Below are 72,089 nucleotides of genomic sequence, written 5' to 3'. Positions count from 1 at the left end.
AGAACAATAGGTGGCAGTCGTGATTTCAGGGATAAATGGATGGCAAGAACAATAGGTCACATGACCTGGAGTGGTATAAATAGGTTTAATGGGTGGAATTGTACTTTGCTTGAAGTGGCCCGAGAAAAAAAAGTGAACAAGTACAAAAAGTAAAAGACTTTTGATTTTGGGGTTTCACCAAACATTTCGATACATTATATATACAAATCAATGATAAAACTGTGCACATTTTGTCCATACAAAGGTAAGATAATCGTTTGCATTCATAGATGCTTAATTATTGATATAAATGTACATTATTGTAATAGGGTGTCGCAAGAATATATTTGTACAAGTAATTCGATTTTGGAATTCCTGGAAAATTTTGATAGACTATACATGGTAGTCTATAAGAAACTATGGATATTTTCCGACTCACTTCTAGTAATTTACCGAATATGCATGCAAGTTATGTATGTTGTTCGGACTCCTTGTGGGCATCTTCAAGAACTGGCGCCTTAGATTTGATCAGCGATGGGTGGGTGTACCACTGATATACACTGACGCCTATCTTAATTGCTTAAGTAAGCAAACGATATTTCGACCTTAACTGTCGGCGGCGGCAGTAGCAGCTTCTGGTATTTTGGCCGAAACATACATCTTTTACAGTCTTGTTTAAATTAGTATTTGCTGTCAGTTTGTCACTAAAATAATGTGTCACTAGATTGCCCCAATAGAAACACACCGATAAGAATTACTGAGCGGCTAAAGCGATTTGAATATTGCTCTCCAGCGATTGTGTATGTATGCATGCATGCGTATCTCCTTCCTACGCGTGTAGGTTGTGAACTTTATTGACCATCGTTCCAAAAAATTGAAATGATACAAAAGCCAGAAACATGCTCAACAAGTTCCAACCGATTTAAGTCGCTTCTCCGTTGACTTCATCCTCCTTTCATAAAAGTCAAACTCAATTGTTGGCAGAACAAAATAAACTTATACATAAAAGAACGATATTAAAGTTTTTTGCTGTGATGAATCAGTAATAACCTGAATATTTGCATAAAAATATGTTCAGATCCCCCGGTGATAGACGTTTCAATTTCAAGTGGTGACAAGCAAGGCAAGGTCAGGGAAGGTGAAAAATTTACAGCACAATGTGAAGTTGTCGATGGTAACCCTCACCCATCTCTTATGTGGACTAAAGATGGATCTGCTTACGTCCATGGTACAACGTTGACTTTTGATGGTATTGGGAGAAGTGACAGCGGTGTTTTCATGTGTAGAGGTCTACGACTTACCACGACGGAAGTATAGCAATCGACGAAGAGGTGATAACAATAGATGTACAGTGTATGTATCTGGCAATGAAAACATTTATCCGAATCTATCAAGAATAAAGAAATGTTCAAGTTCCATTGTAATGTAACTTATACACAACAATCTATTTCACATTATTTCATATTTCAAAATAAAGATCAGGCAGTTGTTAGTGTCGTTTAATCCTTTATCTCAGCAGAAAACAAAGAAGAAAACATGAAGCAAAATAAATCAAAGTAATGATATTTTTAAAGCGCATATCTGTTTGTGCAATAATGTTACGTTTCCTTCCTTGTTCTTCCCTTTAAACTAACATTAACACATTTGCGGAAAAGACGGACGCCCCTCTACATTACTTTAAATAAGATAGTACATCCTACGACTTACTCTGGTTTACTGAAATATATTCCAGACCCACCAACTTCCCCGGATGTGTTTTACTTTAATGAAGGAAAGGTCGTCGAAGGACATACTTTCAATGCAACTTGCATGGGAAAAAATGGAAATCCTGGCGAGTACACGTACCGTTGGGAAACAAGTGGTGGAATTTTGTCATCGCAGCAATTGCTACAAATCCAAGGCATTCAGAGAGATCAATCGGGACTGTATACATGCATAACTACCAATGACATGTACGACACCATAGGAAGTTCGGCGACTCACATACAAATTGATGTACAATGTAAGAGTTAAATATGTTGCTAAGAGATTATGCGGAGCGGGTATCGCTTGAGTGTCGTTTTGATGATGATCTACACATAAAATGTACACCACCAGGACACAAAATAATAATGACTGTTATATGCACCCAACAAATATAACACGTCACTGGCATAACACATTGACTTCCTAAGCTTTGAACTGGCAAACGTATTAAAATTCACATCACTATCTATCTAAACGCTTCAAAGTGTGAATAAGCTGATGATATGATTACGTGAAAGTAAAATTTCTAATATTATTATTTCATTGCATATTGTTTCAACTGCAGTGCCTTGAGAATCTGCCAGACATGATGTTTGTAGGATATATGTACTTGACATGGTCACTAGCAACATCTCAATTTCCAAATGTTTAATTAAGAATCAATCATGTTCACATGTTGTTGTTATTGTTGTTTTTTAACTACAGATCTCCCAACTGCCATAGGTCAAACGATATTTGGCGCAGTGATCGGAGAGTCAGTCACTATGATTCTCACTGTGGATGCCAATCCATTGCCAGTCACATTTGGACAATGGATCATGGGCAATCTTACTTTGAATAAAAGTGACACTTCTTACTTCTCTGTAGTAACAATCGGAAAAGTAGCAGAAGAACATTTTGGTACTTATTTCATTTTCGCTGAAAATGTCGTAGGGATGACGACTCTTTCGGTTGCGTTAGACAAAAAAGGTAAGATAGCAATGGAGCTTCATAGCGTGTATTTAATTTTCGAATGAAATCATGCATCTAGGTGTTCAAATTACGGATGCAATTACGATCAAGAAACGTTTGTAGATAAGTAAATGATACAAATATTTTATATCATAATTAACATTTCAAACAGCACAGTCAAATTAAGTGCAGATGTGCTGGATAACTGTGCAATGACTCCAACGGGTGACGGCTATATAGTCGCTTTACATCGGGTTTCCTAATAATCTTATAACCAGGAATTCACTGAAAAAACAGTCTGCTGGCTTTGAAAACTCTAAAGATTTTTTTTTATAATGTCCATTGTCTTTAAAGTGTACTGTCTCACTTGTATGGGAGGATCATGGTGTACTATAAAGTGATTGACAAACATTAACGATTTATATCTCCCTTCTCAAACACACAGAGTGTACTCTAGCTGCAGTAGCTTTTACAACTGTTTACAGTATAGTGTGTGAACTTTACGTCATCAGGAGAATACAAAAAATAGGATGTAAATCTGAATATTTGTGTCTTCTAGAGAAGTTCAATTATAATGACCACTGAAGTATACATTCTCAACATTTAGCATCTGTAGTGACAGTCTGCGAATATAATGAAGCTAACAATTAGTCTGCAATCAATGTTACCAGTTTTCATTTTGCGATGTAATTGAAAACGGTATAATAAGCAGTTTGATATTACATCCTTTCTGTTACAAAGAAAATATTGTTGTGGTTTCCGACAACGACTGAGCGTTGTAATTCGGTTAACAGCACGATGTACAATTTTCTTTTTTCAAATATTACATGGATCACACTTTCTGTAATTCACAAAACCGAACTGTCGTACTCGAATCTAAATTCGGAGAAAGGGGTCAATGGGTCATCATTTAATTATGTTTACATACAAAATATATTTACAGGCGCTCCTGAATCTCCGGAACTTCATTTATTAAAACAAACCTACGAGAGCCTTACCATTGAGTTAGTATCACGTTTTCATGGTGGTGACAAAGAAGGGGTATTGTACTATCTTCAATATCGTCAATTGAGAAATGGCTCATTCCAACAGTGGCAAGATGGAACTAAAAATACCACTCTAGTTGTCGGAAATTTAAGCTCTGGCTCTGTCTATGAGTTTCAAGCGTACGCTGGAAACATGTTTGGAAACAGTGACATGTCAGATTTGAAATATTATAAAACCTACGGTGAGTGTTTTATAACTTTAAAAATGATAGACAAATTTATCATGTAAAGTGTTTACAATTTTATAATCGCAGCTGTGATCCCTTCAATTTTCTAATCGCAATTTAACAAAAAAAACAAACAAAAAACCAAAAAAACAGTACTCTCATGATGTCCACAAAAATGACTTATGTAAGTGCACCTACGTAATAGCCTTCGTTATCGGCCAACAACAGTGGCAGAAGATCTAGACCTTTAAAACATCCACTGATTCTTGCTGGATTGCACTTGTCGTTTAATCATATCAGAGCAAAAGAACAATTTTTTTCATCATGTTAAATCCACTTTGGGCATTTTTCTCAAACAACTCAGGGTCCGAAAATGCGACTGCGAACAGACTTGACACGAGCAGGCCTAAGATGATCCATGTTTCAATTTCACATCAGCATACATAATTGCACCAAAGATGTCATTACGACTATTAAGACTTGTCTCAAACTTGTGACTCTATGACTAATGTTGGTTTATGAAGAAAACACCGTAATTCATACATGTATATTCTATTATACCTTGCTAAGAATTACATTGCAGAGCTCATAAACCACGTTCCGACCTTATCATCGTTCGTTAAATTATTTTGATCTTTTGCGGGGCTCCCAATATCATTAGGGGCCATGAACTCGACTAGTCCTTTTAGACTATTTTCATGGTCCCCATCAGATTATACAATATTGCAATGTTCTTTCTTTTCTTTGACTTCGTAAAACTTCAGTAAGACACCGTTTCTTTTCGTTTTCATTATTGTAGATACTGTGAAGCATCCACTGAAATAAAGCATTCATTCATTATTAATTACAAATATGTTGGAATATGTCACACTGAATGAACCAAGTTAATTTAATAGCTGCTAAACTATTGCAATATAACATTGTGAGCAAATTTTCAAATTCAGGGACGAGATCCAAAGTATTTGCATATCCTAGACTATGCTTAAACGTAGATTGATACGCGATTATCGTCACGTATCATTCAGATCTACCAGAGATAACTTTCGATCTAGAAACTGGAAAACTGAGTTGGACTCCTCATGAAAATGAAATGTATGATTGTGTGAAGATTGAGATGAAGGGCAGTAATGATGATTGGATTTCAGTGGAGGACTGCGTTGAACGGCATATTACTGAATACACTACTATTGACAAAGCTGCAACCTACAGACTGTCCTACTGTGTGAAAGGTGGTACATGCGAAGAAGCAATATTCCATCCAATAATCAGAGGTAAAGTTGATTTGTCCAGAAAGAGATTTGAATTGTATTACGTTTTCATAATTGTATCTTCCCTGTTCTCTCTAAAAGCATTTATTGTCAAAGAAATGTAACCCAACAGCTCATATACCGAAGAGTTATTCAAATAGAGGTGGAGTTGTGGCTGGAACGGTGACGTCGAGTTTATTGTTGGTTGTCACTGTAATTGTAGTAATAGCTGTTGTGAAGAAAAGGAGAGTGACAAGAGAGCCGGAACTCGGAGAAGGTCAGTTTAAATAATACCTGATCATAATATATACAATCTGTAACTGACAAATTGGATCAACTCGGGCCAAGTGTTTGCTGATGATAATGAATTTACAGATTGAGGCTAGAAGGAAGCAAATCAACATGACAGCTTTTCCCGTCACAGATTTAGACGTGGTGGCTATGGCCTATTTGGTCGAAATTGGCCATAGCAATGTACATAGAACAGGGAAACTATGGAGACCTAGCAAAGCCGTTTGTAACGACATTCAAAACACAGCGAGCAGGTAATCACCAAGTGCACAAAGCTTGCCGTTCAGTACAAGCTCCGCTCCTGGCTCAATGATCGTACCGAGCGAACAAAACATGGAGGTAGAAGATAACTTTTCTACCTCCATGGACTAACGTATGCGTGACCGAAAAATAACACCACAGAGGTTACTTCTAGTATTTATTTTAAGTAATTTTCTGTCATGCATGATGTCAACCGATGTGCGATGGCCAGTTATTAGCCCTATGGCCGGTATATGAGTCAAGAGTGCTCGGCTATGACTAAGCCGTAGCCGTATCAGAGTGGTCGAGTGCGCGAGTAGGCGCCGGAGTACAGTAGTCAAGACCTTTCTTTTAATGTACATGCAGTCTTTGGTCCTGGCAAAATTTAAAGCCACCTAAGTCTGTGTAAAGTGATTTGTGTTCGTCCACTATGTTTCTCCTCATTGTACGCAGTGAAGGAATCATGTACAGTCACAAAGGTCCACACAGCATCGTATGTAGCTATGGCGCACCAGCTACGTTGACAATAATTCACGGTTACTAGAAGGCACCGAGAGTAGGCTAGCCTGATCTTTCCTACGAAAACGTCGTTATTTTCTGGAGTACACGGCAATGTTGGTTTCCGATACTCATCTGTTTAATAGGGGTGATCAAGAGGGCCAGAACAGCCAATTTTGAACCAATAAGTTTCAAGAATATTGCGAAAAGGTGCTAAAAGCGTACAATGGATATGTTGACGAGATAAACATTGAGAGCATTAGGATTAAGATATGTGTGACTTGTCCAACCTGTTCAGTTTCTTTGTGGGGAAAAGTTGGAATAAAGTTTCAGAGAACCTGAACGGTAGAAGGAACTAGATTTCGAAATTGACTGTTGTTAGAAGGCAACGTCCTTAGAGCAGAATAGAACATGTGGAGGAACATATAATTTTTATTAATTTTGTTTTCGATTCTCATAACATCCTTGATGTTTGCGGGCAAACATATTTCCGGCAACTCGTTAAATTTACTAATAAATTATATGCGTTAGTAATTTTATCAAAATTCGTACAAATGAAACATTTGTGCTGAAATTATTAGATTATATGCACTTTTCAGTTGAATGGAGTTTGTATCAATCAAAGTATTTGACTGATAAACGACAAAAAACAGGCAGCTTTAATGTCAATATCATACAAAGTGTCCTTCGAGATGGCCTAATTATCTGTGATGAAAATTAAAATCCCAACGGTTAGTGTAAATTCAAATGTACGCCATAAGAACACGTACTTTCTTAAATTTGAAAAGCATCATTGTGAACTGTTTATGGACAGGTCAAATCTTAAAATCTACATTCAAAACCAGTATGAGGTTTAAACTACTGAAGTTGTCACTTTTTGTGTTCCAGATTGATTTATGGAGTGCAATTTTTGTTTTAAATTCGCATTTTAGACGTCCCATTTCAAAATGGGTTTTGTTTTATTTATGCGACTCAAAGATCCAAGACTTACAATTCTTTCCCTTTATGAACGAAACTTATCATACTTTATACACTAAAATCTCAATAGTATATTGTTTCAACAAACTTGTTTTTCATTCCGCACATGTCTGCGCTTTTAGAACCAATTTTTTATGATTTTTATAACTTTTAACAGAGCAATTTTAATATGCACCTTGTAATTTGTATAATCTTTAATTGTAAGATCAACCTGTCTGTACTTGTATGGAATCTGGTTGCAAAAGTGTAATAAATAAATAAAAATATAATAAATAATTATGAAGACGAACAAGTTGGGAACAGTTAGGGAATATTATTCATTTCGTGGTGCAAAGTGGTGTACCAGTGGTATAGAATCGTTATTATGCGCTTTGTGATACATTTGTATCACCACCTCTTTCACACATGATATATTATCTATCGATTATTTATGTGTAGGAGGGAAATCACATACGGCTGAGATTGGAACCGACAACATTAATACAACTCATCAGAAGCAAGTAAGTTCTAATTACTTTTTTACAAAGAACATCAGCAAAATGATTTCAAAATTTGGCTCACCTTGTAAAATGACACCCAAAGAATTGCAATCAGTCTTTTTGGCACAAAAGCGGCTTAATATCGAATCAAAATTAAGTGTAGACAACGAGTTCCTTAAAATCAACATGTTTTACTTTCTGGCGTATTTGCTATTTATTACATAGGTTACGGTTGATGACACATATGCCAGCCTGGTAACGTCCACAAAAACCGAAAGTGTATATATGAAAATTAATAAACCCGGAAATGTAAGTGAATGTTATAATGATTTAGAATTTAGAGTTAAATTAAGTAAAACATTAAAATGTCATTTCCTTTAACTAAAAAAGTAAACTACCGCTAAACAGTTTTAATTTTGTGTCGTTCTGGCTGGAATTAATTATTTATCAATCGTATTACATTTATATTTTAGTAACTTTTTATACTAAACGTCCCCTGCTGAGTGTTCAAACACTGACGGTACGCACCTGTCAGCATTGGCATGTACGCTGTTCAAACTATATATCAGCCACGGAACACTTTAGATTAACTGAGAGCTGCGATTGCGAATTAACCACACTGGTAAAAAACTAAATATAACCATATAGTGGTTTTCTTTATACTTTTATCTGCTACATAGCACAAAGAAGACGAAGGTAATGCCTACGCAGAGTTAACTATCGAAAAAGAGCCGCAAAGCCTTTATATGAAAAGTGGACAGACTGCATTTGAATACCCAAGGAACAAGCTGCAAATTCGTAATGTTTTGTATGAAGGGAGGCATCACAAAATAATTGTTGCGAAAGCTTGGCATATTGGTGGTATTTATAGTCTGTCTACAGTTGTGGTGAAGATGAGCAGGGGTGAGTAGCAGTTATATATCATTCATTATTATTTTGGTCAAAATTGAACAGCTAAGCCAAACTATAATATTTTTTCTAACTAGCGTACAAAATGTATAGTACGGGAAGAGGAACAAAACTTGATAATTTGTAGCTTGTAAATTGACTTAAGTTATTTCGTCTTCCTTTGATAGAATTTAAGCTGATGGATCGAGTTTATGCTTCAATCGATTGTTTAAGATAATGTGTCAAATATTTATTTATTTATTTTGTATGTATGTATGTATGTATGTATGTATGTATGTATGTATGTATGTATGTATGTATGTATGTATGTATGTATGTATGTATGTATGTATGTATGTATGTATGTATGTATGTATGTATGTATGTATGTATGTATGTAGTATGTATGTATGTATGTATGTACTTATTTATTCGTTCTGTGTATGCAACGGATTGACCTTTAGAAGGAGTATAAGCTTATTTGTTCCGCGTATACAATTGGAACTTCAAATCCTAAGACAATAACGGAACATCGTTATTAAAAACAATTAATGATCATAACTAAGCAGTTAATGTCCTCATTTTGATATGGAAGAATTTAAACTTTACGTATGAGTGCATTTTTAATCTTGCAGAAAGAGAAAAGTTTTACACAATAGTTTAGAAGGATATTATATATAATACCATGAGATTGTTCTCTGTTTGACGTTATCTTTTACGACCGCTTTTCGCGGAGCCGTACAACTCCTAGCCGAAAGTGAGAAGTTTAGTCGATTCCCCTGATCCAGTACCGATGGCTGCACTACTAAATAAGCTGGGGTCAGGTATGGACTACTCCCGCTTGCGCGGCCAATTAAGTGATATTTTTGACCGCGTATTGTGTTCACGTTCACTTGATAAGATCATGTGATCAGCATATTGGCACAGTGACAAGATTTGAACTCAAACTTGGAAATAGATTCAACACAATCACTGCGCCCGCACCATTGACCATAACAACCATGCTAACAATATCCCATACCTGACCTATCTTCAATAAAATCGCAGCTAGCTGTAGAAATGGGTCAGGGAGGGGACCACACTAGCGATAAGTTGTACTGCTCCGCGAAAAACACGCGTACACGATGATGTCAAACAGAGCAAAATTGCTTGGGATTAGATATGTATCACATGAACAGTCTTCTTATTTTTCATTTGATGTGGATGGGTCAAAATTATTCTCAGACATTTGAAAAGTATTTTCGCGATCTAGGTTTTATTTCCCGAGATTACTTGCATAACGGTCCGTCCCCTGGAGAAAATGCAAATGTTTACTGGGTATTTTCATTCATAAATCCGACCAAGTTGAAATTTTGATACACTGATTGCTATCTTAACCGATCAGACATACGGATTTGGCCACGTTAAGCTTACAATCACTGTCTCCCGCTGTCCCGACGCCAACGGAATTCAGCCATCCGCTGGCAAGGGAGCTTCATCGCGCTAGCGCCTGACAGGCATTGTACTGTAACCAGAGTTTTTTAGAAGATTTTCAAACATATTTATGAAGGGAAGACAACGGAAAGATCGAAACAGAAGTTCTTATTCTTGGAGTTGTCTCGGTTTTTAAAATACCACTCACGAGCCTAAGTAATTTCGCTCTGTTCAGTTCGATGCCACCCACTGAGACCAAGACTACGTACCCGCTAAAACGGGCCGTCAACACTGGTGTCCGCCGGTGTCAACTCGTCAATTCCGATCCCGGTCGTCAATGCTTACGTCTCAGGAACTTTGTTTGCAGTGACACATATACCTCCAAATTATATCACTTGACGGAAACTATATATGTTATGTCGTCTGAGTCAACTTCCGATCATACATCCATAGCGCTGCACTGCAGAGTTCAGCCAACATTTAGCTATAGCAGGCAGCTAGATGTTTTCCATAGAAATCAGCCTCGCTTTCGATCGAGAGTTTACGGATTTTTATATGATGAAGGTGATTTACCGTTGTTCGTCGAAGGACTTATTTTTTTGCCTTCGATGTTGCTTTCCGAAGGTCATTAGTTACTTATTTTTCAGTTGAACGGACGTTAAGGTGTTGCTTTCGGGTTTCATTGCCAGGTATACAACATTTACATTGAGCCGTCAATACGACTAGATTTGAGCGCCGCTAGCCATGCACGACGTCACCCCAATCTGTTCTTTTGACAAACTACGTATACTGATGCTTTATTGACTCGGAATTTCGTTGGACAGCCTTCCATGTTTCCATGTCCGAAATTATCGCATTAACTTTTCGTTAAAATGTCATGAGAGCCTGAGCAAGGCATCGATCGCCACAGATGGGTCTGTGCAAGCAAGCCAAGCGTCACGGGTTAGTGAAGGAACAACTTTCCCGGTGATAACGTAGAACAGGGGTAGTTCTGGTTGTTTATCTGTTCCGTTCTACGTCGCACATTTTTTGATTTTGGCCAGTCTATCTGATAACGGTTTAAGCAAATGTCCCATGTAATGACGATTAAAATTGAGAATTCTCGTGAGAAGGATATTTGTTTTCTTATCGTCATGAGATCTCGTGTTATTTGAAATGAGTTTCATTGTCATAAACAACAAATCAGCTTTTGTATATACGGAATGTTTTTCGTTGGCTTATCTAAGAATTGACAAATGCATTTTATTACACGCTGTTAATTTACCACATCAAAGTATTTCATGAATAAGAGATGTTTGCTATTTATTAAAATAAAGCATCACTAAATCAATCAGTATTCAGAGCTGAGTTCATTTCTACGTATAACTGGATCATATTATTTTATGCACGACAGCAGTCTTTCAAGTTTTTAATCGCGTGAAATATGCGCACAAAGATAGTTTAATTAAGGCAATTTAGATGAAAAAATGGTATTGCTACAAAAATATCACATTCATTTATATACAACGGCGTTACATGAGATTACACGAAACAGTATCATCGACAAAAGTTTCTGAAGCGTAAATTTCGAGTAAAACAATAAAACTACAAATTCCAGTTGCTGGCATGGGATGCTATCGACTTCGTTTGAAGTTTAAGCAAGACTTGATTCAAGTAGCTGGTATGATCAGAATCTTTCGTGGGTAAAATGACTGATAACAGCACAGGCGACCCAAGTATTACTGAGTTTTTCACACTGTTTTCCCTATCATTTTCTCTTCTTTCTTCATGCTCTGAATGATCGGAATAAATAAATAAATGGTTTATATAACCTAACCTAACCTAACCTGTGACTCTTTATTTATTTTACACTCCATAACAAGGACGTATATCTCTCATACACACATGCTGTAATTAATTAGTCAACACAACTAATTATGCTAATCCGTGGACTTATCAGAGGTTGGTCAACATCGGAAAGATAGTGATGTTAATGAAAAGGGGAAGGTATGAAGATCTTGGGAAACATGTCCCGAGGACGTCCACCCACGGACGGTGGGTAGACAAAACCTTAGCAACACCACCCGATTGAGAGAACCACGCTGAACCACACGAACTTTGACCCTTGTCAAAATCAGACTTGTCCCTGGGAAATATGTTTACAAGTTTGCCAACATATAAACAACGTAAAGGTCAAAGGTTTCAACTTCCGACTTCCTGCTTTACGGACGTCCTCATGCCATGAACTGCAGGCAAGGCACTGGCAGGGTTTGCACTGTTCGCGACCATTTAAACGTTTGAAATAAGAGTAGCTGGCTCTCCTCGGCCATCGAAATACATTGGCTGCAGTAAATTTTGGATAAAAGGTCATGACTGGCCGCAATTTGGTAATTTCTGGACACATTTCAGGAGAGCTTCTTACCTTCCCGTTTTAGTAACCATTCCTATCTTTCGCGATGTTGACCAACCCGTAAAATCCCTGATAAGTCCACGGATTAGCATAATTAGTTGTGTTGACTAATTAATTACAGCATGTGTGTATGAGAGATATACGTCCTTGTAATGGAGTGTAAAATAAATAAAGAGTCACAGGTTAGGTTATGTAAACCATTTATTTTATTTATTCCGATCATTCAGAGCATGAAGAAAGAAGAGAAAATGATAGGGAAAACAGTGTGAAAAACTCAGTAATACTTGGGTTGCCTGTGATAACAGCAAATATAAGGTCGTCATCAAAAGGGTACTTTTTCTCGACAGTGTCGTAGCAAATTATGTGATGATATTGTACGTACTATTGTAGAACACATGTGTTTGCACGATGCCTGTCATGATCTCATTTTAAAGGAATGATATACGATTATTTGTTACAGGTAAAAACTCAAAGAAGAACGTGATATCTTACAAGAAAGTATTTTGATGAAAAATGTACCGAATCACCAAAATGTAATCAAGTTGCTTGGAGTTTGCACGGAAATGGGTAATAACGTAGGACTTATTTTACGACTAGATTATCTTTAGCTAACTCATATTTTTACAGTGTTTAATGCTAAGAGCAGAGCGTCACAAACAGACAGATTGACAGACAAAAAGACAGAGACACACATATATATATACACACACACACACACACACATATATTTTATATATATATATATATATATATATATATATATATATATATACTTCAGGGTTGACTGGAGTGACAAAGAACTGAGTTGTAACTCTGAGTTTCGCGCTCTATGCGGTCATCAGACAACTGAAGAATCCTAGCTCCCGGCATACAGAATGTTCGTTGGCACCCAGGTGGCGAAGGTGTTGGAATGTAGTTGGCAGTTCCATTTTTCTAGGTGGGGTCGCAGGGATAGTTCATTAAGTAAAATTTATTTTCGTGACGGCATTTGGAAACAAGTTCTGACCTTTTGTTGAGTAGACTGTTCTTGTCTGCGTTGATTATGCAGAAGTTTTTCTGCGAGGCACAAGTTACAGCGTTTTGTTTCGTTAGTGTATGCGGTTGCCCTGGTGACGATGGACCAGCTGATAGTGAATGGTCGTCCTCCTTGTTTTAATTTCCATACATGCTTTGAAAGTTCGGTGCTGTTAGCGTGTTTCTTGTGATTGAAAGAGTACCTGTGGTTGGTGTAACGGCTTTTGAATGTTGATTCTGTTAGTCCGTAGTAGCATTTATGTCTTCATTTTCTTCTTTCACTGTGGCATTGTATATGACAGATGTCATTTGACAGTTTCCATCTAGGGGGCAGTTATCGGTCTTTCGGCAGTTGCAGGTTTTCTGTGTGGTGTCGTTCTGTTGTGTAGCAATTCTCCTGTTGTGGTCGTTGATGATCGAGGACATATTTTTCATGCAGCTGTAGCTAATTTTGACGTTGTTCTTGTTGAATATTGGATGTAGTTTGGAGTCGCTTGGGAAGTGCTTTTCAATTAGGTTGAGGAAGATTTTCCCGACGTTGGATTTGACATTCTTGCTGTAAGGTGGGTTGTACCAAATGATGTCCCTTTGTCTGTTTTTCCTTTCTTTGTTGGTAGGTTTTGTGCCAGTTCTTGTGAAAACAAGGTTCTCCTTGTATCCGCTTGCTTTGAGTGCCTTTTCATATGTTGGAGCAGCGCTCTTGAAGACAGTTTCGTCGCATGAGATGCTGCACAATCGTTTATTGATGGCCGCTGGGAGGTGTTTGATGATAGTTGGCGGATGATTTGACTTCGTATTGATGTACAATGGGCGATCATTGGGTTTTCTGTAAGGCTGGTATTTGCCATTGGTGAGGTTGAGGGTAACGTCCAGGAAGTTTGCCACCTTGGTGAATTCTATGGTGATCTTCAGGTTGAAACTTGCGAAAGTTTTGATGATATCTTTCTTGGTTCTTTCTGCCTGGCTATCTGTGATATTTTTCAGTGCGGCTAGACCGTCGTCCCTGTAGAGGCCGATGCTGTCTTTCTTGTATTTCTGTGACAGGGTGTTTAAGATGTACGTGCCCACAAGCTCGCATATTTCAGCCCCATCGAAACTTCCCATTGTGACATCAAACATCTTCCTGTTACTTCTTTTGACCCAGGGTGTACGGTTGTCAAATAGGAGAGATTTCCTTGAAAGCATGATTATTTCAATGTCCTGGTCGCTGACTTCCACATGCTGTTTGGCAAACAATAGTGCTTTCATTAGTAGCTCCTCTGTGATGGAGGGGTAAAAATCTACAATATCGAACATAATGAATGTGTGTAGGTCTTTTTGCGTGATTTTTTTGAACCAGTTTATTACGGAGGAGGAGTTTTTCCATTGGTTGACTGTTGTTTTCTTTACAAGGGCAGTGTTTATTCTGTCAAGTATAGATTTGCTAACAAGTCCAGTCTCATTTTTCGCTGGGTTGATGAGCCTGCACGATGGGTTGTTGTGGAAATTTTCTTTGTGATCCTTTAACGTAATAAATGCCTGTTTTTTGCCATGATTTCCATTCCGTCTTCAATGCGTAACTGGCTAGCTATTCTGCACGTCTCTGTATTGATGGTGTCGAAGGCTATTTCCTCTGCTTTTTTGTAGTTCTTCTTTCACAAGAACTGGCACAAAACCTACCAACAAAGAAGGAAAAACAGACAAAGGGACATCATTTGGTACAACCCACCTTACAGCAAGAATGTCAAATCCAACGTCGGAAAATCTTCCTCAACCTAATTGAAAAGCACTTCCCAAGCGACTCCAAACTACATCCAATATTCAACAAGAACAACGTCAAATTAGCAACAGCTGCATGAAAAATATGTCCTCGATCATCAACGACCACAACAGGAGAATTGCTACACAACAGAACGACACCACACAGAAAACCTGCAACTGCCGAAAGACTGATAACTGCCCCCTAGATGGAAACTGTCAAATGACATCTGTCATATACAAAGCCACAGTGAAAGAAGAAAATGAAGACACTAAATGCTACTACGGACTAACAGAATCAACATTCAAAAGCCGTTACACCAACCACAGGTACTCTTTCAATCACAAGAAACACGCTAACAGCACCGAACTTTCAAAGCATGTATGGAAATTAAAACAAGGAGGACGACCATTCACTATCAGCTGGTCCATCGTCACCAGGGCAACCGCATACACCAACGAAACAAAACGCTGCAACTTGTGCCTCGCAGAAAAATTCTGCATAATCAACGCAGACAAGAACAGTCTACTCAACAAAAGGTCAGAACTTGTTTCCAAATGCCGTCACGAAAATAAATTTTACTTAATGAACTATCCCTGCGACCCCACCTAGAAAAATGGAACTGCCAACTACATTCCAACACCTTCGCCACCTGGGTGCCAACGAACATTCTGTATGCCGGGAGCTAGGATTCTTCAGTTGTCTGATGACCGCATAGAGCGCGAAACTCAGAGTTACAACTCAGTTCTTTGTCACTCCAGTCAACCCTGAAGTACAAATCGCTCTGTGGAATGACCGCATCGAGCACTTTCTCAACCAGCGAGTACAACCTAACCTACCTATATATATATATATATATATATATATATATATATATATATATATATATATATATATATATATATATATATATATATATATATATATATATATACTGAAGTATACAGATGTCCTCGAGGGAAATTACAGTGCTCAATGCAAAAAGCAGAGCGTTATAAATAAACAGATTACTTCAAGTACAAAGTAATGAAATCTATTACTTAAGTTTCATGCATCTTGCAATCCTCAGATAGAGTGAAAGGATTACTAGCTCGACACCGAGTTATCAAAATATGTATGGAACTTAAGAAATAAGGGACAAGACTTTGACATTTCATGGTCAATCATTGATAAAGCATTGAGCTACTCTAACATGAACAAGCGATGTAATCTTTGCATATCAGAAAAGCTGCATATTATCAATGCTGACAAATCTACACTGTTAAACAAACGCTCTGAGTTGGTTTCAAAATGTCGCCACCAAACAAATATTATTTATCGAATTTTAAAACTACCTACAAATAGAATGGTTCGTCCCGATCATATATGTAAGAGTGTCGAGCTAGTAATCCTTTCACTCTATCTGAGGATTGCAAGATGCATGAAACTTAAGTAATAGATTTCATTACTTTGTACTTGAAGTAATCTGTTTATATATATATATATATATATATATATATATATATATATATATATATATATATATATATATATATATATATATATATATATATATATATATATATATATATACACTAGTTGGAAGAATATTCACACTCTACTATATTCTGGTCGTCGTTGTTTTATTGACTTGTTTTTGTAGTGCTGGACATATTGTTGTGTACCAGCAGTTTTTACTACGGCGATGTGCTATGATAGGGAGTTGTGGGATGGCATTCTGACAGTGGATCGACAAGTGGAGTATGTGGAAATGGGACTCTGTTTTTTGTTTTATGTTGGGATTGTGAGTTTTGAATGTAGTAACTAATGATTTTACGTGACTGTGTCTTGACTGGTTTGTATTCAAGTAGTTGGTTCCTTGGAATATTTTTGGCTCGATCTATTTGTTGCTTGATAAGATTTTCTGGGTAGTTCCGTTTGACAAGTGATTTTTCAAGTTCGTTCAAGCGGGCATCCCGCCACTCTGTTTTTGAGCAGATAGAGCATATGCGTACGGCTAGCCATATGGAATGCCCGTTTTAGTATGTCTTGGGTGTGATGATGAAAAGGGTAAATATTGATTTAAATCCGTGGGTTTAGTGTACAAGTCTGTTTCGATGTTGCCGTCCTTGTCTATGTATTGCTTGACGTCTAGGAAGGGTATGGAGGTGTCAGATGTTGTCATGAAGAACTTGATGGTTGGATGGATGTTGTTGATGAAGTCGTGGAATGTCTGGATTACCGATTTGCTCTCAGTACATATAGAGTTAATGTCGTCAATAAAGCGAGCCCAGTCTAGTGGTTTATCTTGTGTAGTTTGTAGAATTTTGTTCTCCAGTTTGCCCATAAATATGTTAGCATAGCTTTTGGCATAGCTTGGGGCCTGCAAATATTTGGCACAGCTACGGTAAGCCATGGTAAGACAAATTATTAAAACCACCATTGACTACTCTGTAATTTTCTGTTTTCAAAAAGAATACCTTCAAAAGGCAAAAAAGGCCTAATACCTAAAGTCACAGGTCCAGAAACAAAGTCCGAAGACAAATAGACATTATGGGAGGAACAGGAATGTAGTCATTGCAATCTACCCCTTAATAAGAACTTTAGAACCTGAAAATGACTTTTCAGAAAACGGCAGGGTATCTGCCAACAAAAGAGACTGGGAAGCCCCGGTATCTCTTAAAATTTTGACAGGGGTAGCGGAAGAGAATCACTAGAAAGTGATATAAAACCACCATGAATAAATGGTTCGAAAATACCCATAATGCTATCTTGAGAATAATTGACCTTGACCTCACACTGCATAAAAACGCTATAATACTTACTGTATTAGCATGGATTATTGCCTGAATTTTAGCTGAATAGTGCATATACAGATGAATACAGTCAAGAATCCATTTTTTGTATTCAGCAAGCCTGTATTCATGTTGATTCATGTGAATTCACGTGTATTATACTATAATACAGGCAACTTATTATGTGAATTTATCTGAATTATTGGGTTTTCATGCAGTGCCATTAATTGGGGTAAGAGGGGTTTAACCTCGGAAAATGTGTTACACACATTATTAGACTCTAATTGAGTTGATGAAGAAATAAACCCGGTTGGCTTAGATCCACTTTGACCTTCACGTTTTCTTTTCAATTTGAAACAATCTGACATTAAATGGCCGTCTTTCTTACAATAATTACAAGAAAGTGTACAAACTGTTTGTCAGAAGGAGATTGAGACTTGGGATCTGATGATGTGGAAGTGTTACTTGAATTTTGTGAACTATTGTCATTTGATATTCTACTCTCCTTTGAGAAATTCTTGGAAGAAAAGGAGGAGTTAAATTTACCTGCATTGTTTCTGTATGAAAAGGACTGGGATGGTTTGCTGAGAAATGAAGATTTGTGGGTCAATGAATAATCATCGGCCAAACGTGCAGCAACCTCCAATGTATCTGCCTTTTGTTCATTGATAAATGTCTTGATGTCACTCCGGATGCACCTTTTAAATTCCTCAATCAAAACAAGTTGTCGTAATTTTTCATAATTCTGACTGACCTTTTCAAAAAGAACACCAACGATCACACAGTTGTTCTTTTGTTCGAGCAAATTCAATATACTTAGGTTTGATCTTTCACCTTCTCACAATCCCTAAATTTCTGACGGTAAGCTTCAGGCACCAACTCATAGCCCTTGAGAATTAATTCCTTCACAGAATCATAATTTGAAGCCTGCTCTACTGACAACTGAATGTAAATTTCTCTGGCTTTACCCACCAAAGCACTCTGCAAAAGCATAGACCAGGACTCCTTAGGCCAATTCAGACTCTGAGCAATTTTCTCAAAATGAAGGAAATATTTATCAACATCCTTTTCTTGGAAAGGGGGAACTAACCTGAAATGCTTAGTGATGTCAAAACCGTCTGAAGGGAAGAATTTTCCTGACTGTCCAAGCTCTAAACGTCTCATTTCTAACTGCAGTCGGTGTTCTGCTAATTCTCTTTCCTTTTCTTTTTCCTCTCTTTCTTTCTCTCTTTGTCTTTCTTCCATTGCTAACTGCATTTGTATTTTTTCTTTTTCTAATGCCTGTCTCTCTTTTTCCATTTGTAATTCTTTTTCTTTTTCTAATGCCAATTTTTTAAGCTCTAAATCTGCCTGTATTTCTAATTTTCTTAGTTCAAAGGCAGACTCGGGCTCATAATCTTTCAGGGTGGATTCCTCAAATTGGCCTAAATCAACTAGATGTTTGGCAATACAGTACTGTATTTCCCTCTTGCGCATAGATCTTTTGACTTCTACTTTAAGGAAATTGGCCAGTGTTATAAGGTCGTCTTCTCTGAGGGAATCAAATGTGTCCTGATCAAGGTCATCCATTTCCTCTGGTTTAAATTCCGCCATGATTAAATTTCGCTGAGTTCACAGTATACAGTAGTTTTGAAAAGGCTGGCAAAATGTTGTCAAACGGCTCAAAATGTTCGTGTCCCGGACAAGCCCCCAATTTGTTACGTGTAGAGAAAACGAACAAAAGGGTGAACTCAGTAGTTTACGTTTAAACAAAATTATTACAAAAAGTTGTAACAATCTGTCGTATGAATGAACAGTCCTTTGGCTTGCAGGCTTGAAGTTGCACAAAGTCCACAGTGTAAATCCAGCGTTGGCAGTGAAGGCCTTGAGAAGTCTTGAAAAGTACTACGGCTGGAGTTTCCAAAGACTTGAAGTAACACACAAGAGACACGATCCCAAAAGTCTGACTGGAAGCTGTGCACGTCCCTTTTTATACACATGTGCTTACATAAGGGCATATAAGAACAATCTAGAACTTTTATTGACATGCTAATTACTGTTCTAAAATTATCTCTCTTACACGGCTAACTAAATTTCCAGAACATTCCAAACATGACTAATTGAATTCAAGGTTGAGAGGTCATTAAGGGCAGTGACCTTGAGAATGTTCTAGACTAATTGAACTCAGGTCATGATGAGTGTGGGGGGAAATGACCTACATAACAATATATATATATATATATATATATATATATATATATATATATATATATATATATATATATATATATATACTTGTATTTGCGATTCAGCGTACACAGAATGGATGTTACTCAATACATTTTCGAAGTCTTCTGAACTACCAATATCCTTTCCAAAGTTGTCTACACAAGCAATGTATTTGTTAAAAGTTTCAATAACATCCAAATGCAGATGGAACCCGATTCAGATTACTGACGCAAGGTCTTTGAATATCCTTGACATGTCGTTACTAATTGCACAACGGAGTTCTGTTTAATTATTTTCTCTTGTAATATTTTCTTCAAAGTCCCAACATACATAATTATGGAACGGTTGTCATATGGAAGCTTGGAGACATTTTTGAAGGGAATTCGTTCAAAGTATGATAGATTCAGCATCGTGGTCACCGAGATGGAACTGTTGTCGTTTGCAATAGACATAGCAAAAGGAATGGAGCATATATCTGGATTGCAGGTAATCACAAATCAGCCGAGCATGCACATTAAAGGACTATGAAGGCTATTATAAATTTAACAGTGAAAAAACCTATGGATTTCAACTTACAGTATATTTCGGTACCAGAGGACGCGGAGTCCAATAACTTTGATGCAGAGTATATTAACTTTAGGTGCTATTGGATGTGCTATTTTACATTTGATCCTAAAACACCTTTAAGTAGACACGGGGGAAGGAAGACAATATTTTACATATTTACAAAAATATATTTCGTAACATTCGCGACTTCAGGCAGTGAATAATGGTCGTTCCGAAACTTGAGAATTTTAGTGAAATTTGGCTGCTTACCTACAATTTAAACAGCGACACGTGCAATGCGCCGCGCGAGATGAAATTTTGGGGTTTTTTTGCGCTCTAGGCGTACGCGCTTAACATTTTCAGAGTCTGTTCAAGACCACAACTCAGTGCAGTGCGAGACGAGCATTCATAAAGCTCCTTAATTTCGACTTTTTCTGGTAAATTTAACTGACAAGACGTATAAGAGTGAGATTATTTTCAAAGAAGTATGTCCGAGTACCGTTTTATCACGCTCGGGTGTTGTCCTTGGGCGATAACAGTATAACGGCTAACAACTTCATTTCTTTACCAAAACTATTCTTCTTTCTTCTTTCAAGATCGTGCACAGATACCTAACTCCAAAACACATTTTAGTAGACGGTACACTTCATTGCAAAATATCGAACTTTGGATATGCCTTTGACGTCATTGACAGTGAATCTTTTTTCGAGAAAGCAAAGGTTAATATAACCGTTAGTGGTGTCGTTTAATTTTTCAAATGTATAATTTTCAAATGTATGTATGTATGTATGTATGTATGTATGTATGTATGTATGTATGTATGTATGTATGTATGTATGTATGTATGTATGTATGTATGTATGTATGTATGTATGTATGTATGTATGTATGTATGTATGTATGTATGTATGTATGTATGTATGTATGTATGTATGTATGTATGTATGTATGTATGTATGTATGTATGTATGTATGTATGTATGTATGTATGTATGTATGTATGTATGTATGTACGTACGTACGTACGTACGTACGTACGTACGTACGTACGTACGTACGTACGTACGTACGTACGTATGTATGTATGTATGTATGTATGTATGTATGTATGTATGTATGTATGTATGTATGTATGTATGTATGTATGTATGTATGTATGTATGTACGTATGTATGTATGGGTGGGTTGGTGGATGGATGGATTGATGTGTAGGTTGATAGGGATGGATGGATGGATGGATGGATGGATGTGTTTATCTATGTAGGTTGGTAGGTAGGGATGGATGGACGGATGGATGGATGTGTTTATCTATGTATATATCTATGTATGTTTTTATGGATATATCTATGTATCTTTGTAGCTACGTATCTATGTATCTATATAAATGTATAATCTATGTATTTTATAGCCATGTATATATGTACCTATCTTACATAAAGCGTCGTGTTCACATTGTCTTTTAACTAGAAATTAAAAACTATCTACTGTTGATTGACCAATCAGAGTGCTTAATTCAGGGTGTTTTATTTACTCGTAAAGCCTTGGTCACCAAGTTCCAGAAACGAATGACAGCGCCGTAGTAAAGTACTGTCCAATCAAAAGTGAACATGTCATATTCTGTAGACATCTGGTACATTTTTTCCCTAATATTCAAATTTGGTAACACAGCGGAAACCAGCTGCAACACAAATCTGCGGTGGTACAAACATAAACTAATGTGCCCTAGGGCATTTATAGGATGTTCCACTACATTTGAAATCTATTTCACAAATAAAAAGTGTAATTCATATCCTAAACATGTTATATTGACAAGGGGACGGTTGACGTAAACACATTGAAAACGAAAATATATCAGTTAGGGGCGATAGTTTTTAAGTCGGATAAAACCCTCGTACTCGGGCTCTTCTGGATATAAAGTCCAACCCTACGATAAAATGTCTCGGCCTGCGGCCTCGACATTTATCGTTGGGTTGGACATTATACACCAGAAGAGCCCCCGTACTCGGGCTTTATCCTATACATCTGAGGTACGTACATATTTCAATCAATAACAGTGCCCTTTCATTCAGGATGCCATACCCTGGCAATGGATGGCCATTGAGACCCTGGATAGCCACGTGTTTTCTGTAAAGTCCGACATTTGGTCATTTGGTGTGGTATTATGGCAACTAATTAGTGTGGGTAAGTGTTTCGAGGTCCTAGATGTATGTTTAAGGTGGTTGAAGAGGCTAGAGCGTCAGTTATAAACTTCAACAAAACTAATATTATATAGGGCTCAGCCCTTGGTGTCGCGCCAGGGGTTAAGATTGGCAATGTTATTTGTATTGATTCATGATGAACTGTAATTGTTACTTCATAAACGTTTATATGACAACTATGCCCAGTTTCCCTCTGATGAAAGCAGTTCACGTACGTACACGACGTCAAACCCTGCAGCAGGGCACTGGCAGGTATAGATTTTCTGTAGCGTGTAAAAATTTTGGACAAAAATTGGCAATTTTTACAATGATAACAGCCTATTGCGTTAAACAAGGGACGTATTATGCAATCATTATCATTGCAATGGTGACCGCACTGCCCAACTTCCACTTGCAAGCTGAAAACTATAGCGTTCCGTCTAAAAACTGGCAATTTCTGAATCTAATTATTTACACAGGGGGCGCTCTTCTATAATTCAATCCCAGCATTCTTTGCGTATGCCCCCGTTCATATGCACGACAGTTTTTCTCCCTTTATCTATATTAACGATATTTTGTAACAGCGACAAGGTGCATAATAACATTTACTGTCTAATAAAGAGGTATATTTTATAAAATGAATGTTATATAATAGTAATTTGTTTCGTTTTTGTTTATTTACGAGTACTCAAAAAAAAAACATGGCGGCGCCATGGAAGAAGGGTCACGTGAAGAAGGGTACACTTCCGGTTACTCGCATAGTATATTATGAATACGCGCATGCGTAGTCAGTAAGCCGCTGGCGCGACTATTAAAATATAAAAGTAGTCAACATTCTCTGTGGAATAAAAAAAAAAACTACACATTTGGGGTCAAAGGCATTGCAGAGTTATAGCCTGTTGAAACTTCTGAAAAACTGACCAAATAAGAGGAAGTTGGGGAGTCCTTAGTGTATTAACTATGGAAGAGGTCCCCTAGCTTTTAATAAAATGTTTGACAAGGCGGTGCTTGCATTCAAAGTGAGTGACTGCTTATTGTAAATGCATTTTAGATTCTTTGAGTGTCAAAGAGGTGTCAAAAGTGAGATTTACCAAAAAGACTGCTCTGTGACTTCAAAAGAGGGGTGCAAATATGGCTTGTTTTCAACATTTTTGACAGAATAACAGTTTTCCTACATAATTATATACCAATTTAATCCAACCTTTGAAATGACATATGGACATGGAATTTTTACAGCCTATTAACAAGGTTACAGATAAGATATGTATGGCACAAGTTTCCTGTATTTGAAGTACCTTTTGAATAAATCACATTTTGAAATTTGAAAGAATTTTTAATATTTTTTTGATATGTAAACCCATGTAAAATCATAAAAACAAATTTATTTCCAAATCCTGCCATACAAATCTTACAATTAATAATGTCAACATATTTATAACTAATTTGGAAATATTAATACTATTCAATTATTATTAAGTTCAAATATGTAAAAAATATGAAAAATTAAATTTAATATTTACTGGTGTCATATTGCAAAATCATGGCTGCAAATATACAATTTTTATATTCTTTGGAAAAACTATTAAGTAAAGGGAGTTATCCTGAAAATTTGAACTAAATATCTTGATTCTAAAACTTGTAACTTGACATTAACTCTGAGAAAAGAATTGGTGCAAAAATAGCCTTTCCAGCCACCTTAAGATTTTGTAACAGGCTTGGCTTAATATCAATTGAAAGCTTAAAGATAAGTTTCCTACCTAAGAGACTCTTCATTGCATGTTTAAAATGGCATTTTTAAATTATTGTAACCATTTTACCGATTTGACATGATTACATTGCAGGGGTATGCTTATACTACCGTCAACAACGAGAATGTACTGACACAGCTTAAATGTGGCTATCGTCTTCCCAAAGAGGACCACTGTGGAAAGGAAACGTCAGTAAATCCAAAAATTGTATATGAGTGTATGTCGGTGGTAAAATGGCATGAAACGTAAACATAATGATTTTGATCAGTATTTAAGAGATGTTTCACGGTCTCAACTACGGAAATTCAAATGTATGTATGTATGTATGTATGTATGTATGTATGTATGTATGTATGTATGTATGTATGTATGTATGTATGTATGTATGTATGTATGTATGTATGTATGTATGTATGTATGTATGTATGTATGTATGTATGTATGTATGTATGTATCTATGTATCTATGTATGTATCTATGTATGTATCTATGTATGTATCTATGTATGTATCTATGTACTATGTATGTGTACATGTTATGTATGTATTTATGTATGTATATGTGCGTGTATGTGTGTACGTATCCATGTAGAGATTATGATAAATGTGTATACGTGAAAATATGTGAGTTTATAGATTTTAAATGTGTTGCCAATTTATTTACATTTGGCGCCTCATAGTATCGCAGAGTAAGTCGACGGAGACATCATTCTATACCTTGCGTAATTATTAAAGTTTGAGAACAAGTGACAATATGTGTCGACCGTCCTGAAAAAAGTTTAAAATCTTCGAATTCCTGAAGTAACGTCAGGAAAGGGTGTTCAATAATTCCCCAAAGTTAATGTTTTAATCAAACTGTTTTCCTGACTACCGTAGCATTATATCTCTAGGTATGACCATATGAACCAGTGCTGGCAGAGGAAACCAAGTAATCGACCGACTTTTACTGATCTGGTGACAGCATTTGAAACTCTCATAAATGACGCGAAGGTAAGCTATTACACCAGTGATTCGTGAATGTTTGCGACTGTGTTCGTCGATTACTTTCATGCGACAGAGAGATTTTGTTCTTTTTCTCTCATGAGATTGTATTAATACTTCACAGAACTTCATGGACATGTCCAAGTTTCAAGAGTCGGCTACATAAAAATTGGTGATGACATTTTGGAACGCCGGTATCACGGATTGGGCAATGTCCGCATACTGATATTTAAAATGGTCGTTATATCCACATATGCAAATTACTGTAAAACTTATGGTATAAGCAGTTTATAACTATCGTGGTTTACCATAGATATACAGCATACTACGTTGTTTTCATACAGTTTGTTGATACAAACAATTAAGGTTAAGTGATTGTGACTGTCTCGTTAACAATTTACATAATGATTGTAGTGCCATAGAGAATAGTATTAGAGCATCATTAATGCATGTTAGAGTTATAATCTTTACGTCAAAGTCGTGACTTGTTTATTGTATACACTAAATCTTATCGTTATTTGTTCAGAATTTCATGATTGCTGTTATCACGTAAGGTTTACTTATGTATGATAAGGGACGAAAGGGAAAAGAGCTTGTGTACATTTATGACGAAACGTCAGAAAGAATCGTTATGTTGAATAAGCTTCAAGTCAAGTATCAGATCAATATTATCATTTTCACAACCAACTATGATTTGCAGTTTCATACTTAATCTTGATTATGTAAACTATAAGGCGCAGTTCATATTTCATCATTTGAAAGCCATAACATTGTACTAGATGTCAAAATAGCAAAGTTAATAAAATGGTACGGGTGTGGTGACATGTACAGAAATGTACAAATTTAAGAGAGTAATGATAAGGTCACACATTGTTTTCCATATATTCATAGTTTATGCGGAATAAATAAATCAATAACTATGATATAATCTAATTCTGGAAATAGTTAAACCAGAAAGATTGCATGTCTATGTGGCGTACATGATATTTTAAGGTTGTAAAATGAGCTGATATTAACATTAATATTGTAATGAAGTAAATAAAACTTTATCTGCTGAGTTTTGTGAAAATCGGGATGATGTCTATTTTGAATTGTAAATGCCTGTAAAATGGAGAATTTCATTTCTCTAGTTCAGTTCAAGGTGACTCCTTTTTATTGTTGATTTCGAAAAAAAATGGTCGAAAGCTTGTTTGAGGAACTTTTGAGCAAAGGTTAAGTTTTATTTCAAGTTTCAAACTACCTTACTTTAAAGTATCTTCGTCACTAAACGGTAACTTATAATATCTTATTTCTTTAGTAGTTATCATTGTTAGATATATTCTAGTTATTTGCTGATGCAATATAGATTTACTGGTTTCAAAATGTTATAACTTTATTTACCCTACGCATACGATATATACAGAGTTATTATTATGGATTTTTTTCTTCTTGTTTGAATCGTCTTACAATGATAATGAGTTATCATCCGCTTTCTAACTGACGTTCTTATGGCCTTTGAAACAAGTGTTCATATCCTTCAAACATGGTTTATTGTAGCTGTTCCCTGTCTCTGTAAAAATCGGTTATGTGTCAGGGCGGATAACATTTCTCTACTTAAAATTATAATATACTTTTCTCCAACTTGTAGGTATATATTTTATTCATAATCACTTTTATGTATTTTAGCGTAAGTCATACCAAAAGGATAAATAAACTGAAGGTTCTGTCTTTTTTGTCTCTACTTTCGCTTGGGAAACAGTAACCACTTAAGTATGCATGTATGATGAAAGGGGTCATTACCATATTTTGACGATTTGCGCAGCAACTTGTCAAAATGCGATTACACCATGAGAACACGACCCGATATCGACCGAGTTTGCAGTAGTAACCCCTAAATATCTCACAAATACCATTGAAAGAATAATATCAAATACAAGCTATCTACTTTCAGGTCATTCATTCATCTGAAGCTTTATGGTCCTTAAGCTAACACGTCAAATCATAGTGTCGGATCATGGGAATTACAGCGAAAACACCACAATATAATATCGCTAATCAAGGGCGAGTTCTGCCGAGGATACAATTTAATGCCTGACCCATATAGTAATTAGGTTCTTTTGGTCACCACCGTAAGTAAACGAATTGAAGTCTGTGGTTATTTAAAATCGTATTTGAGTCTGTTCTTTTTTGCCGTTGATAGCGACACAAATTCGATATTGAAAGCAAGACTTATGCAAAGATGCTTGTAATGTGTAAAAGATTTGGCAATATGATGGGTGGTACAATCAATAATTCAAGGTCTGTAAAGTCGGGGAAACAATTAGAGGAAATTTTATATGTAAGATTGAGAGAGAAAAAAGTGTTGAATTGATTCATTGATTACCGCTTTTTATATCTGACATTTGAATTACATCCATGCAGTAAATGTCAAGGTAAATTTTGCATACTGCTGACTGTAGCTGTATTTTATATTTATTGTATAATTTCAGGAAAGTAAAAAAAAATAGTCAATCGCCCTTTCAACGTAGATGGCGCTATACTTATTCCAATAGATTTGCTGCTCTTTGATATCTTTTGATACTGAAAATTGCAACAATTAAATTACCCACGTCGGCCAAGGCAAGCAAGTTTCGGGCTATTCTCCAACGCTCAATCACCGGAGGAGTCTTCAACTTCACATTTAACATCGTGGTTGCAGGAAAAAACTCTTTATCGCATCTTTCTTTGCCAGATGTCCGTGCAACATCATCTTCCAAGCGCCGCAGACCAACTGTACTTTGACAGTTTATCTTTTTAATTAAAATGCCAATTTTGTTCATATGTATTAAAATATTTCAGATTTCTGTCCTGTAACGTATTTGTTTGCATGTGTCTATTATCTTTTGTCGAGATGGCGATATTGAAATATAGTGGCAGTGTGAACTTTAAATCAAATATTTGCATATGAATTCAATGGCGGTCGACAAAATTAGGGAACATATATAACAGAAGCTCATCATCCCGGAGGGCGCTCAGTGGTGGTGCCAAGCTATTTCCCTGGGGATACGGTGTATTTTGCCTGTACTTTTCCCCCTCTTCGCTCGGAAAAGTACTGGCAGCAAAATGCACCCTTTTCACTCTGGAAATACCTTCTGAAGGTCACTGATGAGTGCCCTCTGAAGTGATGGGTTCTGTCATATAATTACATATGTATTACCGTATACCATGTTGCACGTGAAAAAGTAAAACCTGTATTTGTGCAAGCTGATATGCAAATTGGCAAAACGAAAGTAATCCTGTCTTTCTTTACATAAAAGTAATTTATAATATTTATTCCCACATTGTACATAAATAACGATAAAGGAATACTTCTGCGATAACTACGAGCCGGACTGTATATTCAGCTAACAACCTCTGCTTAATAACACAAAAACTATTCAGCCTTCACGGCAATAATGAGTACCATCAGATGGAATGGGGTGACGTTTCTTTGAGGCATGACGAACACGGCGAATATATCATGTACAATAAGAGATACATAAAACTCGCCGAGGGGAGCCCGGCAATACGACCCTTAAAGCGTACTCTAACCCTGTTTCTCAAGATACATGTCCTTTTGCTGGCTACGATTGCTACGAATGGTTAGAGATAGACTGGCCTTAATTGTTATCAGTCCCTATCGTAAGTAAGTAAAATGGATGTACAGCGTTGTAACGTTTGGTCAAACAATGTTAACTTATTACTACAAACGTATGGCTTTGAAGAAGCATAGGAACAAAAGGGTACGTGTGGGCGATGAAGTTAGGTTTTTTAAAAAATATGTAAACAGAGATGTACACTGTATGGGCATGAATATATAGCAATAGTGAGACGATTTGAGAGAAACTAGCAGATTGGATATATGCTCGATTTTTAAAAAAGAATTTTGTCGAGAACCTTACTTGTTATACATTAAGACACCTGTGTTCAAGTTAGCTCCCTGCTAACCCAGAACATCAGTACATCCCCTTTCAAGAGAAACAGGACTATGGAACAAAACCCCACGTCTAGGCAGAATATGTGACGAGTTCAATGAACCAAATGGAATACGATTTCCCGATTTTAGCTGTATGTCCTGGGTATCGTGATCTGAAAATAATATTACTGCTATCTGCATCTGATGTTAAATTTTATCCTGTTTATGTCAACAGAAGATTTAAATACACTGAGACAACAGTAATTATATCGTTTTTCGCAATTAAGCGTAGAGATGCATTTATGAGAAATGCAAACTATACTTAATGTTGTCCTTTGTTTTAGAATTGGCTTTCATTATTTGTTGTTTACTGTAAACCATTTCCCCGAGTGACCCAAGCACAATATTGCTTATACTTTTTTCACGTTATGACCGGTGGCCATAAGTTCTGAAATGAACTTAATATTATATTAACAAAAGACAATATTTCTTTGAACTTAGATCAAGTTTTAAAGTGAGGACAATTTATTTTATACCTAATGAACTATGGCGCCTGCCGTTATCATACATGGAAGGGGGCATTGTTTTAACATCCTTTAACTATTGATTATAATCAAGCAGATATTCATTTCTTGCAGGACCAAATTTAAATTTTAAATAAATAAAGGTACGCACCTGTGTATTTATAAATGCAAATAGGTACTGCATTATCATGTGATACCCGTAGTACTGAATTCACATCACGCCCATCGAAGATGACAGCGTGGTGAGTTTGAAGTTCATAAGACGCCGCATTCCTCGTCGTGTTTCGCCAGAACAAATCATGTAACGAGAAATTGAGAATAGTTTTCAGAATGTATTTCCCTAGAGGATGTTGCTGAAAAAGTGCCCGTTTACGTGAAGCTTATGACTAAAACAGCGAGATGTTCATTTCACAATGCACAAACTTAGGTGCTGCATGTGGTGACAACATGGTTCCGAACGCAACGAGAGACGATTTGCGATATGCTATGGAGAGCTGTGTGTCTTTTTCACAGAGAGATTTTTACTACTGAAATCGATGTAGAGAATCTCTTAGTAAACTTTCGATAATGTATTGTTTCAGTGCCTATAAATTAAGGACATTCAAAAATGACACAGGACACCATGAGCAAGCGGAGTTTTTTAAAACACGTATAGCCTGGTCTTCATTTTGGCTACAGAACCAGCTTATTTACCCCCTCCTCAGTAGCCATGCGTAATCCAACTTTCAATCTTTGGGAATAGCCGTGTATTTCAAGTAATAGACATCAAATCAGGTACAATAATCGTTATCATTCAAGGTAACTGAGAAATTTACCAGGTCCAAGGAACATATTGAAAATGACAAAGGCAATGGGGTCATCTTGAACCACAAAATAGTGGTGGTACTAGGTGTCCAGAATATCGCATGTCCTTCAAGGTCAAAAGTTTGCGCAATTACCGTGACATTCATGAGCAGGTCGAATGTGTTTACTGAGAAAGAGTTATGTATCCTAAAGAAAGTCTTGTTTTTGACGATAAATCCTGTGTTTAACTATTCCAATGGGAAGTAAGAGCATTGTTACTTCTGTAAGTTTTCGATATATGTAGACATCAATCGCGACACTATCATCTACTGTAATGTAAATCAACGGAAACCGCATGGGGCATTAATTTTTTATTTCATAATGTTATATCAGCTGACATTAGGGACAAAAAACATGCACGTGGAATGCGTAGAAGACGTAAAGATGACAGTAGGGCTTCTTAGATTTCTTTTCTCTACTAAAGGAACCCCAAAATGTTGAACCAATTCTAACAAACGACTGTGGACTTGTTTATGTATCTGAAGGAGAGAATTGATAATCTGTAGCCATACGAGAGGCAAATAACTCGTCTCTGTTCGTAAAATGGCAAAGTATTTCACAGAATACAGGAATGGTTATCCTTGCCAACCACCCCCTTTCTGCTAATCTCCATCACTGTCTTTTTGTCTTGTCTTATCGTGTTCGGATTTGGCTGTTTGGCCGGCTTCAAACCTGAATAGAAATACGTGATGCAGAATATAATGCCTTCTTATGGAATAAAAATGCAAGTGCACTTTTGATTTCAATAGTCACATTTACGTCCAAGATTTCTACTGTCACACTATAGACTCAGAGATTGAAATGTAGGATGCTGGGGAATCAAATTCGAAAGATTTAACCTATCATAATTATTTTATATTATTCTCCTTCTACACTTGATGAAAATTAAAGCTTAACGAATTTGAAAGGTGTAAAGCTATTTATATCAATACTATCAAAGATCTTCCTGTTTACATACTTTTTGAACGTTGTAAACTTTCCATTTTATTTTATCATTATTGTTATCAACATTTCAAACTAAAATGTAATGTCGCTCTACTGTTCCATTCAATAGCATCCAGTTAAATTATCAAATTCTAGGCGGAAACATTATGATATCTGACAGACTTACACACACAATTTTAATAAAATTGATTATCTATAGCGACATCAATGTTGACACATAAAGGGATATTCTCTATCAATCAAAATATAATTTATCGACTTATGAAAGGTAATGAGTGTCATCATACTCTAGTATGCACTAATAGACAAGAAACTTTGATTTAAAGTGTTTAATCAAATGGGCTAATTCCTACATTCAGTATTTCCTCTAGATATGCCGTTGTACCTGATCGAAATGCATCGAGTCACAACATTCATTTATATCTCACCTCTTTTCTATTATCGTCAATGAACAAATATGTGTGCAAATTAGTATATGCTACATAGTTTACCAGCCGTAATGAAAATCTATTTAATTACTATTTTACTCAGATCTTTTTATCGCAAGGACTCATGAGATGGACAATTGCCATACTGATTAAGAATCAAGAAGATGGTCAAATTACTAATGATCGATTAAATTTTCTTTGGCAAATTTTTCCTCTATAGTCTTTGTCAAAGTCATTTTACGCGCGTACTAATACTTCATTAATTGTAAAATAGTCGACTAAAACATCAGCATCCTTGACATGATTTGACGTCAACTGTTAAATAGACTTGATTAAGATTCGTACGATTGGAACGAATTTAGAATTATTTGACTCAATTCCAGTATATTTTGCAAATGTAAGCTCATCGAGTCTCTTTTGCAGTACGTCTATACGGCGCTTATCTGACAAAACGTGCTCATCTGACAAAAATAACTAATTACTGCTTGTAGCCTTACTCGTTTGTGGAAAGTAATCCCTCGCACAATACTTCGTCTGTTAAAACACACAAACGAAATCTTAATTAGAGCAGTCTAAAATCCAAAACATCACAAAACGGCCATATAATAGTTAAAAATACAGTAAATTTCATTCATTGCGTAAATCGCCGAGCACCTCAATTAATCACTGTGTATACATCGATCAACACAGAGGCTGGGACGCATGTTAAGGGGTAGAGGAGAGGGCATGAGGTCACATGAGGTCGTCCGCTCTCACGGTGGCGGGAGTATCAAAATCACCACAATGACAAGCAGAGTACTTGTGTTTTTGTTTTTCATCACCTTCCTCGATCGCTAATTTTGCCATTTAAGTACATTAAATTATACTCAATAAACATGCAAGTGGATGAGAAGAAAAGCACCTACATGTTGCAATACGGAGTTATCTCCATGGTCTCGACTACAGTATACTGTACAGTGAGCGAGCGCGAGCCCGGCCGATGGAAGAAGAACCACAATAAAAAAGAATTAATTACAGGTCAACAATTTGAGAGTAGTTTACAGAAACAAAATCCTTCGTACAGAAGACTTCGTGTACACAACATCGTACGAAGCGCGAAGCGACATGTACCGCGCACATGAAGTGCGCTGTGGCTAAAGCGACTCCCCAGGGTATTGCTAAAAAGAGTTTTGTCGGATAAGCACATTTTGTCAGATAGGCGCCGTACATACAAGTGTTTTATTGATAATTGGTGATGCAACTATCAGCACCAGGGCACCTAACACTTTTGATAGATTTGACCAACAATTCCTTCTGAGAGTAAATGATTGATAAGATAAATTGTATTATGCATATGCATTTGTCCCACTTGTACTGCAAGCGGACTTCGCTAGAATGGGCAGACAATTCCCTAGATAATTCAAGTTTTAATCAATATGACAGTCCAGGAGACAAAGCAAACATGTGGTAAAGCCTACTAGCGATGCCATGGTTTTAAAATGTTTAAATGTTATTTAAACGATAGCTGTTGACAATTTTAACATAAGTAGTTTTAATATCATTGCATGTTATAACAAGATGATAGATGATTCTACCGATACATCTTGGAATCCAAATAAATTAAAACTTTTTAACCTCCTAAACTTGACTTTGAGGCAATATCCCTGTGCTTCCAGTAAAGTGGAGAAAGACGCCTACTGATAAGATTGTACCAAGCGGTGCCACGGTGAGATTTGCATGCAGGCTGGAAAGAGAGCTACAGAACTGGCCGCGATGGAGACACATAAACCATCAAGGACAGGAGAGATTGGTGTCAGCTGGCATTTACTTGGACAGAGAAAGCTGTAGCAATTGTGAGATCAGCGGTAACCACTTGAACGGAGAATACGATTTAACCATACGTAACGTTGATGCAAATGTTGACGCCGGGCAGTGGATGTGTGAAGCCATAGGAGGAGAACCAAAGTCAACTACTCAGCTACACTGACAATTGTAGGTGGGTGCATACATCCTGTTTCGGTAACAATGCGATGCTGGCCGTAAAAGGAAGTTTAGATAATAGATGTTAAAGCGCATGTTTTGTGACAAAGTTAACGGTTGATTGAAAATTCATTTTCCTCAGCGTGAATAGTGTCGAAATTTTCATAAGTTAAACGAAACTTGTAAACTCGTACAAAAGGAATTGACGGTAAACACCCAAAGCAACAATACATTAATAAAACTTGAAGACCATACAACTCTTGTTGACCATATGTTAGCTAACTAAAGCGATTCTTTTTATTGTCTAAGCAGTTTCTATTGGTAATTATAATGACGTTTACAGGGCCTATGGGAAATGATAACACTACATGTCTTAGTTGTTTATCGTTTTGCTAATAGTTAAATATATTTACAATAATGTCATTGATTTAAAAAAATCATCATAGCATTCTTATTTGTTTCAAACTGTGTTGAAAACCATTGTCAAGGTTGCTCTTTTGGAAGATTATAAACATGAAAAATATCATCTTTGAAGCTTCACGATATACTGTATGCCTAAATGATATGTACTTGCATTGTCTTTCAGTAACATGATCAAAATGTATTTCCGCAATGTAAAGGCTTACATGGCCCTTGAAATGTTGACGTCACAGCCGCCTTGCAATAAGACACCTCAACACTAATCCGTTTGAATTTGTTTTGCAGACGAGACCATGACATGCTCAGCTGACAACATTGGTCCGGAGAATACAGTTGTCAGTGGCGACAACATTACATTGACATGTTATTCAAATACAGAGGTCCTACCGGGTGATGTAAAGTGGACTGTCAATGGACGAAATTCGAACGTTTCTGGCCAAGCTCCTCTAATTTTCAACACCCAGATAACGAAGTCAGCCATTGGTGATGTGTTCGACTGCAGATACAATGACGACGCTGATCTAAATACACAGACATGCAAATATAACATGTCTTTTAATGTTCAATGTAGGTTTTGGAATATAATTACATCATACTGCATAATTAAACTGAAAAGGGACATCATGATAGATCAGAGAAATCATTTTCATGTATACATGGAATAAATTTAAAGTGGCATTTCTTATTTATAAGGCTTTCAATAACCTGTGTTTAATCACTTATTGTTGTCGTAAGGCGACAGCACACGTGTGCTTTCAATACATAACTTTCCTCACTGGTAATTGATGACTTATATTAACAACCTATTCTTCCCGCACTCAAATATCTTAAATCTCGTGTAATTTTCATAGCAATTTTAAAATTACATTCATACATTGGTCGACAGATCCTCCAGAACCGATTTCCATTTCGTCAACCAATGACGGAATAATCACGGAGAACGACAAGTTTGAAGCAACATGTCGAACTGACAGTAACCCGGAACCATCATACGAATGGTTTGATTCACGTGGGAATTCAGTTTCACCGGGACCAATTTTGAGTATAGAGCAAACAAAGAGACAGCAAGCTGGCAATATCGATGTGAAGCCACTAATGAGCTGTATGACGGCAGGAAAGGACGAGCAGTATCAACAACAAAACTTATCATTCAATGTGATTATTATTATTATTATTATTATTATTATTATTATTTATTATTACAAGTTAGGGGCTATAAGTATTATATAGAAATGTAATAACACTAGTTCATTGAAGCTCTGCGAATTCTGAAAAAGAGGTGTTGTTTATTTTAATTTTGTCAAAAGGGGTGACTTCTAATTGTTGTACGTGCAGCGCAGAATTATACATAATACTGTACGGAGAGAGGGACATCATTAGGCCAAGGAGTAATTAAATGCTTGTCGGAAAAGTGACACTAAGCAGTTTAAAGCGATACCCAGCAGGCCCAGACTTTTAACTTGTGTGCGAACTTTATGGGTCACATTCAATTGGAAGCCACAGAACAGTGCCACAAACGGCAAAAATTAGAGAGGCACCTTTTTCATCATATAGGCAGAAATCAATGTATTATTGCCTTATTTGTATTGTACGGTGATTGTTTTAACAGCACAATGGCAAATTAACTGTAATGTTATTAGAAATTACTTCAAACCATAACATAAATGATCAAAACAGGCACGTGCATATAGAATAAAACATTTTTTTTATTTCTTGAAGTGACAAGACTCAAATAAATTACATGTACCGATAACAAAGTTTCGGGCAAACATCTTTTACAAACTCTCTGAATATCAAAAGTAACTTATGCCACAAAGTTGCATTTTAAAAATGGGACAAATAAAGAGCTAAACAAAAAATATAAGAAACGAAAAGGAAAGGTACACAGAAAATGAAAAAAAATACAAATTGAAATGATCAAATACCTTTATTTTAAATACAATATGAAAATACAGACAAAATTAAAACATAGGGCCAAAGTCCCTGAAGCTACTATAGACATGGATACAAAATTAAGTATTTCCTGACTGTATGAAATTATCTCACTTAGGTCATCCTATGGACTTGTAAACCAAATATTAAAGCTGTCTGACCGGCGTTTTTGAAAGAACAAGCAACTCAACAGTTGACAGAGCTCTGCTGTGTTATGTAGAGAATAACCTTTTGTGACACATGTATTGATGAAGAAGGTGGATATCTTTGATTAACATTGTAAGTGAATTCTGTTGAATAAGTTGAGACTGTACATACTCAGAGAAAGCACACTGAAGAGACAAATGTTTGAAACTTAAGAAGTTCAAGGTCATCAAAAGCATTATAAGGAATCATGTAACTTTCCTTACACTGTTTACACAGATTGCATAATTGCTATAAATAGCACATGAGGAATCTTACAGCCCAGCTTTACCATAAAAACCCTATCACTTTGACCACTCTTTTAATTGACCACTCTATTTTTTTCCTCAAAAAGTAATTTTATTTTATCCTTACCAAGTCAACCATAAATGGAAATTAGAACTTTCTCTATCTCTATCTTTATCTCTATTGACTATTTGAGCAATTTCTTTAGATAACATACAGGGCACAATAAATGACGGTTCAGAATATGTCAAAGTTGGGATTCAGGAAAGTTGCCTTTACATGTTTAATCCTCCAAGATGGTAAGCATTTCACTATGAACTGTCAAAAAAAGTTGAACTTTCTGATAATTCTACACTAAAATTATTTTGGCTTTGATGATTTCCTAATTAATTCAATTATTTAAAATCATATTAATTATTTTTTTCTGGTGAATTGATAGAGTTTATACAGTACAAGAATTACATACAATGTAAGTCAAATTTTGACCAAAAATGACAAAAAAATTCCTTAAAAATACACATCTGCATATTTCATCACAATTTGAACAAATCTAAGTTGGGTTACCCCTAGGCACCTGTATACCTGATAACAAAGCTGTCTGACCAGCGGTTATGAAGAAGAAGATTTTTTACCAAAAACACCTTTTTTGGCATTAATTTGCCTATTTTCAACAATATCAAAAAATTAAAAAAAAATAGTTTCTCAAAATCATATTTTTCATCTACACAACAAATATCAAATCAGTAAGTACTGCGGTTCTCAAGATATTTGAGTGGACGGACGCCTCACAAACGGACATACATACATACATACATACATACATACATACATACATACATACATACATACATACATACATACATACATACAGACTGACGCCGGACGCCGGACGGATACCCATCCCAATAGCTTCTATAGACTATAGTCTATAGTAGCTAAAAATGAGAAATACTTGAAATCAAATGGACACCTGCAACTTCCAGGGTCGTTGTATTCTGTAAATAGATAAGCAAAACAAGGTTATTTACATCTGTACTTGTTAGTATATATACTAAATCATAATGAAAGCATTTAGAAGTATTTCATTCTTATTTTCATGCTAAAAATTAACTTTTCCAATGATATTTCATGTAAGATAAAACTGAAGGAAGTTTCATTTGAACATGTGAAAACATCCTAAAATGGTAAGTCATCATTACATATACTGGACTTACCATAAAGATGACTTTTCAAGCATCAATTTTAAATTGAACAAGTCGTTGATGGCACAGTCCCCACTTGTTCGTTGGTACTTTAATTAAAAGTCCTCAGAGAGGATAGAGTCCTCTTCATTAATTAGGTCTATGATAAAATACTGTGATATAGATGGCGCTAAATGGCCAAGAATGAGTTCCACGGTGGTGAAAACATAAAACCAATGTAGGCCGCCATCCTAATTACAAAATGTCATTAAATGAGTCAATCAGTAATGATCAACAGGATGTTGCCGAACATTTTTGCATACTATCCTAACACTAATAGATTATCACCGGTACCATATTTCATAAAGTTTGATGCAGTATTTACAAACTATGAGATCAACATCTGTACCGAGTTTCATCAAATTTTGACGCAGTATTTGTGGATATATAACTCTAATTAGGAAAGTTCATTAAATAAGCAATTACAAATTAATTAAAATGACACTGATAAATGCCTTTTTCATTGTTAAAGCAATGTAAGCTTAACATGTGTACCAAGTTTCATGAAATCTGATGCAGTATTTCTCGACATATCAGTCTAATTATGAAACTTAGGTAATTGACATGATACTGCTACACGCCGTTCAACAATCAATGTGCATATGTATGACATGGGTCAATGTCCTTATACCAACTCTGAATGATACTGGTGGAAAGATGTCTGAGTTATGGCTCTGTACATGAAAAGATCGTAACAAAATGGCAGCCATGCAGCCATATTTAATCTTACTGTCTAAAAAATCTATATGCATATGTATGACATAAGTCAATGTCAAAATTGTAACAAAATGGCTGCCATGCGGCCATATTGGATCATATCATGAAACAAATTGACATGCATATGTATGACATAGGTCAATGTCCTTGTACCAACTTTGAATAAAATCGGTTGAGATATGCCTGAGTTATGGCTCCGTACATGACAAAATTGTAATAAGATTGCCGCATGGCAGCCATATTGGATAATGTTGTGAAACAAATTGATGTGCATATGTATGATGAAGGTCAATGTCCTTGTACTAACTTTCAATAAAATCGGTTGAAACATGTAGGAGTTATGGCTCTGTACATAAAAAAAATTGTAATAAAATGGCAGCATGGCGGCCACATTGGATCATGCATATGTATATATATTGGACGTGCATATGTATGACATATCAAGTAATCCTCGTACCAAGTTTGAATGAAATCGCTCCATGTATCTCTGAGATATCTGCGTGAACAGAAGGATACATGGACGGACAAACGCACACACTGACACACGCTCGGACATGACCACGGACGGTATCTTGGGGACTAAAAATACAAGCATCAATTTAGTAAAAATATGATTCATAGAAAGAACCAGATTTCAATGTTTTTATTTACATATTGGTTTGTTATTGACTTAATTAATTTGTTCTTTACATGTTTATTTTATCATGATTTATCTTTACTGTTATCACTATGGCCATCATTATTTCACGTTGCTTATTTGGTTCTGTATGAACCCCTTTGTGTTTTTGGCACTTTCACATGACTTGAATTGGTCATCACATGATGCTCCCTTACCATAAGTTCTAATTTCTTTAAACCATTATGGCCAGGTACTTTACTATACCGGTCCATTCCCTTCCTAATCTCATGATGGATACTCTCTACACCGTTCTGTGAAGAAACCAAAGCCAAACCCTGTGTTTTCAATCTGAGGGATGACATGATCTTCTAACATATGCATTTTGGGGGTACACTTCATTAGGAAAGTGTTCTCTGTAATATGCCATTAAATGTGATATGTTTGAACTGAGAATGCTAATATATTCATCTGACATTCTATTGCTTGTACTCTAAAGATTATGGCAGGCTGCAAATTTTGAAAATATTGGCTTATACAGACCACAAATGTGTGCAGCCTGTTCATTCAGCTATGGGCATATTCTTGCTGTGGTCCTGATGACGCTCTTGCACAACGTTTGAATGTTTTCTTCCTGAAACACAAAAATAAAAAGAAGGATATGATAACTTTCTTTCAAAGAAGCAAACAGAGTTGTTTCACTGAAAGTACGTCAAAATAATGTAGACGAAATACATCTTCTGTAGTATATATATAACACACAATAAATCTGACACTGAAAGCTTGAAAATCCTGACAAGCAGAATACTGAACCTTTTAATGACTTTAGCAACAAAACAGTTTACAGTTGTAAAACACATACTTTACAGCACTTGTTCACATGATTTCCGATGAATGCCTGCCCCTGGTAAGAATGACGTCCAACACTAAATGACTGCAGAGCTTGGTCAATACCGCAAACTACAAAACCACATTGTTTTGGCAGTTTCGCTTTTACGTCTGTAGCTTCAGATATCTAAGAAAACAAAGATAAACACTGTGTTGTCTGGAAATGACTGCACTACAAATGTGCACAAGCCAAAATTCTGAAAATGCAGCATAGACATGACTGTGCACTTGAGATTGACAATGTTATTGCTTATCATCACAAAAATGATCTTACTTCTGGTATCAATATGCCATTTTCAAAGATGAAGGAGACCCTCTGAGATCTCAGGTTGCTAGACAGGTTATCTGTGGGTGTTCTCACATGATACAGGCTAAACAAACATTACATGTTTATTTAACATGGCAACTATTCATTTGTCAATAGCTTGCAAATATTTATCAAGATCTGACCCACTGTGTACCCCTTCCTTTAAATTTATCTGACTAATCAATGTTAGCTGTGAATGTCTTAAGTCAACGAAAAACTACAACCAATTATCATAATTGTGTTCTACAGCATATCATACACAATGCATGCTGATTATTAACAGTCGCACATATTGCAAACTGATAGGTCAAGGACGTACACATATAAATCATAGGTAAAACTGAAGTGTACACAATAAACTGCCTGTCCTGTCAGTGCCTCAACTTTTCTTACGTATAAATCATAACATGCAAGTATACATTTCATACCATTTGGTCCAGACAATCCATAACTCTTGGCCAGATACTCATAATCTCCCATCATCCGTGCTAATAGTGTCTTGTCCCTGAAATAAATCAAAGTGGAATGTAAGACAATTGTCCACACCATTCTAAATTAATGCCCATGTTTCTACACATCAATGCATTTTGTACATGCAAGAAAACAACTTTGCCTTTTGTACTATTTAATGTAGTATCATATTTATGCTGCATAAGTTTGGTCAGATTTGCACATTGTTTTCAGATTTTGGATCAGCAGTATAATGCATGTATTAAACTTGGATAACCAATATGTATGTATCTTAAGTTCCAAATATTGTACCAAAAAGATATATGGTACAATCTGTTCATTGTTTAGTAAAACACAGTATGCATGTTTAGACTTACTTCTACTTTGTGCCATCCAGTTTGTCTACCTGACCTCTGTTAACAGCTAAAGCTATTCTAAATTGTAATAGGAATCAGGTGCTGCAAATGTACTCCAAATCACTGTATTATCTGCTACATTTGGATTGCTGATGTTAGCAACTTGGTAAACCATTCTCAGGGTTCCCTGACCCTTGTCCCCACCTAACTTTATCCAAATTTCACTGGTAGGTATTGTACCATGCCGGGTAAGTTTGCAGACCTGAAGACAAATATGAGCAAGATGCAAAAACAACAGTAACACTTATATTCAGTAATATGTGATAACAAGATTACTTATCCACAGTCTTTCTCTACATGATCATAATAGAGTGTGCACACAATCCCAAAAGTCTGACTGCAAGCCTGCTGTCCCAATATTAATACTCATGTGCTTATATAAGAGCATATAAGAACAATCTAGAACTTTTATTGACATGCTAATTACTGTTCTAAAATTCTCTCTCTTACACAACTAATTAAATTTCAAGAAAGTTCCAAACATGACTTATTAAATTCATGGTTGTGAGGTCAAGAAGGACAGTGACCTTGATGAGTGTGGGGGAAAATGACCTGCATAACATACCTCACTTCCAATATTCACATGCCATGCCTTGAAGTAACGCCGTAATTTCCTCTTGGCAGCCCATGTTGTTCCCATAGCAACTTTCAAGTGAAGGCCAGCACCTAAAGGTATGTCAGGAGTGAGTCCCAAGATCTGGAGGATTTTCCTTCTTGTCCTTTTGTTGGTGTCTCACCTCCTCTCACTCAGCTGCAGCATCGCATCACCACCACTGACAATGTCTCTCCTCTGACTTAACTGCAACACCCTCTGACGTCTTGTCCTAGTGCTAGCTTCTGAGGTTGTTTTTCGTGGCTTTGGTGTATATGTTAAACACAATGGCTGAAAAAAAATCACACCAAAAATTGAAAAACCAAATTTATCTTTCAAAAGTATATGTGGGTGATAAATTCATGAAATTGGACTAGCTCATTACTTGATGAAATTAATTTGTTGAACCACTACCAGGTCACACATGTACTACAAAACCAAATAAATGTTATTACAAATACAAATTTACAAATTATCATATTCCATGATAGCTTTATCAGAAGAATTTACTCCAAAATCTAACTGTATATTGATATGTGGGTATAGATCAGCAAGAGTAATGCTGGTAAAAAACTCACCTGGCCCTTGGTTTTAACCTTTATCAAACTATCATCACTTCTGTTTGCTTCTATTTTTTTTCTTGACAAGTGTTGTTGCCATTTCTTCATACTGTGGCAGCATATATACCGCTGATACATTCTGCAACACAATTTCTGCGGCCTTCACTGCACATATATTGTTTTGCCTATCCCTTGATGTTTCACCATTTGATGTCTTGGTATTGATTGTGTCATGAACGGGGACTGGAGTATGGTGGCTTCTGATGGAAATGGGCTCACTAACGAGAAGCAGTGGTCTCCAGCAATGGACAGGTAAACACACCGTTCCGTGTTGTGTTGCAGATCTTTGCAGTGGCACAACTGACTTACAACCGACATTCCCATAATCACATGTGACTGTGGCATTTGATAGCATGTTTGCAAAGGCAATGGGAGACTTTCAATAGATTCACACATAATAGAGAGACGGCACACAGGACAGGATGAAGAAACTTGCAACCACTGACACAAACGTTCAGCACAAAACACATGTGGTCCATCACACAAAAGTTGTATTGGTCCATCTATTATCTCTTTGCAAATGGGACACTCCATTTCTTCAATGAGATCATTGAACCTCTGTCTCTGCAAGGGAATGAATCTTTCTCATCTTTTTTCCTGCCCTCTCCTTTACAGCTGCTGTTAGATTTGTACTGCCATGAGTTTCACTCTGTAGTTTCCCCGTCTTTCCTGTCTCCTTGCCAGTGATACCAGAAATGTCACTGCCTTGGTATTGACTTGGTCTGCCCCTGTTTTTACTGTCTTTCTTTTTCTTTCCTGCCTTACACAATGCATCACACACCGCACATCTCCGTACTCTACAGTGTCTGGACCATTTCACTACGTGTGTCCCTGGTCGATAGGTTTTGTTATTGCTCTCTGCCTGCTGTCATGAAGCAATGACTCTCTTACAGAGACAACACAAATTGGACGGGTGAACATTAGAATGTCTTCACTAAAACTGTACTCTGAAACACTTCTTTAACTCAACGATAAAATTGGAGCATGGATAACTTGTGCCATTTATTTTCCGTGCACAAATACGACACCGTTTTTTTAGCACACGAGCATGAAATTCGAATGACATTTTCACAGTCTAGGCCAACAGACGATTGAAAAAGGCGCAAGAAAATATGCCAGTGTGTAAACAAACCCGTTACCAGGGAGACATGCGTGATGGTCCGAAAAACTATGCTCAACTGCAACGCACATATGGACGTAAATAAAAAACCCACACGCATAAAAATAACCCATGACAAATCACGGCATGAAATGTACAGATTAAATCACTGCGGACACGGTTAAATCGGTTTCAATCTTGTTAAAATTGATTTACTTAAAATCTGAACCTCGTAAATTACACAACACATTAATGAAAATACTTACAGACGGCCATGCTTTATGTTATCATGGAGGGTATGATGTTATCAAGTTGTTCGTGCTAAGAAACTTCTCCTGCAAATATCGCGAGGTCAAAGGTAAACTAGCGATAAACATCCAGCTATGCTGAGTATGCCACCTTATTAATTGAGAACAGCTTTCACTATCACATTTGAATGCATTTTTATAAATGATTATGGGTCAGAATTCGAGGAACAACACGCGCACGGCGAGCGATCGTCTCGGTATGCACACAATACGATGGCCGCCATCACTGAGAGTGCGTTCGGGTGTTCGTTATTTGTTTGCTCAACCTAAGTTGCCAAGTCGGCTGCGCCGGAAGCAACACAGGTGACGTAGTCTGCCAGTATGAGCATGCGCAATTGAGCCTGGGAGCGCGAGAAAGAGAGTGTATAGTACCGTAGAACTGTCTCGCGCTATCATGTCGTTCAGCTATAAAATGTGTGCATGTTAACAGAAACTGGAATTACTGCAGAGAATACTTTCCAGGACATCACATGTAAGTCTCTAAGGTACCAAGGAGGACGTTTAGGAAATCCTTTCAGAAAGTTCACGCCGTCTGTGGCCATTTTGTGGAGTATATACGTACCTGCATAGGCTGCAGCGTATACAGTATTTCTACTGTACAGTGCACATATTGCCGGAACATATGCGATGGAATTTTGCGTTTCACGTCGTTCAATCATTCAGATGGAAATACCGCCCTTCTCAAACTTTGAAAAAAAGGGTGACAGACTTTGAAAATGAGAAGATATTTGTATTCGAGCATGGCTACAGTTTTTGATTCGAGAACTCTCATCATGGACCGTGGTTGTATTCAACAATCGAGAGGGCTAGGGTGAGTCGAAGTTTTCCTATGTCCATGTAGCACTTGTGCAAAAATTAAAGCGAATCCACAGGCCTTTGGCGAATCAATAAATGCGTTTTTCACCAAGCTGAAAGGTTGAAAGATGCGTCCGTCACTTTGGGACGAGCTAGATAAATGCAGTCAAACCAAACTGGCACAGAAATTTGCCATAATATGACATTGTTCTGGAAATAGTTACCATGGCAACTCGAAAAATTAAAATAAGTCTGGTTTTTGTGTTCTATGACCCGAATTCCCCCAATAGATAATTTTCATATCAATCAAAGTAACGTTTCATGGGATATTAGAAAACTGAAATTTTCAACCCCTAAAATGGTTACCATGGAAACACGGGCAGTGAATTCGATATCATATTTGGTCTTTTCGACCCAAAATACCCATATGATGAAATTTTCACAGAAATTGAACCTATTATTATTCGTGTTATTATTTCTATATAATACTTATATTAATTATTATTATATTTAAAAGTGTCGGAAACTGCTAAAAGATACTTCAGTTATGCACTTCACTCGATACACATAGTATAGGAGCTGATAGAATTGTCATTTTAAATAATAGCAATGCTTAACGTGTACACACGTATTTTTACAGTAAGACAAATGATGATTGACAGTTCGTTCACTTCTTATATGAACAGATCCTCCGAAATACGAACAATGAACACCGTCAATATTGCTCAAGGAGATTCTCTGAACCTTGATTGTATCGTTGATGCAAACCAACCGAAGTAGAATTCAGTAAGTGGTCGAAGGATGGTTCACCTTTTACTATGGGGCTTTGCCAATCACCGTGTACTGTAGTGTAGTGCAGTAAAACCGTAAGCGTATGCAGCATTCGAAAATGACAGTAATCAAGCTTGGAGACATTTCCTGGTGGTCATTGTTAAGTTCTTTATTGGTTTTCATATTCGTAGATATCTGTTCGGCAGATTTCATTTTCGAATGCTGCGTACGCTTACGGTACACTGCACTACACTACAGTACACGATGATTGGCAAAGCCCGATAGAAAGGGTGAACGTTCGCGTCTGACGTAAACACAAAATTGGTCGGGCTTCGCTCTATGGGCAATCACATACACGATCCCTCAGACAGGAGACACTACAAAAGTTTTTGTGATCAGTTTATTGATTTCCATTTTCACAGATCACGGTTCGAGCGCCTGAATAATACCACTCCGGTCGGGAGCCGCCATATTGATTTAAGAAAGTGTGCGCAAAGGACTGTGGGATCGGCCGGAAATAATTCGAGCAAATTCATATAATTAATTCGAGCAAACACTATAATTAATTCGAGCGAACACATGTAATTAATTCGCTTAAACACATAATAATTCGAGCGAACACACATTATTACTTCGACCGAACACAAAATTAATTCAAGATATTGTAGAAATTAATTCTAGCACACATTAAATTAATTGCAGCACGTGAAAACATTTGGAACCCAAAATCAATTGAAGGAATTAATATATTAAATCTAGACTACAAAAAATTAATTCCGGCACATAAAAAACATATAAATAATTTGAAATGTTAGCAAAATTACTTCTAGACTACATAAAATTAATTACAGCAAAGATAAGCAGAATAATTAATTGGAGCACATAAAATTAATTCGGCATGACTACACAAAGTTAATTAAAGCATATAAAAATTAATTAAAAGAAACATACAATTAATTCGAGGTGCTAGTAATTAATTCCAGTCAACATAAAATTAATTGTAACATACTGAAATTAATAAAACATAATTTTGACTAGAACGGGCCCCCATAAAATGACATCAATTCACAAAAGACATTTTTACGAATGAAAAATTATGTTTAATTTTAATTTTGCCCTTCTTCTATTAAAATAAAATGACCTGCGTTTTTTCATTTGAATGTCAACATATATTAAAAATGAAACATTTACTGTTTAACAATTACCTAAAACTTGCTGCACTAGATGAAATGGTAAATTTTTCCCTTATTCTCGACCAATTACATAACGTTCATCATATAACTTTTTGAGCAACTTTGGCCTAGTCATTACATCAATTTGACTGCATCCCTTTTCAGTCGCACAAAATTAGTTTCCAGTGCAAAATCTTGTTAACTGCATACACGGCAGTGCAACAGGGTGGTAGTGTACATGTAATTACATATGCATGCTATTTCCTCACAGTGCATGTTACAACAAATGAAGAAATTCGCCCCCTATATTTGCATATACAAAAAACACTATGATGAATGTTTGAGTATTTTATCTGCAGTATTGGAAATGGAGCGGGAAGTCCATTGACCTGCACACTTCATGTGCTTCAGTGATTCGTAACCAGCGATGTGTATGTGCAATCTGATTATGTTTATGAATTTTCTTTCACACATAGGATCCGGCGTACTGGTCAAACACTCATGAATCGTACCACTACGACCACATTGGTTCCTGTGAAGACATAACAGTAAGTAGATATGCCCTGATGGTGATATCGAAAATGTGAAATCGATAGTGTGAGAACATTTCTGTAAAGTAGGTGATATCGCTAACCTGCGTATCAGAAAAATGTAAAAAAAACAAACGCTGACGTTGTATTTCATTCACTTGTATATCCTCCTAACTTCTACCGTGATATTACAAAACATTGATGGCATAATATTTTAACAAACATTTACATTACCCCTGATGTGAATTTTTGATAAATATATCGTTGTTCTCTTTTCAAGTCTTTACAGAATATTTTTGTTTTTTTTTTTGTTTTATAGCTTTGAAGGTAGCGACCCAGGTGTATTGACACGTATTTTTGATCCACATTTTCACTTGGAGACGAGGTCACACATCCGACATTGGTACTTTTTAATCAGCTCGGTCACCGTAGATTTAGAAAATTTGTTAAATTTTCAAAAAAAAAAAAAAAAAAAAAAAACAGTGCGCATACGGTTGTTTCACTCAAAAACGCGTGTTTTTATTTTTACTCAATAACTGTAAGTAAGATTCTGCAATCGACCTGATGATCTGTTTTCGGCAATCGAAAGCTGGGTATACCAGGTAAAAACCATTTCTTGAATTTTGAAATTCGCTTTTGTTTTCGCACAGCGGGCCAAGGCAACATGAAAATTTTTGCATACTTTATCGTTCTTTGTCCACGTTTGTCAAGATATCTTCACTTCCAGGCCTTTTACAGAAAATTTGAGACAATCTCTTTCGAATATATTCATCCACTGTTCACAGGTGAAAAATCAGGCAAATCTGTCCAGGCGCCACCGACTTATTCTTTTTTGAATAAAGTATACACTGCAAAAAACGGAACTGAGAAAATCAATGATTTGAGTGAACGACTAATGCGTCAAAAATCGTAGCGAAAAAGTTCAACTCACGCTCTACCCTCTGCTAATTTTATAACACCATTTCCTGTATTATATGAAATATTTAGCGTCAGTTCTGTGAATTCATAACATGTCTTGAATGACAGATCGTGTGAAAATTAAGAATTACAGAATGAAACGGCTATCGTTTGGTGCTTGGTGGTATTTACAAACGCAGAGTTATTCACGGTTTAATCCATTTTTTGAACGTTTAACTAGTATATTAACTATATAATGTTGTCTCAACGGTGACAATCTAGCTACCAGAGTTCACGGTTAAGATAAAAATGTCGAACGTGTGTGAAATAGTCTATCTACCCTATCGATACCTGTGTGCTGTCATCCTATAGGACATTCACTTGTTTTCAACTTGAATCAAGTGGTCAACTTCCTGTCTCGCGATTTGCAATTCAAGCATCTTTTTCGTTAGAAATGATGGTCAGGTATATATTTAGTGCAAACAGGACGTCAGTTACTAATTTTTCTACCTAAGCATGAGTTACCATAAAAGCTTGAGTGGTAAAAATGTATTTTTCAGCTTTTGCACTCCGCTGCAGACTCAGTAACAAAATTTGACAGTGGCTCTTGATTGTTTTTTCAGTATAAGCCTAGGTCTAATTGTTTTAAATTATGGACGTGTTACGTCCATATGATTAAATTTAGCATTGCGCACGTTCCGATCTTTTCTGGTGGCTTTTGTAGCACTCGATTGCGTTTCGATCATACTGAGAGCGGCTGCAAGCCGACGTTAGTCTACTCATGAACATAAAATAATGGCCTGCTGCATGTCAGAAATGTTTGCCAAGGCACTGTACTGGCCGAAGTCACATCGTGGACGTGAAAAAGACGTTCATAGTCACAGTAATTGTGTATCGGCCGAGTTCAGGTGCTGAGCATTGCGTTGACGAAAGCGCATGCGCACTACATCGCAAAGAATATACTTATTCTTTGCATGTTTATCAAAGATATCTTAGTTGAAAATCCGGACAGTACAGACTAAAGGAAAGTAATGGCACTCGGTGTAGCTGATAGTTGGCCATTTTAGTAATAAAAAATAATACATCAGGAATTTCCCGGTACGATGTGACCAAACACTTTTCCCGCAAAGAAAGACCACGGGTTAGTGGTTCGAAATTTTAAATTAAAAAAAATGCTAAAGTTGACCGTTGAACCTTAGTTGCATCGTTTAGTCACTTTAAACCTCCGAAACTCATAATTTTGATGAAATAACTAACTTTAAGCATGTGGAACGCGTTCTCTTGTTTTCTTTTCAAAGCAATTTCAAGTACTACTTCTGTTGAACACGTCATGTTTATATAATAGTTCAAATGTTAACATCACATTACTGATCCTGACTTTCATCCTCGATTAAAACTGAGTTTCTAACGATAACTGTAAAGTTGTACACACTGACTTTTTATCCTTCTTCTGTGTGCTAGCATACATAGCAGGCAATAATATATATCCTACATTTTTGTGCACAATGACTATGACATATGCTCATCGAATGCAGCTCGTTTCCCTCTGTTAGTTATGGTATGTCATACGATAGAAGTATTTAAAAGTTACCGACCCCGTTACAGGAAGAAGACGCGGCCGCATTTGATCTCGATGGAAAAGTTAAGAGACACTCCATTGGCAGTCACGGTCAAGAGACAGAAACCAACCATGCTGTCGACAAAGCAAAGCTAGTTTGGAGTGAAGAAGAAGACATTTGAAATAAAAACCTCGATAATTTCATTATTCGGTTTATTGTACAATCTTTACTTTCATTTGAATACCACAGCTTCAAAACAAAGTGTTCAGTAGAATTTATTTCGGATTCTTGCAGAATTCAAATCAGACTCTGACAAAACGTTATGGAAATTTAGGTAATTATTTACATTATAAAACACAGATAAGGCTAAAGAAAATTTCATCAATATATTGTTTAGAGAAATTTACATCGCTGAATAAACATTGCTCTTCTTCTTGCAGTAGCAAGTATAAAACGGACAATCCAAAATCTAATGAATTCATAGTATTTACTGCGAAACAGAATGGAAAACTGTTTCTAATTTACGAAAAGTGGAAGTGACATGACTATTTTTCTCAAAAATCATTGAATTTTATTTTTTCTATTCAAACTTTTAAGCAAAAGTGTGGACAAATCCTATTTGAAGTTAATTTTATTTTTATTATTTTTTTATCTTTCTCTGAAAAAAAGGGAGTTCATCTTGAAACAAATGTGCCCATGTAGCATTTCTACTGAAAAATGTGATCTTCGAAATTACTGATTATGAAATTCATTTTTTCAAGTAAAAGTCCACACAATTGATATGCGATTAACATCAGTTACCTTGTTTGAAACAAAATTTCTTTTGAACTAGTCTGTTCCATCACTATCGATTATACTCAATTCCTGATTTCAACGATTGTTGGAAACAGTTTACAAGTTGGACTGTTCTGATCCAATGCTAGCGGCTATATTCAGTTACAGCAGTCAGACACTTGGTATATGAATCACCATGACTGAGTGAAAATATAAGTCAAATATAGAATGTGTTTGCAGATACAAATGATAATGAAATTGTTTTGTGAGAAAATGAAAGTGACAAGCATAAATTATATTTAATTAATATTCACACACATTTAAATTCATTAATGACATTATTTACATTTAAAGTGAGATTCCGATTGGAAACAAATTACAAAGTTTATATTTCATCATGTAAAAGTATATTCAAAGAAAATATATTTCAAAATTACAGTTATGATTTGCCTCGTTTAGTTTTACTAGACTATAGATTAAATGCTCTTCTACACTGAAGCATTACTTTTCATTTTCAACCCTCCCATCTTACAATTAAGAACTCATTGTTATTGCAACATTTACAAGAATTTAGCGATAGCTAGCAGTATTGCTTATCATTTGTAAGTTATCATTTGTATATTATCATTTGTAAGTTGGTGGTCCTTACATGTGAGCATGAGCTCCATTCTGGGTGGCCACAAGGCTAAATGTAGTACTGGTGACCTACTGTACATCACAAGTTTTAAATTTAAGAGGCACTGTCTGTAAAAACCTGCAGAGCGCCTATATGAAGTGGCCAAGGGTAAATTCAAAAACATATAAATTATATACCAAAAGATAGGGCGTGACCTAACTAAAGTACCAGTATAATAATTTTGTTGTGCTACGTTCTGTTACCATAGTAACAGCGTTTGAAAAATAGACGTCAATGGCGCAAATTTTACATCAAACGGTCAAAAACAACATTTCTAAATAACAAATATACCAATATTTCACCAATCATTACTTTTCTTGTCTAATTTTCCAATTGTACAAGTACAGTAAAATAGTTACGCGAATGGTCAAGTCAATTAAGGCAATGGCTATTATTTGACCTTTGACCCCATCTTAAGTTCGTGATAGCGCCCTCAAGTGGCCATGTTTTTCGGATTTGTGGAAGGAGAGAAAACTTCTCAAATTCAAAACGTGTTTAACTCAAAAAGGAAGCGGGACCGTAATAAGCAGATATAATATTTACTTTAACCCATGACCGATGTCTAATAGTCCAATTAAAAACGTGCGGGCACTCATTGTTTTTTTGCTTTAATTTTACTTTAAAATTATGGAAAATTAGAAATATTTGCTAAGCCTTCCCGTTTTTTAAAAAACTGTTCAGTGGAGAAAAACTAAATTGAATTAAGATATCTTGTATACTATGAAACATCATTTTCAGTTCTATCAAAAATATTAAAAATCATATTAATTTGGCAAAGTTTGTTGCCATGGCAACACTCCTAAAAATGGCGTTTTCTCGTCATTTTCAATGATTTTCACTGATTCTAGCACAATCCCGCGTGTCCCTGTCGGAATGGATAGTGCTCATATGTTATTATTCTTAAAATACGTACAATTTAGTCGTTAAATTTCCTTGTACTGCCTTTATTTCTGTTTCCATTGATATCGATCAGAGTAGTATAGATGATTGAAATTATTAATGTTTTCGTAAATTCTTGCAATAATTATTAGTTAAATTATATTATACCAATTATTCTGCTGCATGCATAGTTATTGATATTAATAAAAATTACACACGTCACAAAAATAATATTAATGTTGTGTTATTTATTCGATATGGCACTAAATTTCGGTTAAGGGCAAAGATCAAAGGTCACTGTTAAACCAACAGAAATGCTTCATTTTATTGGGGATCTACGGGGAAACGAGTATTTGGCGAATAGGAGTATTTTATTGTTCAACAATATACAACCTTATGTCATCGAACACATACAAAATTATAACACGTTTTGGAAGAATCCGATGTGTATTAAGTCTTAAAGTATACTGCGCTTCTGTTATTTTTGAATTTTGCGCATAGTTCTGCGCATGCGCAGTATGTCACAGCTCATTTCCGGTATGCCAAAACAACCCTTTCTTTCGATGTTTGTGTACACATTTCTATCGCCACCATCTATCACTTGCAAATATGATTCAACCAGTCCAATTATGGGAGACTAAATCATATAAAGAAGTTATGTTTTACCATACAGACAGTGAGTGCATAGAAGCAGAATATGCCCTATGCTGTGAAATAACGCACTAACAGTGGAACTTTTAAGAGTAAGTTGGCATTTGAATAGTAGCCTTTAATTTCGCTCGGTTGTTTATGATGCGGTTTATAATAAGACATTATTGTTTGTTATGTGCACCCATGATATTCCCATACCATATTATCATTTATTACCATAGCAACCGAACTAGCGGGCATCATTAAACGCTGACTTAGATCAACTTAAAAAGTTCAGCAAATGGCCTTATGTGTAGAGACTTGAAGGTGAGATGCAATCTCTGTTACCCCAACTTCCTATGGACAAAATCAAATCCAAATGCCACTATATCGGAAATGCTTTGAACAATAATGCTAAGGAAAGGCTAGACGCTATTATCGCTAAAGAAAGACTGGATAACCATGAACACGAAACTACGTCTAGACTTCGGCTGCGATCTTCATCGTCTGTGAACTAAAATGATGAAACCAATGGAAAAATAACAAAGGGAAAAAACGCAGCAATCGTGTTCAGGAGAAAGATACCGATCCACCATTGTGTACGGAATTCTGTAGATTCGACCGCAGTAGTACGGGTGAAATGGTAAGATGTAGTCTGTTCTTTATTGGTTTCATCTTCGCTGGATGAAACGCAGCAGTACTTCTGGCCGTGTCCTGAATGTAGAACTGTCACAAAATTGTTGAGTCCACTGAATTGAAACTAACTGAAATGTTGAACGAACAGGCCAAGTTCAGAGTTGAACTTTCTTCACTTCAGGCCGTAAACTCTGATTTTAGACAGCTCTCTATGAAAACGACTGAAAATGAACAACTTCGAAATAAATATCATGAACTTGAATCTAACTGCGAGTCCATGCGACAGGAACTCAATACGCCATGCAATACGAATACCGATGTGAACAATGACTCCATTTCTAATTACAGCGCAGATAACGGACACTCTGCCCAATCTCCATCAATTCGATCGCGTACAAATTCCTCAACAGCCTACGAGGACCAGTCTGCAGCTGGCCGCCAGAAAAATGTAAATACTGTTCATCGGTGATTCGTTATTACGCAATTTTTAAAGCAATTCAACTGACACTATTGTCAAGTGTCTGCCAGGTGCTACCATAAATAGAATGCGTCACTTCATCGCCACGAAATACTCTGGCAACGATCCTTTCAAGGAGGTTATTTTTAGAAGTAGGTGGAAATGACTGCAGTTCACAAGACCTCACTGTTGAAAACTTGACTGCTGACTATGATCTACTTTTAAATGAAACAAAGAAGATTGTGCTTGAGAAAACTACTATTCAGCATCTGTCCCAGGATTGACCAGTCAAATCCTGACCTTCTGGTCTGAAAATGGAGACCTTGCCGCTGCATTTATTGATAATGATGCTAATTTTCGATTTCGGGATGGTTCAGTTGACATGTCACGTCTCTGTTACTGCGTGATGGTGTGCACCTAACGTATTCTGCATGTCACGGTGATAGGCTCCTCACAAATGCAAATCTCTCCAGCTGCTGCTTCACAACGAAATCTCCGTCTGCGGGAAGGCGCTTTACATCTGGTAGCAGTAAGCACAACAATGTCTACAACCGTCGACACTCGAATTCTCAACGATATAGAGATCAAGCGAAATCTAGAAGGGCGGTATACTGCTATCTGTGTGGCGAATCTGGTCATATTGAGAGAGTCTGCAGACATGGAATCCGTATCAACTGCTGGGCTTGTAGTCTCCGGGTCACAAAGCACAACACTGTGTGAACTTTCGGCAACGTTAGAGTCTCGGCGAGGAAGCTCAAGCCGTGGACTCTGTGAACACACACGCTTCTCGGACAAGCTTTTCGAATGGTCTAAAGATTGGATATTGGAATGTTCCATACTTAACAAACAAAATTGATCAGATTACTCATTATCTTTCTGTTGACAAAACGTTTTCATTGGAAGTATTGTTTCTTGCTGAAACCTTTTTTAAGTAATACGAACTCTGTCAATGATTTTAAAATTGCCGGTTTTCAAATTGAAAGAAAAAATAAGAAAGGAAAAAAGGGCGGTGGTCTTTTGGCTTATATTCGTTGTAATGTTTGTTACACGAGAAGGTCTGACCTGGAATCTGATGTCTTGGAAATCTCGTGGCTTGAGATCAAGCCTCCAAAAAGTAATAAATTTTTAGTTGCTGGTGTTTATAGACTAAGACCACCTGGTACCTCTCATAGCATTGATATTTGTATTGAATCGAATTTGGAAAAGGGTTTCTATACTCGTAAAGAACTTTACTTATTGGGTGACTTCAACATTGATTTATTCACGGAGAGCGGCCAGAGTAACTATATTTACAATTCGCTGAGTAACTTGTCCTTAGTTCAACTTATTTCGCTTCCTACAAGACCAATTTCTAAGACATGTATTGATCATATCTATACTTCCAATCGAGAAAATGTTGCTAGCGTTTTGTGCCTGAAATTGGAATTTCTTATCATTATCCTGTTGTAATGGTACGTAAAAGAAACTCGCATTATCAGCAGTCATGTAACTTCTCATCTCACGGTCAAATTTCGTTCGTTTACCAACATAAACTATAGTCTTTTTCTCCGTGACCTTCGTCATGCGTCGTGGTGTTTAGTTGATTCTGCGACTGATGTAAATATTGTAATGAGGATTTGGGTTACCATTTTTAACAAATTTGTGACATTTACGCTCCATTTATTGAAAAACGTTTTCGACGTTTTACACAACCGCCATGGATGAACGACGATATTTTGAATGCCATACATGAGAGAGATGCTTTGCTTAACCAAGCAAAATCTGATGCTAGCAAACTATCTCTTTATAGGCAATCAAGGAATAAAGTTGTCCATATGATTGAAAAGTCAAAACAGGAGTATTTTTTACAAGAGTTTAGACAGAAAGGTTCGAATGCAAAATCTCTCTGGGATATTTTTAACAGCATTGTCAAACCTTCAAAAAAATACTACTCCGATTTTAGTTTATGGTATTTTGTTTCTGACCCTTCTGTTATTGTGAACGCTTTCAATTCTTTCTTTTCTAATATTTCAAATACTTTAAATGTTACCGTCAACAAAGACACTGATATCTCACTGTTAGAAGATCATCTTCGTGGAAAACTTGATGATGCAGTTTTAATATTCCGCACTTGTCTTCTGACTCAGAGTTTGTTACAAGGGCACTATATATATCACAGGCGAAATCCACAGGTGTCGATAACGTTAATGCTAAGTTATTACGTGTGGGTGCTCCAGTTATTTCTTTTTATCTCACCAAAGTGTAAAATCTTAGTATCGATAATGAAACCTTTCCTGAAATTTTCAAGTGTGCAAGAATTGTTCCGATTTATAAGGGCACTGGTAATGTAAATGAAATGTCAAATTGTAGGCCAATTTCAATTTTCCCAGCAATATCTAAGATTTTAGAGAATCACATTCATTGTAATTTGTATAAATTTCTGACCGATAAGAGTCTGCTGCATACGACACAGTCTGGTTTCAGAAAGCACCATTCCTGTCAAACGGCCCTTTTACGTATGTGCGACGAATTATTACAAAATATTGACAATGGTCATCTTTCTGGAGTTCTTTTTTCTCGACCTTTCTAAGGCGTTTGATCTTGTTGACCATGAGTTACTCTTAAAGAAACTTTATCTGAATGGACTGAATAATAAAAACCTAAATTGGTTTAAATCGTACCTTTCTGAACGTTCACAGATTGTGTGTCATATGGGTAAGACTTCTGAAAGACAGAAAGTATCAGTTGGAGTACCGCAAGGGTCGATACTTGGCCCTTTGCTTTTTTACCATCTTTATCAATGATTTGCCATTATCTGTAACTTCTAACTCTCATTTAGACATGTACGCCGATGACCAGACTCTTCTGTCATCTGGCTTTACGATTTCCCAAGTCAACAATCTACTTCAAAATGACGCTATTGCTGTTAACAATTGGATAACTAGCAACGGTATGTTAATATTTAATGCAAACAAAACCAAGGCTATGTTAGTTGAGTCGCGGCATAAGCTACACAATGTTGACCGTCGTTACGACAAAATTGATGTTGTCATAAATGATATAAGTATTTCCTGTGTTAATTTTGAGAGGATCCTTGGTGTGACTATTGATGATGTGATTTCTTGGAATAAGCATATTGACAATATGTGCACCACACTGAGTCAGAGAATAGGTCTACTAAGACTCTTACATAAACTAATTCCTTTTCACCTTAGAAAAATTCTGTATTATGGTTTAATTCAATCAACTCTTGACTATTGTAGGATGGTTTGGGGAAATACCAGTAAGAACAACATGGACTGGGTGTATAAAATGCAGAAAAGAGCATTGAGGATTCTACTGAACGCAGATTTTGATACGCCGAGTAATTATCTTTTCAAAGCCGCTGATGTTCTTTCCGTTAAGCAACGTATTTTCTATTTCATTTGTATCGTATTCTTTAAATATTTTGAGAACTCTGTTCCGACGTACATTGCAGACATGTTTTTGTGCCTTTAATGAATGTTCATGATTATCCCACACGCGCAGCAATCTCGCGTAACCTCCTTCTTCCTCGAACGGAATCAGGTCAGAGAACTTTTGTAATGCGTGCATCCAAGTTTCAGTATCTTTAAAATACAATTGAAACTTTTTATAAAAGATAACATTGACTCATAATTTTTTTCTGAATACGGTCACTTTGTTTGTTTCTTAATTACTTTAACTACTCCTGTGTTTATTTTGCTGTACTTTTATTTGTATTTTTTATTGTATTTAGTGTTTTCAGGACCCCATGGAAGATTACGGCCCTGTTGGGAACTTTCAACAAAAAGGTGTCTGTAAATGGGTTATCCTTTAATGTGAATAAATAAAAAATAAGTAAATATAAAAACATTCATATAGTATATCTTTGACTTCTTCTACCTTAAAAATTCACGTTGTGACCCCCTAATTTTTTAGCCTTATTTTCTTTCAAATATCCCCTATAATTTATTCTGAAAGTGTCAACAAAAGTTTAAATCTGGAAATGGCAAAAACAGTCAACGGTTTAAAACGTGCCAATTTTCAGCATTTAAAAAGACACAAAATGATGATATTAGGAAAAAAAATATCGACTTTGGTAAAAGTGATTCGTTCATGATTGGTTCATTCTATAATGACCTGCAAACATGACAGCACAACCAAAACAATTATATTGAAAGTCGTTCTGAAAGCGCATTGAGAAATTTGAGATGTGCAGTGATGTCTCGAGTACACAATTCAAGGGCCGTTAGCGATCCATGGCATTCAGTTGCTTTTCCGGCAGCAATGCCGACATCACAACCCACAGCTGTGACAGAGATATCCATTAAATGACAACAGGTAGATCGGAAATTATTGTGAATTGAGAATAAAACAAAATTACGTTCCTAATGATTATTTGTTTGTACCTCTCTCAGACACTTGTACACACTCGCCTATTTAGAATCATGAACGGCTATTATAAGCTCTCATACGCAGCATTTGATAATGTGATGCGACGGTAGGTCTAATCATTCGACACTCAGGGCATTGCTAGCCAGGGTTTCCCCTACTGCCTCTATGTTTCCAGGTAAAGTGATTGCTGATAATGTCACAGCAATTCAAGATAGCAGTACATTGCTAGGATTCATCAAGTCACCAAGCTGAAATATGACATTGACTGACATTGACTCATATTTTGATAAATAAACGTCAAGTCAACACACCGGGATCGCTATCACCAATTTGAAATTCCCGCTGTTTCGACCGATGCAGGTTGCCTGGATTTTATCACTGAATTTCACTTCCGATGTTTGTAAAACTAAAGAAACAAAACTGTTTGGTGTGTCGAATTTATTTTCGTTGATAATATCATGGATAAAAATGCCAATACTCACCAATTTTCTCGGAGTGCACCGGCGGCTGCTTCCGGATTGCGGCAAGCGGGTCTATTGTTTACGTTGGACTGCGTGTTGCAGCTATGGTTACGTAATGCCATTAACCTTTGACCCCATAGTGACAGAAACCTTTGGATTATTTGCTTTTTATGTCTTTACTTACAAACGTTAAGAAATTGTTCAAACTATTTTTTTTTTTGGTGTGTGTTAAATGTCATATTCCATTTTTTCGAAAGTAAACTGTTAGCAATAAACCGATGATGAAGATAATAACAAAGAATTAATTTATGAATTCGTCACCCTTACACCCGGAGTATATGTATTCGTATGGTTCAAATAAAACGTGTCACGAAGTTGCTTCTTGTGTTGTTGTTATTGTTGTTGTTTGTAAATTTGAAAATATGTTATATGATGATGATGACGCTACTGCTGAAACAACTTTTTTCGATGATGATACCTTTGCAGAAGCCGATTCTTCCCAGGCCGTCTCAAGCGACAGACCCGCAGGTGAGTCGTTGATTAGACAGAGAGGAGAAATTACAGAGATAATGGCTAACCAATACTTAGATAGTAATAGGATTACTGATGCGCATAAACGAGAATTAATGCATACGAATGCTAGTATTAGGGATGGAGAGCTGTATTATCGAGACGCTAGGCTGACATCAAATAAAGGCACGAAGTCTTTAATGCCCTCCTCAATAAAAGGTAAGGGAGCTGCAGAATTTAAAAAAGATATATTAGGAATAGATCCAGATTTTGTATCAGAATTGACTGATAATGAAGCAAAAATGTTATTGAAAAGGCCGGCCGATAGACTGAAACCATACGACATTGGACGACTCAGAGATAGAATAACAGATTTACGAGTAAATTTTAGCGATAATGCCGATGAAATACGTACTATCGAAAATAAAATCGAAAAATGGAATAATGAAAACCCCGAATATAGAGCTATTAATGATGAATTAAAGATTGCGAATATGCGTATTAGCGAGCTTAACAATGAAAAAGTTAAAATAAGGCTAGAGAAAAGAGAAGTTGAAAAACAGTTAAAGGAAATTCCTTAAGAACACAGCCATGAAAAAGAAAAAGCTGAAAAACTACTAACTGAACTCATAACGAGCGAAGCTAAAATTGCAATCGAATTAAATATGAACATGATAAGATTAGTGATGCACATGAAAGACTGGCGTCGACTAGGTCTCTTCGTGATGTAATTTCTGATCCAGAATTATCACTGAGACTGAAGCTGACAGAATTATTTAAACGAAATGGTATAACAATCGCTGCAATACTGACTGCCCTTGGAATGACAATATCAACAATTGCCTTGGCTGTGACTAGAGGAGGAGGGGGAGGAGGGGGAGGAGGAGGAGGGGGGAGCAGGAACTGGCGGGTCTGGTTCAGGTCCGCCCAAAGTATATACAAAAGCGAAAGAAATTGTAAAGCAATTTGGTGAATGGTTAAAAACATTGGCCGCAAAAAGTGCTGCTGCAATACCCGGTCTAATCGGCTCCCTTGTCAGTTTTCTATTAAAAACAGCAGGATCGGTTGTCGGATTTGTCGGAGAACAGCTATGGATATTTTTAACTGGTTTAACATTAGTCATTATAAATAAAATTATGTATTAATATATGACACCCCTACGGCATCGACATGTTTGGTGAAAAGAATATTGCAAAGTTTCTTTTTTAAAAATAAAGACCTGTTTGGTTTCTCTGTCGAATTGGTGTGGTGCAAACTTCGGAGGGTAAATCGACATATCCTTCGAGCAAATCCAGGTGTCCGACTCAAAGATGATAATCTTTATCATAACATATTAGCTTTCGTGAAGGAATGTCAAAAGACTAACTTCTTTAAGCGACTAGAATTCATAAACGTCTTTCAGGAGATTGACAATGATGAAATGGAAGTCCATCATCTCCAAGAATATTGGGTCCTTCGATTGATTCGCGACCAGGCAATCGATTTATCTTTCAGGCAGACAGAAATATTTACGTAAAGATGTGATTTATTTTCTTTTTTTTCTTCTACTATATACATTACACGAAAAATGGGGTACGATAGAACATTATCACCGACTTTCACCAACCGAATACCGAATGGAACGAAGTCAGAAAGAACTCATCACGTGATTGCTCATAATCCAAGTGAGGCAGATCCAGGCCAGACACTTATCATACGATGTCCAAAGTTAGAAAGCGGAGTACTCTTAGTTCCAGATACTTTCGACCTGGTTTTTGATCTCGAAGTAATGGGAGATGAATATAACCGAGTAGTTCAAAATGTTGCAAAAAATTTGGTGGAGCGTATGAAACTCACATTTGAGGGTCAGACACTTTTCGATTTGAATAAATATAACCTTATTGAATGTTATCGCGATCTCTTCAAACATAAAAAGGAGAGAACGAACATGACACTGTACGGAATTCAGAACGAAAATCTAAGAAAATTAAGAAGCGGTTCGACCGATGCAGATCAAAACGTCGTGGGCGATAAGTTACTTTTCGACACATATAAAACAAAATATGCTATTCGTCTCACTCACCCCCTAATAACAGGTCATGGAGTTGCATATCCAAAAGCGTTAGGGAGTCATATTGAATGGGAAATTACGCTTGCACCCGCCCCCCAATTACTTGTCAGTAATCAGGTTGTTACAACCAATTATAAATTAAAAAACATTCAAATGGAATACGAGACAATTTCTGACCTCGATCTCGCGAGGTCAACTGCTGGTTATTACAACGGTGGAAAAAGTTACCTTTACGAGCATATACATTATTTTAGAACAATCCCATTCAAAGAATCGGACACGGTTATCAATGAAAATATAAATGTACCACGACATAGCATTAGAGGTATCGCTATACTCTTCACTAAAATCAGAATCAGTCAGAACTGAACAGTGAACTTTTCTTTAACCCATCCATTGAATCTGTGTCTGTATCAATCGAAGGCATTGCAAATAAAGTGTACGCTCAGAAGATGATACCAAGACAATTTTGGCGAGAGGTGCGACGGTATTTTGCTGAAGATAAAGATTGGTGTGAAATTGATATAGATGAGGCCGATTATTTGAAGAATAAATTCTGTCTGTTTATCGATCTGCGTAGTTTTAAAGATATTGAGTTTCATGGAAATGGTTTAAAAGTAATGAACACAAAGGACGGAATTCAACTTGAGTTCCTGAAGAAAGATACCGCGTGGGTTGGCGATGACGCTCACAATGATAATATATTTGCCCACATTTATGTTATCAGTGATGCCCTGGTCTCTATTGAAAATAGTAGATTAAAGTCTTTACAATATTAACCATGACCCGTCGTCCGTCCTATCGGCCATGTTTCTGCAGCCATCGCCATTCAGCCATTCGCCTGTGTCTGGATTGTATAGCTGCACACGTTTGATATCATTTGGCGCCATCATAATTTTACTACGCTTTTCACTACGGATTTCTCCAGCCTTTTTCCGTACAAACTGTACAAACTGTGCCGGCTCCGGCTTCTTCCCAGTTTCAAACAGATCTTTATAATCTTCAAAGTTCAAATGTTTTCTAACACAAACATCTTTCACCCCTTTATTTTTTTTCGTCTCCGAAGTTGGAGTTCGAAAAGCATACACTTTCGAGCGTATGCCAACAAAATCAAGAATAGGTTCACCATTCAACTCATCTCACTTTTTTATTACTCTTCGGAAAGTTGGGGGCGGGGCCGCTCATCCCACTAGTATCATATATAGACTTCTCACCATTCTTTTCAACATCTTCTCGGACTATATCATTGAAAGTTACGTCCGGGTCCGGGATCGGTACACTGTAAACAAAACTGTCAGTATCCATGTAGGCTAATCGTATTCCAGGGAACTGGGCCCGAAAGTAATTGTAATGCGTCTCATACATAAGCAGCTTAGAAAGTTCCAGTACTGCGGCGCCGATGAAAACTGGTTTTACATATCTATGCTCATCCGTTTTCAGTTCCAGTAGGGCACTGTCGCAGGAATCACCATCCTCTTCGGAAGTTATGAAAGTTATATGTTTCATCTTTGGATTATACTTCTGAATCTTTTTACGACCACTATCCGTACCGTTCCAGTCCGAAACAAATTTAAAGTCTCTGTACTTTCGAACATCTTCTATTGTCTTGCCGAACATTGCATTATTCATCAGCTTATAGAAATTCTTTTCAAAATCTGTCCTCCCCTTTGTCCTCATTTTAGTGTTAAAGTCAATATATTTCGCGAGACATGGAGCTTCATCGAAAGCAAGCACCCGATAAATCTTTTTCAATCTCATTCCCATCCGAAGATAGAATTCCAGCAACTTGTAGTGTAAGACGTATCTCTCTCTATCCATCACACTTGTAATCAGTCGACCGCCCTGCCTCGGAAATTCATAGTGATGCGGTGCTAATGGCAAATCGCTGTGTTCTTCATGTAATTCGGCTGGGTATTCTAAGTCTACTTCTAGAAAACTTGGTGGAAAGGTGGAACCAAGTCCCCACGCTCCGGCTCCGCCCCCCGCTCCCCCCTCGGCGGCCCATTCCTCCCACTCTTCATCGTCATCCAATGAAGTCCGCCCGTAGGCATTGGTTGACTCATTGCCCAGCCGTAGAGATTGTTTGCATCGAGATATTTTATTTCGGTCACTGGTTTCTCTGGATCGTAATTCCCGTAAGCAGGATGATTTGTCTGTAAATAATGAATATTACACTGGCTGATGCCGCCTCGAATTCCCCGTTGTACGAAAGTCATCTGCTCAGCATCTTGAATGAGTTTAAACTTATTACCCGTGTAAAGTAACTAGCATCCCATGTCAAGCCAGGCGCTGACATATAGTGGGCTGGATCTAACTTATATGCTTCTAAACATGTGTCACGGAAATTTTCGAATATATTTGCAAGAAGTAGAACGTCAGTCTCACAATAGAATTCCATATAATCACGAATCGTCTTACATCCAACTTCGTCCCACACCTTCAATGCATGTTCGTAATCAGACTCAGAAATCCCCTCTTCCGTCAATTCGCTATAAAACTCCCCCCTCTCCGGGAGCTCCCCCTCTCCCAGTCTGTCAACCGAGTCTAAATATTCGTAGGGGAAGAAACCTTTCGCCCTTTGAATGTCCGGGTACGAAAGTGGGGCCGCCGTCCACCCATCCTCCGGCACAGTTTTTGCCAACTTCGCCAATGACCCCATCATCAGCTGAGCACTGTCCATAAACTTTATAGAAAAGAAACGTCTCTTTATCTCCCTCTTCCCTCCGGCAACAACAATTGAGGCGTGAAAAATAAATGTTTTCGAGAGACCCATAATTCCTCCATTGCTCGTCTTAGCTATAATTTTAGGCTCTGGTCCGGAACCCCCATCATCTCCTTCGGTAACGATTTCATGTAATTCTTTCAAAATAAAAGAACCATCGTATCCCTTGAGGTTGTGAAAGTAGATAGGAATGGTTCTCGACGGCCGGCATCCTTCGCAATAGAAGGTCGCCTCCTCCTTCACTACTCGGTATCCTGCCGGCTCTCCACATGCAATACAGACTGGATCACATCCGTCGCGCCGGTAATTAGAAGGATCCCTCATCGGTATTATTTTCCAATAATACGATTTAGAATAATACTCGGCCCGTTCTTTCATATCCTTTAGAAAGTCTGTACACAGGAGAGACCTGTGAATGTTCTTTTACCATAAACAGTGGGTCGGCCCGGGCCTCGTTCCGAAGGTCCCCGCGATCCTCCCCACCCCGTTCCACCATAACATACGAAAGACAAATTGAAATGTGTCGGCCGGTCCCCTTCTCAATAATTGCCTCAGTATCTGCATAGACGACGTAGGGAGAAGGAACCTTCTTCCGATGTCCTTCAAATTGACACACTTCCTTAGGAAAATCTGGCTGGGCAGTGTCTGTTCCACAGTATACCTGATGTTTTTCTAATTCTTCTGTTGACTTAAAACCTCTTTTACAAACCATACAAATACACTTCCGTCTGCGCTCATTCTTTCGATTAGTACGAGAATTACGAAGGCGATTTTCCGCAGTAATTGGTACGAAGTGAGAACGGCCGCCGTCTTCGCCAACTATCAGTAAGATATTTGCTATTTGATTCCTATCGGCTTCACCTTCGGAATGGGCACTATATAACACAGTTATGTCGGACGGGGGAGCGGGATCATTTTCGTAGATCTGAAATACTTGAAGTTTGATGCCTGGATTTTGCTGCTCGAAGCGCCTGAATACAGTCAGATCGGCGGGCGTAGGAAAGGGAATACCTTCCCAACAGTAGTCAGCCATAAATGGGGCGTACGTATTCCATTTTCTCCTTACCTGACCACATTTCTTTTCACGAAACTCGGGGTCGGCCAACTTTAAACTTGCTACGATGGCGTATTGAAAACAGTTCTCGCTGCCCGAAGGTAGCACCAGATCGCTAACACAATGCTTATTTTTTAACCATCTGGGAAGTTGGACTGCGCCAGCCCCCCCTTTGGAACGCGTTCCAGCCCCGAGTAAAACTTCTACTAGAATTACTTCAAATTAAGTATCTCCTCGAGAACGAGACCAGAACCCTCAACATTTTCAATTGTATCAAGCATACGATCGTAGCGATCTATTAATTGTTGCCCCACATCCGATCCCGATCCTCTTACATCTTTTGTGTATGTATCATTTAATTTAACATACAATGAACGCGGTTGTGTATTACCAGTTTTCGGATCCGATAATTTGACTTCCATTTCGGTATAAACAGAGTACATCTTTCGTTCCGAATGGACCATACCTTCAATATCCACCAGCTCCCCGATATCCTTGACTCGCTTGACTTCAGGAAATTGTTTTTGTAAAACTGCTCCCTTAAATGCTGTATGTAATTGACTGGCATAATAATCTTTATGATATATACTATCCTAAAAATTTTTAAAATGAAAAAATAATTATTCTATGATAGGTCATCAAAATCCACTATAATATTTTTGTCAGCATTTATTTGTTTATATATCTCACCTAATCTTTCTAAGTCGACTAGTTCTTCCGCATCTTGAATTTCTGGTTTATTAGGCGCAGCACAAAATATAATCTCTCAACAGTGAAAGAAAGAGCACGTTTATTTAAGCGCGGTTTAAATGCTAAGAATTCTATCTTACTACCTTTCCGGATATTACGAGGTACAATAGCAGGATTTTCTCGGACTGGCAATGGACTCACTGTTTTAAAACCGCAGTCAATTTCTTGAACCATATCAATACATGTAGCGAAATCGTGAGCCCTCTCCCTCTCCCTCTTTTAAACTGAAATTTAAATACGCCACTGGCTGCGCCCCGCTCCCTCGCTTCTGATACACTTTAGATGGATTGTAAAATCCGGTAGTATTCTTGGAGTGAGCGGCCAGGCTTGCAGCATAACTTTTAGCAGTGCTTGCATCGAAACTTTCACCTAGGGTACGGAATATTATTAAATCAGTAAACTTTTGAAGACTCGGTTGCCAACGGACACACATTTCATCACATGTAGCAGGATCTTTGGATCCATATTTAGGTCCGATGTTGAAAACCACTTCTAGCTCACTGTCTACATATATAATAGGATCTACCAATGATTCACCAAATATGAGTTTGCCGTCACTGATTTGAATATTCTCTTCTCCGGTTTCAAGTATTTTTATTGCAGTTGAAATAGAAAGGATTGTCATTGTCTTATCGTATATATCTTAATAAAAAAATATTTAAAAAAATTTTTTCTATGATATAGTATCCTAAAATGTCATACATATTCATAAATGGACCAACTGGAAGTGGTAAGAGTTACGATGCAATAAATTTGGATCCGTATCACGTACCAGAATTTGACACTAGTTTTTCCAGCAACATTGCCGACTTTTATAATGGGCGTGTCACCCACGTTTCGATTGCCGATTTTCAGAATCAGTTTATAGAACATACTCTTAGTTTACAATGTCAGGCTGGGAGGAGGAGGGGGAGTGGGAGGGCCTCCCTTCAGAACAATACATTATTTGTGACTCTTCCATAATTCACATCTGACTTTTTCTCGAATCCGGGGCGTGGCAACGGAAGAAAAAAAGATTGTTTCTAGAGCATTTGACCATTTACCCAGTTTCATTATCATATTCAAAGATATGCCTTGGGATTATTGCAGGCGGAATGTGTTGACTCGAGCCAGGTCGTACGAAATAGGCGCCTTAGAAGAACTAGAAGAGATTCACAACAAGTTCAAACAGACTTTCTTAGAAATTTGCCACGACTACAGACTTCCATGTTTGGTAATTCGGAACGCTCTTACCCCCCTCGTTCTCAAGAATATACTTAATCCAACAATTGATACCGAGACAGTCGGACCAGTAGAATATCCACGAGCTTTTGACTTTGGAATTGCATGGAGCGGCGGCAGCCAGGGATTTTTAATAGACGGTTTCAAGGAGGAGGAACTTGAAAAAGCGTACTTCCCACCTGGTCAAGAACAACTAGAACAACCTCGAGTCTCACTAAAGAACCTACACAAACTTCTTAACGCTTGTGAATCTGTGTGTGCTTATAATGCTTCGTTTGACCTACGAGCACTTGACATTATGAAACCCTACGGTTCTGAAAGGGACTTTGAAGTTACTTGTCTATGGCTCATGTCAGTTGTGTACATTATACTTCAACCAGAACTTATATATAAAGCTGAAAAGGGGGACTCGAAAGAACGGACTGTGGTAACATGAGAAGTCGTTTTGAAGATCTTGCAAACTTAATATGTTCAGGAACCGAGTTACCACCTCATCCACATACGGCCGAAAAAGATGCAGTAAGTGAACATTACTTACGACAGTACATGATAAATACTTGGCCAGGTGGGGGGTGGAAGTGGGGTGGTAAACTGACACTTTCGGCTTTCAAGAAATTAAGACTTTTTCCATGGTACTTATTGAATAACTTTCGTAAATACTTACGTTAGTACTTACGTAGTACTTGACAAGTACCATGGACAGGAACTTACGAAGTACTTACAAGTACCATGGACAGGAACTTACGAAGTTCTAATAACATTTTCCTCCGGCTCCCACTATTGAAACTTTCTGGATAACCTTTCCATTTTATCAGATAATATTTCTTTCCTCTAATTTTTTTCGTCTTCAAAATTCGTTCTACTCTGTACAGCTCGTCGCGTTCTGAAGGTGCGCTCTGAAGTTCATCAGAGTAGAAAGTGCCAAGTATTTCCTCTCCATTCAGATCTTTTATTTTGTAAACTGGGCGTTCCCAAGCCAGCTGCGTACACCACTTTTGAAACTACGAAATCTCCTCTGTCCAATTTGGTAAATATCCTTTCTTGAAAGTGGTCTTGTATTTTGTAATTCGGACTCGTTCTCCCGGCTTGAATTCAGGTCAACTCCCCGGCTGCCAACTCAGGACCGAATAGTGTATAAAATGCCTGCCAATCGTTCTCCTCTGTTACGTCCCTGGGTTTCATTTTGATACTTCCGTGAACGGTGTTGTTGTAATTCTCAAGAAGTTGTGGTAGAAATAGAAAGCCATTCACGTGTCTGTTTATATGTAAAGTATTTCCACATCATCGTCTTAAGCGTCCGATTAAAACGTTCAACGACGCTAGCTTTTTTATCACTGTAGGTGTGAAACCAGTGAATTCCCACCTCCTCCAACCACCCCTGCATTTTTCGATTAGTAAATTCCCGCCCCTCATCTGTCTGAAGTTTGTCGGGCCTTCTCCCGGATTTCTTAATCACATCTTGTAGCGCCTCTAACGTATCATCAGCCGTTTTTGACTGTATCGGCCTGGCCCATGCGTATTTACTGAGTACATCGATTACTGTTAGCATGTATCGAATGTTACGGTTCTCTTTTGCGAACGGGGGAGGGAATTCCACGAGATCCGCTTGCCATTGAGAGTCTATCGATGTTACAAAAACGCGACGGCCGCCCGAACCACCCCCGCGAGTACGAGGTACCGGTTTATGTAGATTATAAGTTAGCTGAGTTTTTAACCACTCCTGCACCTCTTTCTTAGTAATTTTTAACCCGCTGGCCCGTGCTGCGTCATATAATTTTTGTACACCTCCAAAACCAGTTTTCGGGTTGTAATATAATTCTCTAAGAGTACCTTCGGTAGAACCTTCAGCTTCCATAATTGCTATATTATACGAAAAATTTTATGCCGTACGGATGCCGTAAACGAAATACTAGTTTACTGAATTGTGTATTTTGCAATTGATTGATTAGTGAATCTGCCTTCTGTTTTGACATCCTCATTCCATATTGTTTTATAATAGAGTTGATGTCTATCTCGCTCGGTGTGAAAAATAGTACTAACATCTGTATGTTTTCCCTGAATGGTTTACTAATACTAGTATATTGTTGAGTCAGAACCCAGACAGATAATCTGTCATGTCTTGAGCTGAAAGCAATTTTGACTAAATTGTCACTGCGCTTCTTCATATCTTTGCACGCGGCGCAGTCGTCGAGTACTATTAAAGTGTTTGTACCGGCCCATTCCTTATGTACGAAGGCTAGTGTATCTTCCACAGCATCGTGTTCGACCGGAAGCACGAATACGTTGTCATCTGTGAAAATGAATCTTTTATTGTACGTTTCATTGTTCATGAATGTCGGACAAATGAAAACTATATATTCGAATTTCCTTAAGTACGGACCGGTGAGGAGGTCCATTACAAATTCTGTTTTGCCAGAACCTATCGGTCCAGTATAATCATGTTGAATGGTGGGGTTGCGAACATTTCCATCGGATCGGATCTATATACTGTAAATAAATGTAATGAATATTGCTAAAGATAACAAACCAATTTTACCATATTCGTGAATAGGGTCTGCGCCGGTCACGGCTGCTGCCTTCCGTTCCGAAGCGTTCCGAAGGGGGTGGAGGGCCTTCGGGGACCGAATCCGAGTCGTGTCATTGTGAGGTGACTCTCCGGGCTCGTCCTGCCACTTCACAGGATCTCCCCCCTCCCCTCCTCCTTCCATCTCGTGTACAGCACTTTCTCGAACTTCTGTGTTTATATCACCGTTCACTCCGAAGGACATAGATTCTGTTGCGTATTGCAATTCATTATTATAACCTGAGATCGCCGGGCCCGAAAGAATGACCATCTCAGACGGTAAGAGAAGTAAATTTGGCGAGACTGCCATATCAAGTTTGACACCAGTATTCATTATTGTGTCTTGATATCGCCGATAACTGATTACTTTGTCGGTATTGCGAATTTCATCTTCGAGGAGAACGCCGAATTCTTTTCGGACTTGCTGTGCACTGCCAGTATCACCTATTATGGTACTGCGAATATTCGCTTGTGCACCGAGTATGCAATATACGTAGGCTTCAAGACTTTCGTTGAGGCGGGCTAGGCCAGCCTTTGTCAATCCTGAGTCTCCCTTCAGAGGAATGAAACTATTATATTGTCCCTCCGATCCATCATTTCGGAAGAAATAGTAGTGTGGTCGTTCTTTGTCGGACAGTACATGTTTTTTCTTTCCAAAAATTGTATGTGTATAGAAAACGCCTCCGTCGGAGGAGAGGAAAAAGTCCCGACCGTTGTATATCGCTTTTGGCTGTCTAACGGGCCCGCGATTAGTGTAATATTCATATCCATAACCAAGACCTTTATTTTGACCTTTTCGATATCAAAGTCGGACTTCGTTGGACTTATATTTCCAAATTCTGTACATAGAAGTTCATATTGGACGAGATTGTACGGATTGTCGCCCGCTTTGAAGGTGGGGGTATCGTCTGGAAGTGCAACGCCCATTTCGTGAAGGATACGACGTATTGTAAAATATACATGGAAACGGCAGAATGATCGTATTTGGGGCGGAAATTTCTTATCAAAGAGATGGGCGAATGATATACCACAACCAGTAGTGCTACACCATACAGCGAAATTCAGTTGCTGGTCCCAGTATTTCATCTTGGGCTACCCAGCCAGACATTACTTTCTTTCGCTGATCAATGAGTGATTACGTTATCTTTGAACACATCCCGAGGATGGAAAGTAAATTTATCTGTCGGCGTTACATATATTTCTAAGTCCATGAGAATAGGTTTTATTCCCCGTCCGGTTTGGAAGGGGATATCAGCATGCTGTACTGTTGGTATGCTCGTCTTATTCAATTGAAAAGCAACTGGGAATAAGTCTGTACTCATTATTCGTGTTTCTATATACATATAGATTTAAATGGAGGAGAATTTTCCGGAATCCCTGTCGGAATCCCTATCGGTACGGTTCTGTTAGGGGTACTAACATTCCAGACTATGTTAATACTTTATTTCGGATTCAGGTTTAAACGAATTTTTTATTTTTTACTAAGAATAGATAACATACTGCAACAATGGAGAATTTAATAAAGTCATCGGCAGCGGCAAATATGGCAGCGCATTCCGAAGGGGCTTCGGCACCTTCGGCGCCTTCGGACGCTCAATCCATAATAGAGACAAAACGTGAAAAAATACTCTGTGTCATCGCAAGTGGTCAAAGTAAGTTATTTTTTGGTAAGGAGTTTACAGTTAGAGAAGTGGAAACGTGGAAAGATGAATTCATAACACGAGCCTTTAAAGTCTATGAAGCGAAATACAGTTCTCTTATAAGTGATACCATCACTCAAAGTTTCATAGATCTAGGAGCCCGCGCAATTAGTCAGGTAGTTCCAATCGATGATCGAGATAACTATGCCACTGATCTTAAAAGGATTTTATTCTAAACAGTGAAATAAAACGATTATCAGGACGGATAGCGTACACATGGGGGCCCCTGATTGCTCTAATTTCCACCGGTTTAATTACGGGTAAACATTTAAATTTAAAAAAATCGGTTTTAATATAGTACCTGAAATAAATGGATTCAACTTCGCCGACTCAGCAAACGGAAACGACGACGGGGCCCACACCGGAAACGGAAACGATTCCGACACAGCGCAACATAGAGAAAGTGACGTTACCGCCGAAGCATCCAGGGAGAGTTGCTGCGGGCAAGAAATTAGCGGAATGGAACAGGCAAACAAGGAGAAGAAACTAAAAGCAATGATTCATGATAGCGATGCGGTAGCGACTGAAGCAGACCTACCGCCTACAATGAAAGAACAGTGTGATAATAATTCACGCTGGTATAATAAATGTTATCTTGTTTTAGGAATTGTGGGAGTTTCATTGACTGCATTAGGACTATATTGGGGGCGTGCTCGACATATTTGTCCCGTTAATCGATCGAGTCCAGATCGGAAAGATCCTCCCCAAAATAAGAAAGCGGAAAAAACAGAGCCAGTAGCGGCTCCGGGGCCAGCTCCTCTACA

At 37.2% G+C, this 72,089-nt stretch overlaps 1 protein-coding gene and 3 long non-coding RNA genes across 4 annotated transcripts; 1 reads left to right on the top strand and 3 right to left on the bottom strand.

The window, feature by feature from the left end:
• Nucleotides 1-17,060: 17,060 nt before the first annotated feature.
• LOC139125186 (uncharacterized) lies at nucleotides 17,061-17,459 on the bottom strand. Its single transcript, XM_070691290.1, has one exon. It carries the CDS (start codon nucleotides 17,457-17,459, stop codon nucleotides 17,061-17,063), a length of 399 nt encoding a protein of 132 aa, XP_070547391.1.
• Nucleotides 17,460-33,788: 16,329 nt separating this feature from the next.
• LOC139125375 (uncharacterized) lies at nucleotides 33,789-35,678 on the top strand. Its single transcript, XR_011550213.1, has 3 exons — nucleotides 33,789-34,125; nucleotides 34,815-35,096; nucleotides 35,416-35,678. It is a non-coding gene; the product is annotated as an uncharacterized lncRNA (long non-coding RNA).
• A 1,787-nt stretch (nucleotides 35,679-37,465) lies between these two features.
• On the bottom strand, nucleotides 37,466-40,743 carry LOC139125345 (uncharacterized). The gene is made up of 3 exons (XR_011550203.1): nucleotides 40,327-40,743; nucleotides 40,008-40,098; nucleotides 37,466-37,885 (listed from the first exon to the last, which is right to left on the bottom strand). It is a non-coding gene; the product is annotated as an uncharacterized lncRNA (long non-coding RNA).
• A 348-nt stretch (nucleotides 40,744-41,091) lies between these two features.
• On the bottom strand, nucleotides 41,092-42,833 carry LOC139125475 (uncharacterized). The gene is made up of 3 exons (XR_011550237.1): nucleotides 42,696-42,833; nucleotides 42,091-42,408; nucleotides 41,092-41,164 (listed from the first exon to the last, which is right to left on the bottom strand). It is a non-coding gene; the product is annotated as an uncharacterized lncRNA (long non-coding RNA).
• Nucleotides 42,834-72,089: the final 29,256 nt, after the last annotated feature.

The sequence above is a fragment of the Ptychodera flava genome (genome assembly GCF_041260155.1).
Source record: "Ptychodera flava strain L36383 chromosome 3 unlocalized genomic scaffold, AS_Pfla_20210202 Scaffold_25__1_contigs__length_14229661_pilon, whole genome shotgun sequence".
In the NCBI taxonomy this organism is placed as follows: Eukaryota; Metazoa; Hemichordata; class Enteropneusta; family Ptychoderidae; genus Ptychodera; species Ptychodera flava.
This window is presented reverse-complemented; position numbering and strand designations above follow the sequence as displayed.

Excerpts from the sequence above, each read along its gene's own strand:
- LOC139125186 (XM_070691290.1), bottom strand. The coding sequence starts at position 17,459 with ATGGCTTACCGTAGCTGTGCCAAATATTTGCAGGCCCCAAGCTATGCC.